This window comes from Lactuca sativa, chromosome 9, assembly GCF_002870075.4.
Source record: "Lactuca sativa cultivar Salinas chromosome 9, Lsat_Salinas_v11, whole genome shotgun sequence".
Lineage (NCBI taxonomy): Eukaryota > Viridiplantae > Streptophyta > Magnoliopsida > Asterales > Asteraceae > Lactuca > Lactuca sativa.
The window spans coordinates 106,115,282-106,187,370 of NC_056631.2; the positions used below are offsets into that span (position 1 = coordinate 106,115,282).

Below are 72,089 nucleotides of genomic sequence, written 5' to 3' on the forward strand. Positions count from 1 at the left end.
TTCTCCATGGCCGAAACTTATTTTCTACATCCTCTATCCATGACTTTTGAAGTAAAGTGAAGAATTAAAGCTTCCTTGAGTTGTCTTCTTTAGCAATTATTTGAGTTAAGTGCTTAAAGGATTAAGACACTCAAGAATAAAAGAAGGAACTAGCATTCCAAGTGCATTACTCTTGATGGTGGATACACATAGAGAAATTCTATTCTTGAACTTTTGCTATCTTCATCAACACCCCAAAACCAAATGGGTGCTAAGGCTTCAAAGGTTGTCATTCAGAAACTCTCTTTGGTTGTTTTATTTCATTCTAACCTCTATAAATGGATCCTTGATGGTTTGATTTTGTTATAATCTAAAAATAAACTTGTTTATTTTATAAGACTTATGTTGTAGTTTTTATGTACAAACCTATATTTTGTATCAAGACCCGTCAAAAAGAAGACGAAAACCAAGTGCTCATTTTTTAACCTATAAGTAGCTAGTGGACATGTAACCAATTGGTTACTCTAAGTAACCAAAAAGTTGTGCATAACATTAATAATCATAAAATGTGATATTAAGCTAGTTTTTGTTCTCTTTTTTTGTTATTTCCTAGAAACAACAATCCCAAATATATTGGTAATTATTATTTTCATAAAATAAAGTTTTTCCAATTAAATACAAGTGTTGATATTTATTTATAATCAAAATTACTCTAATAACTAATCCATTAATAGTAACTTGCTATAAGATGTGGCGCTATATGATCATATGTTATTAGCAATATCATTGTAAAATAACTCTTGTGCATACAAGATAGTTCATCAAGAACACCCCGTTTACATTCACCCTTCGATTACTGATACTATATATAGAGAGAAATTAGAAGACGAAATACAATCGCTTTTATGGATTTGCATCCCAAAGTGTGTTTTCGGAAAGGTTTTTAAAATATCTTTATTCTTGACATGTGAAGATGATGTTTTGGTGAATTTGTGGTTGAGAGTAAAAATGATAGCGATAAAATACTTTGGAGGAGATTGAGGTTTAAAAGAATACCTTATTTGATTCAATCATATGTCCCTCTTATCCCTATTCTTGATGATGCCCATAGTAATAAAAGTTAGATTTGAAAATTTTGAGGAAAATGAAAAACACAATGTTTGAAGTCAATACAATAGCTTTTATTCACCCATACATGACTCTTATGGTTTCTAGTCTTTTCTTGATTGCTTCACATAATAATGAGTGAATTCAACAAGGGTTTAATCCAATACCTTTGTGTTTAGGGGTTGGTGGTAGTGCTTTTCTATGATTATTGAACACTCAAATGGTGTTTGAAGTTGATGGAGTGAAGGTTGATGAGGCTGTTTTGAGTGTTGCGAATTAGTATTTTGGGTTAAACAATGACAAATCTATTTAACCAGTTGTTGGAGATTCAGTAGAAGTGATTCAAAACTTTGCTACAATAGGTGACACAAATGATTCACATATTAGTTTTGATGATAAATTTTATGTTGTTATGGTTGATGTGGATTCAAGTGAGGCTTGAAATGGCATTTGTGCTCCACCACCAGAATTTGTTAAAAAAATATGTTTTTTCAAGCTGTGAGACTACTTGTTCATGATCATGGTGTCCTTATCATAAATGTGGTCCCTCATAATTAGTTGATTTATATGAAATTTGTTCAAGAACTTAAGGATGCTTTCATAAGGTCTATAGAATAGACGTTGGGAACCAAGATAATTTTGTTCTTGTGGCCACCTTATCACCATCTTATGCTAATGACCATGATAATGCGTTCTTCAAGAGGTTAAAATTTGTGATTCATGGGGCTTATTTGGACTCCATAGTGGACTTGTGAAGCATGATATTGGCATATCAAAGAGCATCTTCTTCTATTATTCCAACAATATGTTTATGATTAACAAAATAGGTGGTTGGCTTAAATGAAAGAGATGGGAGCATGAGGTTAACGACAATAGGTCACCATCCCTAAGAGATGGTGACCTTAAACGAAGGCGGATTCGAGGGGAAGTGTCGTGTTGGACATGAATGGAGTCGGATTGAGGGTTATCGACGATGGAGATGCCTGGAGGGAATTTTATTTCAATATGCACTGGACAATGTCATACCAGGGCTTTTTCTTTCAAAATGTACAAAACTTCATGAATGGTTCTTATAGTTGTAAAATAGGATTTTACCCTCACATGGTTTGCACACGTTGTGATTTAACGGACCAAAAAGGACGCCATAAGGACAATCCATTAAAAGTTTTCAAACCACAAGGAGCATCCTTGAAGATAAAAAAAAAATAATAATAAAGGACCAAACTTGACTTCTTGAAAACGACATACTCCATTTTTGAAGATTTTTCATTAGTTATATTAGATGTTTTGACATTTGATTGATTTTGTTCAATGTGAGCGATGAATATTGATTAATTCAAGTCATTTAATTAGTCATGCAAATAGAATGTGCGGTAAAACAAAGATTTGTAATAGAAATGAACATACTATCATCTAAAGACTTGTAATAAAAGTACCAAATTAGCAAAATTACTTCTAGTTTGACTAATTCTAGTTATTTAAGATGTTTTTACATTTGATTGATTTTTTTTTAACGTGGGAGAAGAATAGTCTAATTAATTCTAGTCATTTAATTAGTTATGCAAATGGAATGTGTAGTAAAACAAAGATTTGTAATATAAATGAACATAATATAATCCAACGACTTGTAATAAAAGTACCAAAGTAGAAAAGTTGCCTCTAGATTTACAAAAACTGGTTATTGGTAGCTTATCTTTGAAAAAATTACTCAAATGAGATCTAGACGAGATTCGGACACAAAAAATAGAGAAATCATTAAGAGGAGTCGAATCAACGAAGCAACCATGTGCTATGATACCATGAAAAAAATTATAACATGATTTCCCAACATGAGCAACTTTATTTCAAATCAAACCAAGATGTTTACATATACTTTTACAACCAAAAATCTCACTACAAGATTCCTACACTATTCTTTACGTTTACACTCATATATGAAATTTTAATGAACAAATGAATATAAAAACGTAAAACATATAATCCTAATGTGTAACAACATCAGGAAAATATCAAGAGACAATGAGACAGTAAAATACCAACGAATGAACCTCACTTGCCCTAATCTTCTACATTGTTGGCTTATATATCGGGTTGTTAATGACCTGACATCTTGCATGATAACCCAAAAATATTACATTGAGTACCGTTTACCTATTACAAAAATACCCTACAACACAAATATAATAGGAATATAAACAATAGGTAATATACTAAATTCTTAGTTTGGAACATAATTTTTATTATTTCAACTTCCCCGGACAAACTAAACATTTAAAAATTATTTCACAGAAAAAGATTGTCCAAAGAGATTTTTTTATAAAGATTCTCATGCCGAGAAGAAACAAGAGATTTAGTCAATCCATTACCAATTTGATTAACATATCCAATTTTAAAAAGTTTAATAATACCATATGTAAACTTTTCCCTAATAATATGAACATTTATTTCAAAATGGTTAGTTTTATCATAAAAAACAAGATTTAATGCTAGTTTTATAACAGATTCATCAATCATATCTACTGGAACAACTTGACTAAATTTTAAATCATAAAAAAATTTTAATACCCAAATTATTTCACAAGTTAATGAACCAAGGGCTCTATATTCAGATTCAATTTTTTTAGAACAACTTTATTCATCAGTTTTTTTCTAGATTCAGTTGATGATCTGGAAATAGGGTATGTTTTTTCTTACTTCTACATGAAACAAGATAATCACCAAAATACACCAAATAACCACTTACGGATTTCCTAGAAAATAGACATTTAGCCCAATCAGCACCAGAAAATCCATTTAAAACAAGAGAATTAGCTTTTAAATAACACACTCCTTTTTTAGGACTAATTTTAATGTATATTAACAACCTTAAATCATTTCTCGAATATAACCGTCTAGGATTGTGCATAAACTAACTCAAGACTTGAACAAAATATGAAATATTAGGCCTTTGTTATAGTGAGATTAATCAGTTTTACCAACCAGTTTCTAAAATTCATTAATATTTTCTAGAAGGCTATCACTACTTTGATCACGATCGACAACAAGATTAACCTCAAGAAGATTATTAACTATTTCGCATCCCATCATTCCAAATTCATTTAATAATTCCAAACAATAGTTCCTTTGTGAGAGATAAACACCATTTGGAACATCAATAATTTCTATACCTAAAAAAATAAGTTAACTTACCCAAATCTTTAATAAAAAACTGAGGTTTAAGAAAATATTTAACTTTAGTTATTTCAGTTTCATTTTCTCCTGTTAGGATTATATCATATACATAAACCAGCAAAACAACAGAGAGTTACCTATAGATTTTACAAACATGGAATAATCATTTTAGACTTTGAGTGAAACCAAAACTAAACAAAGAGACACATAACTTTTCATTCCCCTTGTGTGGAGCTTTCTATGAACCATATAAGGATTTTAAAAGTTTACAAACTCGGGTATCACCCTTACTATGATAACCTTGAGCTAATACCATGTATACATCCTCCTCAAGATCACCATATAAAAAGCATTATTAATGTCAAACTGATGTAAATTCCAATTCTGATTAACATCATTAGTAATTATAATCCCAATGATGACAATTTTAGCTATAGGGTAAAATGTTTTCTCATAGTCAACACCTTCGCTTTGATTGTAACCTTTCACAACTAAATGAACTTTATACCATCTACTTCACCGTTTGCTTTATGTTTTATTTTGTAAGTCCAACGACATCCAATGGGTTTTCTATCTTTAGGTATCTCAACTATTTCCCAAGTTCTATTTCTATACAGGGCTTCCATTTCAAGATTCATGGCTTTAACCCATTTGGGATTTAGAGAAACCTCAAAGTAACATTATGATTTAATAGTCGTATTATGATTAGGTACAAAACACTTAGTTTCATTAGGTAAGTGAGAATAGTTAACAGTTTTTTCAATTCTATATTTGTATTTACCTTCAACAGCATAATCATCAAATCCCCTAGGAACACAAGACTCCATGTTAGAATGAGTATGACTTATTGAAGAAGAATCTAGATGTATAAAATTCTCTTGACTACTTTCCTCAGTCGTGTCAGGACAACCATGACCAGACCCATTAGTTTGAGGCACATGTGACTATCCAGGACAAAAAGTAGTATATGTTTGAATATATATATGTTATATTATGAACTTGGACATAACTAGTACCATGCAACTGATGGCCGATTCTCTAGTTATCTAGATTTAGGTCATCATTAGATAACTCACACACTACTGGCATCATAGGAAAAAGGTTTCACATATGATGACTTATCAGGGGTGTTGTCAAAGTAGAGATTGTCTATTTTAAGGCAAAAGCAGATTCATAGAACTTTAGATCCTAGGAAACAAAGAAAGGATGACAATCAAGACTCAAAAGTTTATAACCTTTTTATCTAAAGAATACCATAGAAAAATACACTTTTTAGTTCTAGATGAAAGCTTATCAGAATTTTTATGTTTACTTGAAAAACATAAACAACCAAAAACATGAAGATTATCAAAACTTTGAGTCTTTTATAGATTAATTGGTATGGAGTAACCCCTTTTAAAACATATGAAGGGTTCTATTTATCAAGAAAACAAAAGTTAAAATAACATCACACCAATATTTTAAAGGCAAACAAGATTCAAAATATAAGAGACCTTGCAACATTGGGAATATCCATGTGTTTTCTCACAACGACACCATTTTTTATGGAGTGTTAACACGAGAAGTTTGATGTAAAATTCCCTTATTCTCATTTGAAGTTTTCATAAAAATATTTAAAAATTTAGTCCCATTATCTGACCTAATGTACATAATATTGGTTTCAACATGATTCTTTAACATACTACCTGAATATATGTTCTCAAGATAATAGAGCCCACTAGATAAATTACCAGTTTCCATCGTCCCCTTTGACTGTAAATCCTGAATATAGCAGTTGTGTTCATTAAAAACTACATTACATTCACTATCTTTACGAAGTTTATGAAAAGATAGAAGATTTATATTAAAATTTGGGAAGACAAAAACATCAAACAACGTAAGAGAGTTTGATAACTGCAATTTTCTAATTTTGTTTTATTAATTAGATGAACTATATGGGTGACTGGACCTTAGATTCAATATAAAAACATCAAAAAAAATCACGAAGTAGTGATTCAGAGGCTATCATATGTTGATTGGCTCCCAAATCAACCACCTGTTTTTTACATTTAGAACTAAAAAAAGAATTACATGAATTACTAACCATGTTAGCACTGAAAGGTTCTTCATCTAACCCTTTCTTATCACTAAAGAGTTTAAGAAACTTGGAGTATTGTTCATTAGTGAGATAATGACATTCATAGTTATTAGTATGATCATTAGAATTAAATGACTCAGAGTTATTAGCAGAAGAAGAATTTGTATAGAAATTTTTATTTTGAATATTAGAGTCAGAACTTGGTTTATAATATTTTAGATAACCAATGATTTTAAAATAATTTTCTATTTAGTGACCTTTAAGACCATAATCTTTACATTTAGGAATCTTACTCTTTCCTTTTAATTTATTTTGATAAAAGTATTTAGACACAAATGTGGAAGAGTGAGATTTGTTATTACCGGAAGAGTTGGAGTGAGAACCATGTGTTTTATTACATTCTTCATGAGAAACTAAATAAAATGTTATTTAAACAGAAAGTAGAGGACCCATTGAAAAATATCACTTTTAACTTGATTGTATGAATAATCCAAACCACTTAATAATTACATTAGTTTCACTAGTTTTGCATGATTATTAAAACTGGTAGTTGCCTCACATGTACAATCTCTGAGGTTAGTCAAACCATCAAACTCTTTCCAATAAGAATCAAGCTTGTTAAAGTAATCAGATAAAGACAAGTGGCCCTAAGTAAGAGAACTAATTTTCTAATGTATATTAAAATCACGGATCCATCTCCTTATGATATGTTTTGAAATGTTCTTCCTAGATTTCCTAAGTACTCTCAAAACATGCATGATTTGCATATATGTATTCTGAAATTTACCCAAGAATCCAGGAAAAGGTAACAACATTAGCATATTCCCTTTTAGACTCTTTAATGTGATCATTAGTGGGTTTTAGAATAGTTATGTTAGTAAAGCCAACTATATTATGAGCTTTTAAGGCTCAAAGCATAGAACTGCACCAAAACCTATAAATAAAATTAAAGAAGCAGACCAAGATGGCTCTACAGTATGTTGGGAGCACAAGGTTAGTCGACAATCTTCAAAAGATAAGTAACATATCAAATATAATAGATTAGGAATCAAAAGATCAAGAACTAAACAGATCAAATACCACAATAGATGCACATGAAACATATGTACAAAAAAATAGATGCACACAGAACAGATGAACATAAAATAGACCATAAAGAAAATGAATAGAGAATAGAAAGATCTCACAGTGATGCATGAAAATGATTTAAACAACATCTTAGTCTAGGCGTTTAGCCACAAAGACCAAGCACAAAGTCAAATTTTCTAGGTTCTTTTCCATATAAGATTTGATCGATGTTAATCTATTTCCTTACAAAGTTAATCCAGTGACCTAGTGGTTTTTCCACGTACAATATTCTAGAGATGATTACAAGTTGGATGAAAGGCTCTTAGCACTAAAAAAATCTATACAAATTAGCAAGAACATGTAGTAACTTGGAACATGAAAAAAAATTGGATTCACTTTAAGAAGATCGATAGAGACGGAGAAACCCTAGAACATACAACATGTCTATGATCTACAAATTTCCCACAAAAATCATGAATCAACATAAACTAACAAAGAAAAGTACATGATAAAAAAAGAATAGACAGAGAACATCAACTTATGTTCAGATGAGATCCAAGTATGATTCAAACATAAATGAACACATAAATCAATCATAGGAATCGAATCGATGTAGCAACCATATTTTTTGATTCCATGACAAATTTATAGCACGATTTCCCAACATTATCAGCTCAATTTCAAATCAAACCAGAACGTTTACATATACTTTTAAAACCAAAAATCTCGCCACAAGATTCCTACACTAGTCTCTTACGTTTACACTAAGATATGAAACTATAATAAACAAATGAATATGAAACCCTAAAACATCTAACCCTAACATGCAAGAATAGAGGAAAAAATATTAAGAGAGAATGAAAGAGTTAAATATCAATGACTGAACCTTACTTACCTTAATATGTTGTATAGTTGAATTATATATATATATATATATATATATATATATATATATATATATATATATATATATATATATATATATATATATTGGACACGGAAATGCTCTACAAATAATGAGTGATAGTTAGGTTATTTAATTATTCCCTTTATTGTATTGTTGGTATTTTTCTCTCTCCTATATAAAAAGAGAGTCGGTCATGTAATTGTAAGAGTGCACAATGTAGCTTTTCTAGACAGAGAGAAAGTGGTGGGATCTCTCCCACTAAGGGAGAGTTTTTCTCTCCCAACAATGTTCTTCATGTTTTATTATATACCTCTTTTCTAGTGATTATGGAATTTCTCATCATATGTTCTTCATTCATATTTTTATGTTCGTTAAATCTCGAGATATTATTTATTCCGCATCCACCGATCGTTCAAAATGGGTCTTACAATTGGTATCAGAGCCGTACCTTGAAGGTTAAAGCGACTATTTCAAGGGAACGACTCCCGTTCAGTGATTATCTTGAAGATTTTTCAGATTTTGCAAGAATTTTCGAGCTCAAACCTGAAATTTTTATGATGAGTTTTCTATTTTTATGTGTTGATTCATGCTTAGAAGAATAAAAATTAGTTGCTGATGTTCGTTCAATTTTTCTGCTGGAAAATTATGTTCTTAAATGTTCTTATGTTGTTGTTGAAGAAAAGAAGAAGAAAAAGGCAGAAGAAGATTTTTTTGTTCTTAAAATTGGTTGAAGAATTTTCTCTAGGAAGCTCTTTTTATTGGAAAGGAGACTCCAAATATCATGGGTCTTTTATTGAAGAAAGTAGAGAAAAGCACTTTGGTTTGAAGATTCTTTTTCCCAGCGATACCTAAGCTCATTTCAAAAGGTATGAACTCCTTGAAGGGTTTTAGTATACTACAACATCCTATGGTGCACATACAACCCTAAATTCCTTGGATCTATGTTTTCAATAATTATACATGCAAAGATGCTTCCAAGGCATAAACCTATAACTAGCATGCATTTGACATAAAACATATAAAATACTAGTTAGGGTGACATACCTTTTATGTAGCTTGAAGTCTTGATGTATATGGCCTTAAGAGCTTAGACTCAACAGTGTGGAAGCCTCAAATGAAGTCACAACACATCATGGACAAGGATGAAACTTGAGAGAGAATCTCCATGCACCAAAAACACCTCCAAGGACTCCAAGAACTTCAATTTGCGTTTTTAGGTAATGGACTATATATTTATATGTAGGATTTGAAGGGTCATGGATATAACCTAAATCCAAATCCATGGGTTTTAGGATCCATGGTTCATGTGGCCCAACTCTTTATGTATCCATACATAAACTTGGTCCAACATGGATCATAAGCCCAACACATATAAATATAACTAATTACCATAATTAGTCCCCATAGATTTAATTAGTCTCTTTTTGATCACTACATTAATTCCAAATTAATTTTTGATCAATACTAATTAAAACATATGATTTCATATTAATATATTAGAACTTATAATATATTAATAAATCCTATATAACCTTCTCTCAAAAGTCCATCCTAACAAATTGTCCTGGTGATATGCAACCCAAATGGACCATGCTACTCTCGGGTCGAGTACATACCAATAATAGTTCTGGGCTTAGACATCTAATCCAACAGTCTCCCACTTGGATAAGTCTAAAACTATTATTGCGTATGAATCCAAGATCCTGACTAGCAATCATAGCTCTTAAAAGCTGTTGTCGATCTCTAAGCATAGGTTTAATCCAATACTCGAATCTCATTCCAGGAGCACTCATGAATATTGCAGCCATGTCTAGGCCACTTAGACAAACTACAGACCCATTCATGACAGTCCAGCCTCAATACCTACTTCCAAAGTATGATCGACTATGGACGGTTTAAATAACCAAGTTATTCGGGAAGTCAAAACATGCAAAGTGAAACACAAGGATAATACTAATCCTATATGGCTCTAAGCACCTTTGAGAGTAAATAAAACACCTTTTATTTAAACACCATATTGATTACACAATATTCATTGTATAATGTTTCGATTTATCAACCTAATACTTGAATTAAAACAATAGTCATCCCATGCTCCAAGCATGCACACTATGTTTGTCCAAACAATAGTTATGCCATACTCCAAGTATGCACACTATGTTTGTCTATGATCATTTCTTTGTGAAATAGACCAATTGAACATGATTCCAATGATGCTTATTTCACAATCTCAAATCCTTATCATAAATGCAAGAATACCAAATTCTTGCCATTTACTAAAATCTGTTAGATTCTAAACTTGTATGCATTGATCCTCTTGTAATGACTATGCACAAAAGTCACAAAGACTTGGCAACAGACATTACAAAGTATTCCAATAGAGAGCAATTCCATGGAAATGAAGTCTCACATTCAAAGTACATTCCTTTGAACATCCTTCTTGCATTAAGTTTTCTAATCTCACACAGATTTAAAGAATAATTTCCACTTATGGAAACATTTCCATATTCCTATTTTGACTATCACTTCTAAAAAAAAGTTGTTTCTTTTCAGAATATGTCAATATGGTCCTTCCAAAATTTACACTATACTTCCAAATGTCCATGAGCAACCAATCTTTCGTAAACATCAGATTGTCCTCGACAATTGCTTAATGATTTTAGTCATATCCAATTCTAGACCTTTTTCCCTCTTAATCATTTTAGTCCTATCCAATTCTATACCCGAAGCATATGGACACGATTAATTATGTCTCATAGAAAGACATGAACCTAGATCAATCTTTTGCTACAATATTTTTTATTTGCCATGTTTTCATAATTCGACTATGAAGAGGGATGCCGTAATCATAATCGAATTTTGAGAACGCAATATATGTAGAATTTCCTTATGTTGAACCATTCCCACATAAAATTCATATATATATATATATATATATATATATATATATATATATATATATATATATATATCCTTGACTAAAGATGATTAAACTCTCAATTTAGGCTTTTAGAATTGAAATGAAGTATAATTTTCTCTCCCTTAATTATAGTAAAAAACCTTTTCCCAATTGAAACTTTTTTTTTCTATAATTAACATTGCTAACTTGCAACACTTATCATAGTTGATTATGCTCCCACTAGCATAATAATTACTAGCATAACAATTATGCTCCCACTAGTTTTGACGTGTATCCAGAAATCAACTGGACTTCTATAAATCAATACTTTATTGACTTTCTTATCAAAGTTCATGTTTCTGATACGAGATGCTTTGATAAAACTTTATCAAAATCATACAGCTTTTCATTGATAGCTCACATGTGTGTTTAAACAATTTTTAGAACTATGAAAAGGGATGTCGTAATCATAGTCTCAATTGTTTAGACCTTTGTTATTTCTCACAAGTCTATGTTAGTGTGTCGGTTAACCACACACGCTCCACTAACGCCTTTGAGAATGAAAATATTACAATTGCTATCTACTTAAAATCTATCTAGTGAAAACGTTTCCTCACCATCATTTTCATAAATCGGAGGGAAACCTTATGACACTTAGATTTTATGGTGTATGTGTTCCTATCCATGTGAATTTGTCAAAACCATAATCACAAGACAAGGTTGTTGGATAAGGTGTCTAAGTCCATAACTATTTCTGGTATGTACTTGAACCAGTTTGGCATAATCACAAGACAAGGTTGCATGGCATCATGCGTTTGGATAGACTAAATTGAGAGAAATAACACTTATGGTTTATTAATATATTATAAGTTCTAATATATTAATAATATTATTTTAGTATTGATAAATAATTAATTTAGAATTAATTAAGTGATCAAAAAAGGTGACTAATTAAATATATGGGTTGATTGTGTAAATCATCCATACTTGTATAGTGGCTAAATGCTCCATGGATTATCAAGTTGGGCTAAGACCCATAGGATGCTCCATGGAAGTGTAAACCCATGGATCATGGAAATGAAGAGTCATGTCATGCTAGGGTTTATGTGGTGTAACCCTAATTGTAACACACTATATAAGCAACATAAAGCTTACCAAAATCGGCCACTATAAAGAATAGAGAGGGCAAGCCAATTTTAGAAGTGTTCTACATTACTCTTAAGTCATTCCAATAGAATTTGGTGTTGTGTGAGACATTTGAGGCATCACACTTGGGGTACTAGGCTCACAAGGTTTTTAAGGAATCCAAACTACTACAAGGTATGTTTTCTAGCTTACTTTTATGTTTAAAAGTTCCCTATGTATGCTAGATAGGATTATGAACCTTGGAAAATCAATTTTGCATGTATCTTAGTCAAACATAGATCCAAGGTTTCTAGGGTTGCATGAACACCTTAGGAGTGTTAGAATGTTCAAAACCCTATAGTGGTATTAGAGCCTAGGCTTGTTTGTTTGATACTTGATGTAAAATAGCTGAAGAAGCCGAAATTCTTGTTGTCTGCACAGGGGACTCACCGAGTCAATGGGGGGACTCGACGAGTACAAGCGTATCTTCAACCAACTTGGCGAGTCAGTTCTTGCACTCGACGATTTGCCTAGGCAGAGTGCAGATTTTCGATTTTTGCTGCTAGAAATGGACTAGAAACATTACCCTAAACTGTTTTGGTGTTTTAAAACTTGTTTTAGATGGCGTAATGGTTGTTCTAATTCATTTACAATGGCTAATATCAAAATTCCATGTTTATATGTGTTCATATGTTCTTGAAATTTTGTTATGAATATTCATGTTCTTATGAGTTCTTGCAAGATCATAGGAATTATGTGCTATTGATTGGTAGTTAATTCATGATCATGATGTGTTTTAATGGAGTCCATAACTTGTCCTCAAGTTATGGATAATCAAAAGTCACTTTGTAATAAATCCATTAAAAGAACACATAAGTTACAAAAATGAAGATTCTTCATTTTTAATAAACAATAAGTCATAAGTTATGAATTGAAAAGTTTTGTAAATTTACAAAACTTGCCCTCAAGTTTTGGAACATGTAAGGTCATCTAGTAAAGTTTAGTTCGAACCCCTAGAATTTTAAAAGTTAAAATTCAACCCTTATACTCTGTAATATTATAAGTTAATAATATATATATATATATATATATATATATATATATATATATCAATTAGTTTTATCATTAGTATGCCTCATTCACGAAGTCGGTCTATAAGGGGGGGTATAAGGTTGTTGCCTATAAAATGGCAGCTTAATGGGTGTCCACTCTCACCCACTGCTTCCTTGAATGGTGGAGGGTCGTCAGCCAAACGGGGAGGACAATGACTTAAAAATTCTCATTAAAAGTATAGTGATTATTATAAAATAACTAAATGTTTTTATAAATTCTCAATCTTAGTTACTTTAGGAAAATGTGAATAAGGTGCTAACCCATGAAATTACACTTTGCACTTTGATTGAGTCGTTAGTGGAGCGTGTGTGGTTAACCGACACACTAACTTGGACTTAACAAGGGAGGCAAAGGGTGACTTAAGGTTTTTCATAGGTCGGTGGAGCGCGTATGGCTAACCGGCACATCGATTGAGTGAAAAACGTTAAGGGTACCAAGTAATTTGCATGGTTACTTCACACCTTGTTTTGTGATCCTCGACATCCCAGTCACAAAACATGAAGGGTACACTCGAGATTGAAACATGTTATTGAAAAGTTCAATAAGTCTCAAAAGAATCTAGGATTTTCTAAAGCCCAATTAAAAACCTAATAATTTATATTTCGTTTTTCATGGTGGAAATTGGTGAATCGTCATTCACCTACCTTTCAAATATGTTATAGATTAGATTACGACATCCCTCTTCTAAGTTATAATATATTGTGATTGGATCCTAGCCTTAATATTACATTTGGGTATTAAGGACTATCTTTATATCTAATCTAAACTTGTTTTCTACTTCAGATGTCATCCAACCATGCTGCTTTTGGCTCAAAGCCTACCGGCTCTTTCTCTCTCATGAATCTTTATATGGGAGTCATCTTTGATGGATTCAACTTTATGGATTGGATCAAGAACATCAGGATGGTCACTCGGTATGAGGACAAGGAATATGTCCTCGGCAAGGAGCTTAAGGTACCCGAGCCATCTGCTTTGCCTGAGGAGGTCACTGAATATGAGGCACATGAAAGAGATGCTACCAAAGTGGCATGCATCATGTTGGCCACTATGAAAACCGAGCTCCAAAAGTCCTATGAGGACTACTATCCTTTTGAGATGCACCAATATTTGATGGACCGCTACCATCAGAGTGCTCGTCAAGAGCGATATAAAATCATCTCCTCCTTGATAACAACCCGGATGAAGGATGGTGAACCTATCACGGGCCTTATGCAGAAAATGCAAAGATATGTGGACCGTTTGCTGAAGCTAAATGTGAACTTCCCTGAGGAGTTAGCAACATATATCATTTTGCACTCCTTACCATCGTGTTATGATCAATTCTTCATGACATACCACATGAACAAGGAGGAAGTTGCCCTCAACAAGCTTCAAGGACTCCTAAAGACTGCTGAAACAAGTCTTAAAGGTAATTCGGTTGTTACCACTCCTACTCCTACTCCAAGCTCCGCCCCTGTCCAGGCAATCGGGAAATGTAGAGGGAAAAAGCGGAAGAACCCTTCGAAGGGTACCAAAGTAAGACCCTTGATGGCTCCTCTTCAAGTGGAACCAAGAAAGGTTTTGTCACTCCTTCTGACCCAAAAGAGGCTGAATGCTTCTATTGCCATTAAAAATCGCATTGGAAGCGGTATTGCCCAAAGTACCAGCAAGACATAAAGGATGGGAAAGTAAAGCCCACCCATGTACGTATTTACACAATATTGTCTAAATAAGTCACCCTATTCTAACTCTTGGGTCCTTGATACAGGATGTTGAATTCACATACGTTCTGATTTGTAGGCACTAAGAAGAAGTGAGAATGTGGAGCATGGAAAGATAAACTTGATCATGGGGAATAGGAAAGCTTCACCTGTCACCAAGATTGGAGTTTATTCTTTGTTACTAAGTAGTGGGTTTACATTAGATTTGAATAAATATTGTTACTCGCCTGAAGTGGCAAGAAATATTATTTTCTTTCATGCTTTGTACAAACAAGGGTTTACCTTTTCTTTTGATAATGAAGTTTGTGGAATAAATGCTTTCTTTAATAATGTTCTTTATTTTAAAGAATTACCTTGTGATGGTGTGTATGAAGTTGTGTCTATTGTAGATAACTTAGGAAATAATGTGTTGTGTGTTGATTCTTCTAATAATAATAACTTAGATAAAGCATCATTATGGCATTATCTTCTTGGACATGTAAGCAAGAAACGCGTAGGCCAACTCCAAAACTATGGAGTCTTGAAGTAATTTGACCTAGAGTCAGATGATAGTTGTGAATCATGCTTACTTGGAAAAATGACAAAGTCACCCTTTAATGGTTCTTGTGCAAGGGGTGAAGGTTTGTTGGATCTAGTGCACATAGATGTGTGTGGACCCTTCAAAACTGCCACAAGCGATTTTAATCATTATTATGTGAATTTTTACAGATGATTATAGTAGATATGGTTATGTCTACTTAATCAAGCATAAGTCAGAGACTTTTGAAAGATTTAAAGAGTTTAAACAAGAAGTCAAGAATCAATTGGGTAGGAACATTAAGATGCTTCGAACCGATCGTGGTGGTGAGTATCTTAGTACATAGTTCCTCGACTATCTTAAGGAATGTGGGATTGTCTCACAATTGACACCTCCCAGGACACCACAGTTGAATGGTGTGGCTGAGAGGCGTAATCGAAACTTATTGGATATGGTTCGTTCCATGATGAGTCGAGCTTCTCTACCAATCTCATTCTGAGGGTATGCCTTAGAGACTGCCACATATATCCTTAATTTAGTCGCTACAAAGAATGTTGCCAAAACTCCTCATGAGATGTGGACTGGAAAAGTTCCTAATATAGACCACATCAAGATTTGGTGTTGCGAGGATTTCGTGAGGAGTGAGACCCACGATAAGCTCGAACCGCGAAGTTAGAGGTGTATTTTCATCGGCTACCCACAGAAATCCTTTGGTTACCTCTTCTACAGACCTAGTGAGAATGTGGTCTTTGTAGTAAGGAGGGGTGTCTTGAGAGAGAGAGAGAGAGAGAGAGAGAGAGAGTTGATAAGCCAAGGAAACAGTGGGAGGCAAATTGAACTCGAACAAATTCAAGAGTCAAGTGGTGAAGGAACTTCAAACCCTAGCAGTCAACCGAAGGAGGAAACTCCTGTTGATCCAATTGACAAGTCTATACCTCTGAGGCGTTCGACGAGAGTTAGGAATGCACCTGAGCACTACTATGGTTTCCATATTGCTGCGGAAGGTGAGACACTTATCAGTGATGAGACACTGGTAAGTCTGGATGAACCTAACAACTATGCAGAAGCCATGGTAGGCCCCAAGTCTGCTAAATGGAAAGAGGAAATGGACAAGGAGATACAGTCCATGTATGACAATCAAGTTTGGAACTTGGTTGACAATGTACCAGGTCGTAAGGCAATTGGGTGCAAATGGATGTTCAAGAAGAAGACCGACATGGATGGTAATGTACACATATATAAGGCACGACTGATTGCAAAGGGCTTTTCTCAAACTCCGGGAGTTGATTATGATCATACCTTTTCACCAGTAGCAAAGATTAAGTCCATTAATGTCCTGTTAGCCATTGCTGCATTTCATGATTTTGAAATATTGCAAATGGATGTCAAAACCGCCTTCCTTAATGGAAGTTTGGCTGAAGATGTTTACATGTGTCAGCCAGAGGGTTTTGTCAGTACAGAATACCCAAACAGAGTGTGTAAGCTTGAGAAATCCATCTCTGGATTGAAACAAGCACCTCGCATATGGAATCTTTGTTTCGATGAGAAAGTCAAAAGAGTTTTTCTTGTCGAGGAGTGAAGATGAATCTTGTGTATATGTCAAGGCTAGTGGGAGTATAGTTAGCTTTTTGGTTCTGTATGTGGATGACATACTACTCATAGGAAATGACATCCCAACCTTGCAGGAAGTGAAGTCCTGGCTTGGGAAATATTTCGCTATTAAAGACCTAGGAGAAGCTACCTATATTTTAGGGATAAGGATTCTGAGAGACCAGAGTAAAAGACTAATTGGACTTAGTCAGAGTGCCTACTTGGATAAGGTGCTGAAGAGGTTCAGCATGCAATATTCCAAGAAAGGAGAGTTACCCATCCAGGGTAACGCTAGATTGAGTTAGACTCAAAGCCCGAGTACCGTGGCTGAGATAGCATAAATGAGTCGAGTACCTTATGCTTCCGCGGTAGGCTCGATCATGTATGCTATGACTTGTACTCGTCCTGATGTAGCCTTTGCTTTGGGCATGGTAAACAGATATCAGGGGAATCCTGGCAAGGCTCACTGGACCGCGGTAAAGAATATCCTCAAGTACATGCGGAGGAATAAGGACTGGGTCCTTACTCTCGGTAGGAGTGATGACTTGAGAGTTGTAGGGTATAGTGATGCTAGCTTCCAGAATGATAGGGATAATTTCCGCTATCAGTCAGGCTGGGTCTTTACCTTAAACGGAGGAGCAATTACTTGGAAAAGCTCCAAACAGGAGATAGTGGATGACTCAACTTGCGAATCAGAGTATATAGGAGAAAGCGAGGCAGTAAAGGAGGCAATATGGCTGAAGAACTTCATTGGAGACCTTGGAGTTGTACCAGCTATAAAGGAGCCTATGGAAATTTTCTGTGATAGTGAAAGTGCAGTTGCCTTAGCGAAAGAACCAAGGGATCATGGGAGATCCAGACACATCGACAAAAAAATACCATTTCATCATACATTGAATAGAAGAAGGACTCATTGTGGCAAAGAGGGTATCATCAGATGAGAACCCCGAAGATCCCCTTACGGGGTGACTGGGTAGGGTTAAGCATCTCCAACATGTGAGGCGCATAGGACTGAAGGATGATATTAGTTTTAGTAGTTAGATAGCTCTGAAATTTTTGAAGTGTAATTGACATTTGATGATGAATAAAAGTTGTGTTTATTTATGAGTAAAGTGTTGCTATCTTTTGTCAATCGTTTACTATTATTTCTTTTGCATGTTTTGAATTCCAGAATATTTATGTTATCTATTACATATTATTCAAATTCTCCACAGTCGGTCATATGTTGGAAGTAGGTATGAATTAAGACTGTCATGGGTTGGCTTGTAGAGGTCTAAGATGTTGGACATAGCTACAACACTCATGAGTGCTCATAAGTTCTAAGTATTGGATTCAACCCACGCTCATTGATATCACTTCGTGGAATTTATCTCGAGTGATCGTGAGACGGTAATATCATATAAGTCTTCAAACCTAGAGATATGACTTGTTGCCTATGAGTTGGTTATACATTGATTGTATGAAAAGACATTGGTAACTCAATGTTATAAAACGTGCTTTTGTGTGTGATTCAACAAGTAATAGAACAATCATATGAGTCAAAGTTTATATGTTCCTTCTTAGATTAGAAGCGATATGCGCCTCCCGATGATTTTGTTTTGACCTATGTACCGGGCCCGGTCAGAACTAAATTGATGTGTTAGATTAAGTTCTTTGTCAAACAAATTAGAAATTGAGAAACAAATTGCTGGATAATAAGTAAGACATTGTTCCATGTATTTGTCCGGCTGATATCTAGAACAGAGGATTATAAACACTTATCTTAAATGGCGTATCATCATCATCTCATTTCCGAGAGACCTTGAAGGAGCTATGATTGCTGATCGGATCCTGAAGTCATACTTGCAGTTATTGTTATTAGACTTATCCAAGTGGGAGATTGTTGGATAAGGTCTCTATGTACATAACTATTTCTGGTATGTACTTGACCCGGTTTGGCATGGTCCATTGGGGTTTCATGGCATCATGCATTTGGATAGACTAAATTAAGAGAAATAACACTTATGGTTTATTAATATATTATAAGTTCTAATATATTAATAATATTATTTTAGTATTGATCAAGAATTAATTTAGAATTAATTAAGTGATCAAAAAGGTGACTAATTAAATATATGGGTTGATTGTGTAAATCATCCATACTTGTATAGTGCCCTAAATGCTCCATGGATTATCAAGTTGGGCTAAGACCCATAGGATGCTCCATGGAAGTGTAAACCCATGGATCATGGAAATGAAGACTCATGTCACATTAGGGTATACATGGTGTAACCCTAATTGTAACACACTATATAAGCAACATAAAGCTCACCAAAATCGGCCACTAGAAAGAATAGAGAGGGCAAGCCGATTTTAGAAGTGTTCTACATTTCTCTCAAGTCATTCCAATAGCATTTGGTGTTGTGTGAGACATTTGAGGCATCACACTTAGGGTGCTAGGCTCACAAGGTTTTCAAGTATCTTAGTCAAACATATATCCAAGGTTTCTATGGTTTCATGAACATCTTAGGAGTGTTAGAATGCTCAAAACCCTACAAAGGTTAGTGACAAATCCAAACTCATATGGCCTGAACTTGTTCAATCTTAACTTCTTGCCACCTGGCTACACAAGGGCCTACCATTGCTTCCAAGTAGTTATGAAAACAACTAAGAACTCATAGAACTCACATGCATAGTCATCTTTTAACTGGAATTAGCACAAAAACAAGAATATGTCAACACGATAGGTTACAAACCTCAAGTCGTGTGTTAGTGATAAACAACAGGTTTTATTCTAGATTAGTTCTTGAAACTTTTGAAGACCTTTAAGACTCCCAATGACCACTTGACATATAAGATTATCTTGTCAAGTCCTTGACAAAACAAATACTCAAGAGTTAGTGCGGATACTTATCATGATAAACACTTCACACAATTGGTCTTAGTTGGTCTTTGTTTTATCCAAAACATCACAACTTACCAATTTCAAATGTACAAGAGTAGGAAAACATTTTAATCTACATTTGACAAGTGTTATAAACCTTCTTAAGATTATATCACTCAATTTACAATCTTGGAGTATCACTCTAAGACTCAATTTTGGAACGAAGTATGATTCATCTTTTGATTTAACCATTTCAACAATTCGCGATTCCTCTTCTTAATCAAACAAATGCACTAAGATGTCCTTAGAGAATCAATTTTTATATGGTTCCATAATCACTAAGATAACCATAAACAAGATACTCAAGTACACTCCCAACTTTTCAGATTTGCGAAACTTTTATCTTTTGACCTAATTTGATTCTACTCATTCGTCCTGTCATATATTGAAACTTTTCCAATGTTTCAGAATTACACTTAAACATGTAAGCATAACCATATTTACTAAACTTTAGTAAATCATGACGAATAGCCTTATCATTCTTTATGGAGGACCTAATCAGTGCACAACCAAGTACACCCAATCTCCTAGTCCTTCACTTGACTCACATATACATATGAACAAGGAATTAGTCTTAATTTCCTAAAGATGAAAATTCTCATTCATCATACAATACAAGTTGTATGATTCCATGTTTCTATCCAACTGAAACTTGGGTGATGAGAATCTTTCCTTATTTGGTAAATTATGACACTACCACAAACTAAAGAATCAAATCCGTTTTCCAATATTTCTATCAATGGAATCATATAAACAACAATTTTTCACTAATGCCATTGTAAGGAAAATTAAAATAAATTAGAAAATTTTCTTTTATTTTAAAACTTGCGGAAAAAAAAATTATCCTTACAATGCAAATGCATATGAAACCAATGTTTTTATTTATTCCTAGGCAATATATCACAACTCTTAAGCAACAACTCAAAATTTTGATCACCGAACCATATGATCAAAATCAATCTTCGCGATTAGAATCAGCATATTCTACCTTTAAGCTTCTTTTTTCTTTGATTCTTAAAACATCAACATTTGACCTAGTCACATCATGTAATAAGAATCTCCAAATAGGAACTTAATACAGTTAGATAGTGGACTTACCTGAAGCAGAGTCAAAGTTTTTAACGTGACCATCCTTATGATCTTTCAGATAAATGGGGAAGCTTCGCAACCAATTCCCCTTCTTTTGGCAAAGAAACGTACAGACTCTTTAGGAATGGTACACGGGACTATCTCAGACTTAGCCTTTCTCATTACCATCTGGTCAACCGAGTTGACTATGGACGATCCCTTTCCATTGGGAAGAGAAAGATTTTCTGGATTTCCAATGTTATCATTGTCAATTTCCATGGAAGTTTGGGAAGTCGATCTTCCAATAAAATTTGGTTTACCAGTGCGCCAAATCATTGCTGATTCAACAACATCAAGCAAATAGGTAAGATCATTAAGGGTCATGTCATGGTCTGTCATATACTAGTCCAAAAGGAACTCTCTATGTGACTTAGAAAGTGATTGAAGAACCTAGTCAACAACCAACTTCCTCAAGACTTTGACACCCAACTCTTCCGACTTGTCAATATGTGACTTCATCTCCCAGATGTGAGAACACACAGACTTTGCTTGCCAATACGGCTTAAGTGACCCTGAACTATTCAAGAACTTGTGGGTCATGGAGAATAATTGGAGGAGGTGGAGGAATTGAAGTATGATTTCCATGACCCAACCATGGGACATCATCTTCATTAGGAAAGCTTGTTCCAAAGGATTTGGGATGATCATAATTGTCTGAACCATACATCTAAAATGGGAGAAATTCAAGTTAGTTGATTTAAGTCCTTAATATAACACCCAATATGAAATATTAAGGCTAGGACCCAACACAATATTTTATAACTTGGACGAGGGATTCTGTAATCCAAGCTATAAAATATTTGAAGGTAGGCGAATGACGATTCACCAATTTCCACCATGAAAAACAAAATAGGTATTAGGTTTTAATTGGTTTGAAACTCCTAGATCTTTTGAGAATCATTGAACTTTTCAATGGCATGTTTAAATCTCGATTGTTCCCTCTCAAGTTTGTTACTGGGATGCCGGTGATCACAAACAAGGTGTCAATGACCATGAAAATTGACTTGGTACCCTTAATTTTTATCACCTAATCGATGTGCCGGTTACCCACACGCGCTCTACCAATCTATGATAAACATTAAGTTACCCTTTGCCACTCTTACTAGTCCATGTTAGTGTGTCGGTTACCCACACACACTCCACCAACGACTTGGTAAAGTACAAAGTGTAATTTCATGGGTTAGCACCAAATTCACATTTTCCTAAAGTAACTAAGATTGGGAATTTAATAAGGTTTAGTTAATTTATATTTATCATTATACTTTTAATAAAAGGATAATTAAAGTCTTGTCCTACCCGTTCGGCTAATGACCCTCCACTAGTCAAGGAATCAGTGGGTGAGAGTGGACACCCATTAAACTACCATTTTATAGACACTAAACTTATACCCCATTATAGACCGACTTCATGAATGAGACCTACTAACGGTAAGACTGACTTTTTTCTGATACATATATATATATATATATATATATATATATATATATATATATATATATATATATAACTATTAACTATCAATATTATAATACTATAAGGGTTGAATTTTAACTTTTAAAATTCTAAGGGTTAAACTTGGAATCAAAGTATTCTTGGGGGGAAACTTTACAAATTCCAAAACTTGAGGGCAAGTTTTGAACAATTCAAAAACTTTTAGTTTCCATAACTTATGTGTTTAAAGTAGTGTTAATGAAAAAACTCTTCAAGTTCCATAACTTGAGGACAAGTTACGGAAGACTTTAAAGCATTTAAAAAATGTGACTCTTCATTTTCATAAGTTATGGAAATTTTATGAGTTTTAAAAAACATAAATGTGACTTTTCAGATAACTTGACGACAAATTACAAAAACACATATTCTGAACAACTTTTAGATCAATTTGGATCGAAAACAAATTATCACATAATTTTTTTATTAATCTAAACTAACTCATAAGAACAAGATAATTCAAATCATCAATCTTTAAGAAATTAGCATGAACATATAAACTAATACAAATCTTGAAATTATGACAATTATCTTTGAAATTGGATCAGCATGAAAATTACCACATCAAAAACAGGTTTATAAGTTCAAAAACTGCTTAGGGTAATGTTCCTAGTCCAATTCCAGCCAAAAAATTCGAAAATATGTTGTCAGGGGGTCCAACTCGCCGAGTGCAAGAACAAACTCGCCGAGTTTAATGAGTTTGTGCATGGGCTCATTGAGTCCCTCAATGGACTCATTGAGTCCCTTGTCTAGACAACAAAAAGTTCGATTTTTTAGCTTTTTTCACCAATTTGCATCAAGTATAATTGAAAACAAGCCTCGACTCTGATACCACTAAAGGGTTTTAGTATACTACAACATCCTATGGTGCACATACAACCCTAAATACCTTGGATCTATGTTTTCACTAATTATACATGAAAAGATGTTTCCAAGGCATAAACCTATAACTAGCATGCATTTGACATAAAACATATAAAATACTACTTAGGGTGACATACCTTTTATGTATCTTGAAGTCTTGACATATTTGGCTTTAAGAGCTTAGCCCCAATAGTGTAGAAGCCTCAAATGAAATCACAACACATCATGGATAAGGATGAAACTTGAGAGAGAATATCCATGCACCAAAAACACCTCCAAGGACTCCAAGAACTTCAAGTGGCGTTTTTAGGCAATTGACTATATATTTATATGTAGGATTTCAAGGGTCATGGATATAACCCAAATCCATATCCATGGGTTTTATGATCCATGGTTCATGTGGCCTAACTCTTTATGTACCCATATATAAACTTGGTCCAACATAGATCATAAGCCCAACACATATAAATATAACTAATTACCATAATTAGTCCCCATAGATTTAATTAGTCTCTTTTTGATCACTACATTAATTCCAAATTAATTCTTGATCAATACTAATTAAAACATGTGATTTCATATTAATATATTAGAACTTATAATATATTAATAAATCATATATAACCTTCTCTCAAAAGTCCATCCTAACAAATTGTCCTGATAATATGCAACCCAAATGGACCATGCTACTCTCGGGTCGAGTACATACCAATAATAGTTATGGGCTTAGACATTAATCCAACACTCCTTTATGTTCTTTAAAGTTGTTGATTGATCTTCATTTCAAGTGTATTTGGAGGTCTAATTTGTTTGCAAAAGCACCATGTCCTTGTTACTCTTTTGGGTAAAGAGTACTCCATTAATTATTCCCTCAAAAGACAAAAAACCATATGACTTGACCAATCTCATCACCTTTTGTCCCCTTAAAATCACCTGCACACCACACATTTTGCTTGCCCAAAACCTCTTTTTGACCCAAAATGCTCTAAAGAAGATTCCCCTCATTAAAATATGAATAAAAGGCTTTTTCGGTATTATTTTTTAATGAAAAATAGCATTTTTCGTCATCAGCCCATCGTTTCTCGGCCTCTAGAACTGTAGCCAAAATTGCCTACCGGAGGCCTTCTCATCTATCAGAACCCCTCTCAGTTGTTGTACCCCTCTCAGTCCGAAGTTTGTTGACCACAACCATTCTTCTTCTGACCGAAGTTATTCCTTCTTTTTGCCTTTGGACCGAAGTACTTTCATATACTGCAGCTTCAGACCGCAGCCCCTTCTATTCTCTTCTTGGACCGTAGTTCGGACCGCAGTCTATGCCTACCCCAGTCTCGGATCGCAGTTGCTTCTGCCTCTTCTCCATCCGCAACTTATTCTCTATACTACTGCAACCATCCTTGACTTCGCATCATCCACAACCAGTCTTCCATCACAACTTGTACTCTCAACTTCGGTTCCTACACTTCTCATTCGCAACTGCTTATTGACCTGCAACCCCTTCTCCCACTTCAGTCCTTCTCATCTCCGATTCCCATTCCTTCTTAACTCCGATCCTCCCTCTTTCAGTCTTCTTTCATCCCTCCTCCTTCCTTCCTCCTTCCTTTCTTCCTCTTCCTCTCATTAGCCCCTCTCCCCCCCCACCACTTTTTTTTAAACCTTATTTTCTTTTACTTCCATTAATTTTTGTTTACCACCTTTTTTTTACAACGATTTTTTTCAACCATTTTTTAACCAATTATTTTTTTTAACACCAATTTTTTTTATTTAGCCTATTATCTTTTTAACGCCAATTTTTTTATTTAACCATTTTTTTGTTAAAACCAATTATTTTTTTAAAGTCAGTTATTTTTTTTAACACCAAATTTTGCCATAACCCAACCTTGGGTAGTCACATTGGTTTATTTCGTGCCGATTAAATTGGAAGAATTTTTTTCTTTCCATGAGGATTACTCCATACCACATTCGGACTTCATATTATTCTTTGTGACATTTGCACCGCAACGACGCCTGATCAACAAAGTTGTTTCACATTCTTCACTTTATGGGATTTTTATGACTTGTCGCTTTTGATCTACGTTAACGAACCATGTATCTTGAGCATGTTGACTTTATTTTCTATTGAAGACCACTTCAAAAGTTCTGGCACCGCAGTTTGAGTATATCAGTATTCTTTCAACACAGCAAAGATTTCTTTTCACGCAGACTTATTATTGTTTTTACGGTATTTGTTCGAGCAGTTTTCAACGACTGAATCAGCCAGCTACATATGAGCACATAGTACTTATCGAGACCCTTCATACATCTAGGGAGAGCTTTCTTAGCTCTTGGTATCCGATACTCTCCATCCTGATGATATATTTATTTTTGATATTCGGTCTTTGGTTATCAAAAATATGGAGAGAATATTATGATATCATCCATATATGGTTTTATGATTGTTTGAGTTTGGAGTTTTGAAGACTTCTAAAGACGATGATTTATTTAGTGATGTGATTTGGCACAGATTTTTGGTCTTCAAGGATCAAATTTTTGGCATTACTAGATGTTTCGCGGTTCCAGATTATTTATTATTCGAACTCCACCACAAGAGGATTCTTTGTGTCTGCATCCGGTTCAGATCTTATGATTTTTCGAGTTTGGATTTGCGATATTTTGAAGACAAAGATTATTTTGGCGATGTGACGTGAAACTTATTTTTAATCTTTTGATCAAATTTTTGGCATTGCTAGACCATGTCTTTGGATTCACATTATTTAATATTCGGACTTCACTCTTGGATGCTTCATATTTTTAGCAGGTTATTCTTTGAAGAATTTTGGGTGTATTATGATTCTAGAATAAGAAGATGTTTTTCAGAGACACTTTACAGCTTCAGAGACATTTCAGCACTTGATTCTCATTATGTTTCATTTTATTACCACACTTGCTTGTAGGATTACTTTATTTTAGCCTTTTATCACTTATTGTATCCCTCATCATTTGCGAGCATTTAGGGAGAGATTGTTGGAGCATGGAAATGCTCTACAAATAATGAATGATAGTTAGGTTATTTATTTATTCCCTTTATTGTATTGTTGGCATTTTTCTCTCTCCTATATAAAGAGAGAGTTGGTGTTAACATGCTGTCGCGCACGTATTAAGCAAATAAATTATCACTGCTGGTTGCACTAAAAATATAGCACAGGTAAGCAGGGTCGAATCCTCAGGGACACAACCTAAAAGTCAATGCCTTTTTGCATCAGGCACATCTAGTCAAAACAGAAATATAAAAGAGGGATTTAATTGTAAACTAAAAACTAAAAGTGTAGTGATATTAGATTAAATGAAACTCAATATAAAAAACAATATCAGTTCTGCTGTAACTTTCTTAATCATGTAACTGATCTAGATCTGATTATTTGAGATGCATTCTATCTAAGCTGGTACTGAGAAAAACTAATAAGCTCTAATAATTTCTCTTTTACCTAAATTAGTTAATCAAAACAAGCTCTTCAATTAACCCTAACTTTTTACTGTTCAATTAAATAAGCTCTTAATTAAGATCAGAAAAAGTTGCATTAAGTTCTTTGTGAAATTCCCAGCAATACCCAATACTTCTCACAAGCTCGGAATCGTAAAGATATGATTTTTACAGTTTATAATAAAGTCAAATCCCAAACACGGAACCAGTTTGTTACTTGTTACTTCTTACCAGTTGACAAGAACAATTACGTATTCTATAACTGATTAACTGTAATGATAAAACCCTGGCTAGGTGATTAGACTAACAAGAATCAAAATCAAACATTCATTAAGAACAAAACTGAAGAATCTAGATAAAAACAAAAATAAAAAACCAGATCTAATGATCAATCACATGAAAAGTACTTGTCTTTGCAGAATTGAAAACTAAGGTTTTAGCCAGACATGGCTAAAATCTGATAAAAACAAATGAAAATAGAGATGAAACAACTAATCTTACTAATCTACTTGAAGGAGATGATCCATACTGTTCAGATCTTCAGAAATCGTTGAAATTGGAGAAGAAACGCCTCCAAAATCATATTTCCGTCGTCTGGTACCTCTGGAATCGCCAACTTAGGTTACTGGAATGCTATCAGGGTCTATTTATACGTCCAACACCAAAAGTGGTGTGCATGCGATCTCATGGGCACAGTCTGCAATCGTAGGTTTTGAAGAAAACGCGTCTCGTGCCTTTTTAATGAAGTAGGATGCTACTTTGACACTTTTTGGCCAACCAGCGATCGCATGTACACAACTTGCGATCACGGGTTTTCATTTTTCACTTCCGGATGAATTTTTGGAACTAAAAATTCTCGAATCCATGCTGCGACCTAACCTACAATCACATAAAGGCTCCATGCAATTGCATTAAGGCAACATGCGATTGCATGTTGTGCCTAAGATGTCCGAAATTTCTTCTACTTTTCATATCATTTTGAATCGTGTCAATCGGAGTTACGGTTCATGAGATATGGTGAAAATACTGACAGGGGGTCAAAGCTGCCAGCAACATCCTTTAACTTTAGATTGCAGATTCTATCTTCGTGTTATCAATTTGATCTAATGTTTCTTGACCAAAGCATCTTGAAAACATTCCTCATAATCCTTCATAAGTCCTAAGCTCAATTTTAAGCTCCAAACATGCATCCAACTTCTCCCAAAGCACTACTCCACCCGAACTATCTAAATTTGACATAAAAACATGAGCAGTACGATAATTCTAACGAAAGACATGAGCTAGACATTATTTAAATAAATTACATGAAAATGTACAAAATATGTTGCTAAATGATAATGAAAACTAGCCTATAAGATGCATAAAATGGCATCTAACAGTTGGTCATGTAATTTTAAGAGTGCACAATGTAGCTTTTCTAGAGAGAGAGAAAGTGGTGGGATCTCTCCCACCAAGGGAAACTTTTCTCTCCCAACAATGTTCTTCATGTTTTATTATATACCTCTTTTCTAGTGATTATGAAATTTCTCATCATATGTTCTTCATTCATATTTTTATGTTCGTTAAATCTCGATATATTATTTATTCTGCATCCACCGATCGTTCAAAACAGGTCTTATATATATATATATATATATATATATATATATATATATATATATATATATATATATATATATATATATATATATATACCGAGTTGTCAATGACCCGACAACCCACGTATAACCTAAAAACATTACATTGAGCACCCCTCATCTATCAGACAAATACCCTGCAACACAAATATAATAGAAATATACAAACAATAGGTAAATATGATAATGCCATATTTATGGTGACATCCACCAAAACTCAGGTCAGTACTCATCTAGAAGCTCGTCATTTCCTTGTGTGCACTTAACTTGGCTCTAGAGTTACAAGTTGAACTAGGTTCGTGACTTAATTGATCCCTCGGAACAATTATTGTACCTTAGCTTGTACTGAACAATCACAATGATATGTGAATGAACCAACTGAGTGGTAAAGTGCCAAAGTTGAACCTTAAGTCGAAACACAAAACTATGTTCGGTAGACCACAACCCAAGGGTAATTAGTAACCCTAAAATTTCCATATTGGAACAATTTAATGCTTAACGAGGTTAAGTATTCTAAGTTGGTATGATCAAAATTAAATCATAATATGAACCAACTATAAAGATGATGACAAATTCATATAATTCATGATTCGAAATGTGAACCAAAAGTAAAACCCAAGCATTTCAAAATCCTACAACCACATATTATGAACACTTGTTACAATTGTTGAAATATGAGAAATTAATTTTTATAAAAATTAAATTATAGGTTATCATTTTCTAAATTAATTCAATAAATATAAGTTAACAGCTTATTTCCAAATGTAAATATTTCAACAAAACCCAATAATTAAAACCTTAGCAACTTATGATAATGTTTGAGTTTTTATAAAATTTAAAGCCTAGATTTATAAAAATTCAAGGGAGGCTTTTATTATTTGATCAAATATCAAGAAAAATACCCTCTCTCTCTCTCTCTCTCTCTCTTAAGATCTCGGCCTTTAGGCCTTTCCCTCTTCCCCATGCCTTAAAACTTATCATTACACATCATTTAAACCACCTACACACTCCATCTCACTCTCCTTCTCCAAGAAAACTCTCCCACTTCCAAATTCGCTGCTACACCTTATAAAAATCCACCATTCTCTGCCCTAATTTCGGATTTTTGAAGGTCTTGAAGTGTTCTTTTTCAATCAAGATTGAAACCAAGGTAAACAACACAACCCTTTCTCATAGTTTTACGATTTTATTTCCTCTTCTTCATAGTTCTTGTTTACTTTTCGGATTCTATGCCCTTCTATGGCTAGAAATCCTTGTTTTTCCTCTTGGTGTTTATAGGTTCTCACCATAACACATTACATGTGTTTGATATGGTGAAAATCCGAGATCAAACTCATGCTAAGAGTGAAAAGATGCACATATGTTTTATATGATTTCAAAAATCAAGTTTTACACCTTCTTCTTCATTTCTTTTGTGTTCTTACATAACAAAAGGCATTTAAACCTTTTTATAGTACATCTTGGATGCTAATTCACTCCATGTAGGTGCTAGAAATCGGATTTTTGGTGCAATACTAGTCTAAGATTCGGTGGTTCCAAGGAGTTCTCTATCACATGAATGAAACACTCACTTTGGGGCCTTGGCTTAACCCTAACTCTAAGACTTGGATGCATGAACTTAAAAGTTTCTTGTTCTTATATAAACTCTAGTTTATTGTTATTTATCTTCGACCATAAAAGAAGTATGCATGTTGTCTTTGTGAAAGTGCCCTTAAGAGGGCACTTAAAGCAACCAAGGATGACATGCATTCTGTCAGAATATTTTGTTTAGATTTGAACGGAAACAACTCACTCGTTACTAAACCAAATCACAATATTATTTTCCTGAGGGCTAGTTACTTGAGTTAGATTTTTAACCCAATTGGTCTTACTATAAAACATTAAAAATCTGATTTTTGATAATTTTTACAAAACAGTTGCGCAAACAGAACGTTTTCTGTGATCATTAGTTTTTCTTTGTATGATCAAGGGTCTTAAACCCCACCTTAAATCTGGGGAAAAATATTTTAGAAAATTAACATATCCAGTGAATAATTCCTAAAATTTCGTGGATTAAAACCCCACAGAATTCCCTACACAAATTCGTGAACTTTCAGCTACATCTAGAACTGATGCACTATATTGTGCAACATTGCTTAACTTGTTGGGGTTCAATACCCCTATTTTGATTTTAAATATATTTTGAACAAATTGTTTTACGAAATTTCATATATACAAGTGATGATCTGTAAAACCCCAAGCGCTAAAACCAATTGCTTATTTTTCTATAAGAATAGTGATTTAATGTCTATAAATTCAAAATAATCGTTTCAGAAGAGATAAAAATCTGAAAATTTTTAGTATTAATATATTTGCAGAATAAGAACGCCAGGTACATTTTCAAACGATTTGGACACTGTTTGGTATTTTATCCATATTTTTCACTAAATTGGAGCATGAATTTATAAATTCGGATTATTAGACTCAAAAACCCTAACCAATATTTTTCTCAACATTGGGAATATTATTGGAACCTGTAGAAATTAAATTGAGAATTTTAGAAACTGTTTACCATTTATTTTGAATTTTCAATATTAATTGCGCTTTAATTTACAAATAAATATCAAATGACCTAAAAAATGTCTACAAATTTTTTGGACACCAATGCCCTTTGTTAGAACCAGAAAACCAATTTTTGTAATTTTTGGAATTTATTTCCATGCCTTTGTGAAATTTTAAACACAATGCATTATAAATTAATGTTACCGATAATGATTCGTACACACTTTTGGCACTTTTACGACACCACTAGTTGGATAGGTAGTTCCTAGAAAACAGTTTAGTAAATTATATCTCACTAGAAACTATTTCTTCCATAGGACATTATTAGGAATAACACTCGTCAATATCAACCCGTGAAGCCCGAGCAACAAACTTTCCATTTTGAGTATTCACGCATCCCCCTATTTTCGGTTTTTAAATATTTTAGGGTGGAAAGCATGCTACAATTTCTTTGAACATTATTTGATGAACTTGTGTTATGAAATATATGATATGAGCTTTGTTGTATGAAATTTGTATTATGAACTTGTACTATGATTTTGGTGTTATGAACTTGTATGGTAAGTCCTCGGAGAACCGATACAACCTATTAACTTGTAACCGAGCCGATGGTCTTATGGATAGCGTTATTTGGGGTCGACAGCCCCCACTCGCGTAGAACCGCGAGTGCATATTTCCATGAACGGACATCATGGGAACCATTGACATGATGGAATGGGGCAAGAATGATCGTTAGGCTTGGTTGTGAACGGAATGCAATGGAATTCATCATATTTTGAACTAGAACTTTTATTAAACAACCTATATTTTCTTGTTGAAATAATGTTTTATTATAAACCTGTGAACTCACCAAATATTTTATAGTTGACCCTAATCTTTGCATGCTTTCCAGGGAACAGTCAGTGAATCAATAAGACACCGGCATGATTTAAGTTGTTTCTTTTGTTATGTATTAAACTATGCATTGTGAAAACTAAATGTATTTGTTTTGTACGCGATGTAAACTTAAAATGCTTAATGTTTATGGTTGGTGCTCCTATTTACCTTTTGTGATGAGACCTTAGACTGTCACTCTTCGTGTTTCCACTTTAACGGGGTCTGACATTTATATATATTTCTAGGCATTATTTTAACACATTTTAAGCTATAATGGTTGAATACAAAGATATTTGGCACTTATTAAGTTGAATTATATTTTGTAGCCAAAAAGAACATTCTTGAAGAAATGGACCAAAACTGAACAAAATATGAAATGTAAAGGATCGAAGATGTAAATATGTAGTATTGGTTCTGATAGGATGCGATCCTACGAGCATCGATGCGATCGTATTCGTAAGTCATTGCGATCCTATGTGAAATGTAACACCCCAATTTCCATATATGAGATTTATTCCCTTTTTGCTTGTTTTCCTCTGAAACACGGTGTGGCGAGGCCTCACCACAGCGTGATGAGGAAATTTTGGGCCGCATGTTTTTATGGACCAACACGGCATGTTGGTGAGTAAACACGGCATGTTGGTGGCTGGTTGAGAAAACCTTAATTTTCAGGGTTTTGCACCCTATATAATCTCCTTTAGTTTAGGTCTAGATATGAGCCTTGGAGTCCCTGGAATCAAAGAAAACATCTAAATGTATTAAGTTGCTAGAACTCGGGCAAACACGCCGTGTTTTCAAGCCATAATGGCGTGTTGGCTGGAGTTTTCCCGATCGTTTGGATGCTATCGAAACATGACTTGTTTGCTAGTAAAGACAGCGTGTTGGGTCAATATGGACTGTTGACCTTGACCATTGACTTCGACTTTGACCAAGTTTGAACTTGAGGGTATTTTGGGTATTTTAGAATTCTTATGGAAATTGGCCATTTGTTGGAATTAGGTATCGTGTAGAGAGCTGAGATTCGGTGTCGGGCCTCATCAGATCTACTCAATTTGCAAGGTGAGTTGTCCTCACTATACTCACTACTAGAAAAGACCCTTTAATGACACGCATTGTGTGTCATAAAAGGGTACACATGACATGCAAATGCGTGTCGAGGAAGGCCATGTCATAAAGGAAGACGACACGTATTTGCATTTCGTAACCTTATGACGCACATTTACGACACATATTTACGTCATGCAATGCGTATCATTAAATCCCCTATCAAGAAAGACTATGTCATAAATGATGAGGACACACATTTTTGCGTATCGTAAATTTAAATTTTAAAAAATATATTTATAGATTTACTAATTTTCAAATTAAATTTGCATTTAATGTCTCATAATAGAAAATAAAATACCATATACAAAAGATACAATCCATTGCCCAAAATTTAATGTCATACAAATCTATTTCTACAATAAATATACTAACATCATTCATCTAATCTACATTGTGTTTCATACAAATTAAGACAGGGATATGAAACGTGCTTCCATGTCCACTCGTTTCTCAATGAATTCCAGATAGATATCAGTGGTTGATAAGATAGGGATATGAAATGGTTTTATTACATCTTTCAATGGAAACCTAAAGTTAAAAAAGGTAAAATACAAATCATCACTAAATGTTTGATCCACACATAATTAAAGCAGTAAAAAGAACAGTTGAATGAAACCATTGCCAAATGTAATCAACTTTGATTCAGTTTTGTTTCCCTAGTTTAAATAAAAAAAACTAAATACACACACATATACACAAATATAAACATATACATATAAGTCAAACCATTTAACAGCAACAAAATAAAATCACAACGAAAGAAATTATACCAATTTGAGTCTATACCATTTGAATTAAAACAGGAACAACAACAAAAACCTAACAATAAAATCATAGCAATAGCAAAAACAACTAAATAAAATGGGAAAACACAGAATTTAAATAGCCAATCCAACTTACTATGAGGATAAACTTAAATGAAAATACTCATACAATTTGTCAATTTCCATATGTTTCTAACAACTATATGTCTAGCAAATCTTATAATTTTAAAGGGATTTAAGTCTTCCATTATATGATCTCCATATATAGTTTTTATTTTAAATGAAACAAGAAATAGAACAATGAAACCGAATGTCTAACAATTCCCAATTGAGAACATTTCCAACAAAAAAGACAAGTGTTTTGTGAACCTCAATGACCTAATGAATGTAAAAAGTGAAAATATTAACCACTTAATTCTCTTCACTTTTTGCGGATTTTGATAGTAAGAGTCCAGTTAACCTTACCCTATGGTAAAAGAAGAGACTTAGGCAATAGAAGTGGCACCTCAAACTCCCCTAAACTTGACAAAGGTGACTCTAATTGCAAGTTTTCAGGCTCAATACACACTCCAATCTGTCTTGCCACCTGTTACATCACTAAAATTGAATCAAAATCATCAATCATCTGTTACTTTTTGACTTAAATCCTAACTTTTTATAAATCGTTACCTTAGACATGATTTCATCTTTGTCTACAGGTGAATGAAGTTATGTATATATCTTTATATGTCTTCTTAGAAGCTATAAGTGTTGAACCTGATCAAAAAAATGTAAACATGGAAGATGGAGAATTGGATTACAATTTACAAACCAGTTTAGCATTTTTCAGTTGTCTAGCTCTTGTTATGTATTCTTTCATGGTGTCTTCTTCAGTCTTTAGAACTACCTTCACCTCTTCAACTTCTTATGGTTGATATATCTAGTTGAAAATAGATAAAAAGATTAGGAAAACTTTCAATATTTGGAACTGCAAGCAATTTGGGCATCAGATGGTTGCAGAAATGTCCAGGAGCAACTTTCACTATTTCACCTCCTTTCCCCAGCTTTCAATATAACCAGTTGCAGCAATACCAAAGACCCCTACAAGTACTCCTGCTATTTTAGAAAGCCCCAACAAGACCCCTTAGGAAGTCAAAAAGGGATTAGTAAAAGTCAACCAAAATTATGAGATGCATTATCTGTGATGAAATAATAAATAATGATAATTAGAAATATTACTAACCGCATATCGGGGTCCAATGTCTTGGTGATTGGAGTAAAGGCCCGATTGAGAGAATGCATCAGATCCCTGTCAAAAGTTTTTAGCATAATTGTTTGACTTTTAAATGATACAATGTTTGTGTTAATTTAAGGGATAAAAAAATTCAGACCTGACTGCAAGCCATACAAAGCACTGCCATTGTAGGTGTCTGGACATGGCTCAACTGTGTACGAAACAAAGAAAGGCCTAAGAATCCTATTAACTACATTATCTACATACATATTGAAAATATTTCAAATAATTGAATTTAATATATGGTAATCATATATATATATATATATATATATATATATATATATATATATAAAGATCTACTTTAGTGCCAATGATCTACTTCTTTTCGGGACTGGAATCCATTTTGCTGTGTAAGTTATTCATAGCAGGCATTGCAACAACCTGTAAAATATGACTCTTTCATTTAAGACTCTATTTCTCAGTTTCTGTTTAGTTCAATATGATGAAACAGGAAACGCAATCAGATACTAACCTCGTTAATTCCCATGAAGGAACGCATGACAAGTAAGAAATGAAGTTCGATTTTGGCAACAATTGGAGTTAAAAACATTGCAACCAACCTCCAAAAGACTCCAAAATCAAGTACTTGTTTACCACCAATTTTGGCTGCCCATAAAAGCCCTAGCTGGTTGATGGAGGCATTGATTGTTGATGATGAAGGGTCAGTAGGGTTTCATCGATTCCGAGTGTGGTAGTACCAGGTGGGGGAAGAGAAGATAGCTTCGAAGAAGGTTACAAATCTGGAGCAAGGAAGATGGAAAGGGTAAGAAGACATCGTCGTGAATGGACGATGGTTGTGTCTAGGGTTAGAGAGAAGGAGGAGGGAGAGAATGGCTCTTTATACAATTCTATCAGATATAAGGGAGATCTAGAGGAGAAAGTGCTAAAGCGGGGTTACTTCAAAATTTTAGAATTTTAGAGTTTTAGAGGATCCCTCTTTAAAAATGCGTGTTTAAGTGAAAAATATAAAGCGACATTTGTAGATGACACACATTTAAGATAAGCGCCCTATGTGTTTGTATTTTTTTTATTGGACAATAATTTTACGGCACGCATAAATGCCTGTCCTCTATCCTTCAAATTTTGTAAACCTAACATTATTTTTACTGTTGGAATAGTGTCTAAGGCTGCAACTATATTAGACAAGTATCTGACCCGGTTGTGCATGGCCCTTTTGTGTTGCCTTCACCATAGCAACTTGATAGGATGATTTATTAAAAGAGAGTAAATATTATTAATATATTATGAGAATAATATAATGAATAATATATTTGTTATTTGATTAATATAAGTCATAGAATTAATTAGAATTAATTTGGTGACTTAAAGAGATTAATTAAATAAAGGGGTATAAACTGTCAATTGTTTGATAGTTAAACTTTAGACTGTAAATCCATTGGGATATGCTTTGGACGAATTCTATGAGATATAGGATAGCTAAAATCGTCCAAAGGCTTATCTATGGAATGGATTTGGATAGCCTTAAGAGAAGATTATCCAATTAGGGTTTAGGTTGTAACCCTTAAGGAGTCTACAAGTATAAATAGACCCCATGGCATAGTGAATTCGATACCTCTCAAAAAGTAAGAGAACCCTGGCCGAATTCCTCCCCTCTCCTCTCTCCTAAATCATTCTTCTTGCTATTGGTGTTTGTAAGCCATTAGAGGAGTGACATTTGTGACTCTAAAAGCTCCAAGACCTCAAGATCAAAAAGGAACTCAAAGGTATGATTCTAGATCTGTTTCAATGTTGTTGTTTAACCTAATTAGTCATTAGAAGACTTGGATTCAAAGCATGTTTATTAGAAAGCCTAGATCCAAGCATTAGGGTTTTGCATGCGCACATAGGAAAGTTCTTATGGCTAAAACCCATCAGTGGTATCAGAGCCTAGCTTGGTTTTCTTTAAATTGTTGCTTGATTAACTGAAACAAACCTGCAAAATTCGATTTTTAGGTTTCTGGGTCACTGACTCGGCGAGTCCCAAGGTGGACTCGGCGAGTAGGCCTGACTCGGCGAGTCCCCTTGTGCACTCGGCGAGTCCAGGCGTCAGGAATGGCCAGATTCGGGATTTTTTCATGATTATCTTATGGAAACTTACCTTAATCATAATAGATCAATCTAAATCCGATTTTTTGATATATATGACTATTATCTTGATCTAATTAAAGGTATTTATCAACTAATAAAATATTTAATTTCCTTATATGATAATTAATTAATTATTTTAATTATTTTGGTAATTATCTTGAATAAAATCAAATATAGATAATTAGGATATTAATTGTTAATTGGAATTATTTGTTATTTGATCCTCCATGTTTTAAATGTTTAAAACCTACCCTAAAGTTTTGAAATTTATATTTGTGATTAAAAGTTTTTTTTTTTAATTTAGACAACTTAAATTTCAAACCCTAGATTTTAAAAGTTTTAAAATACAACCCTATACTAATATGATATTACTAGAATAATATATATATATATATATGTATAACTAAATGCTAGTCTTACCGTTAGTAGGCCTCATTCACGAAGCCGATCTATAAGGTGGGTATAAGGTTGCGGCCTATAAAATGGCGCTTAATGGGTGTACACTCACACCCACCGCTTGCTTGATTGGTGGAGGGTCGTTAGCCGAACGGGTAGGATAGGGCAACCTCATCCTCTCATTAAAAGTATAATAAGAAATATAAAGTAACTACACATATTTTTAAAAATTTCCCAATCCTAGTTACTTTAGGAAAAGTGAATTGATGCAATCCCATGAAATTACACTTTGCACCTTGCTAAGAAGTTAGTGGAGCGTGTGTGGTTTACCGGCACACTAATTGGTTCTAAGCGAAGGTGGCAAAGGGTGATTCATTGTTTATCATAGTTCGATGGAGCGTGTGTGGTTTACCGGCACATCGAATAGGTGATCGTTACAATGAAGGCACCGTGTGAATTTGCATGGTAATTCACACCCGCTTTGTGATCCTCGGCATCCCAGTCACAAACGAGAGGGGCATATCGAGATTTAAACATGCCATTGAATAGTTTCAATGAATCTCATCCGAACCTAGGAATTCTCAAAAACACTTAGGACTAATAGTTTAAGTTTTGTAATGGAGAATTAGTGAATCGTCATTCACTTACCTTCAATTTATTTGCATGTTAGATTACGGCATCCCTTTTCTAGTATGTAAATGTTATTGTTGGATCCTAGCCCTAATTTTTCTTATTGGGTGATAATTAGGGATTCTTATTCTAATCTATCTTTGTCCTTTTTCTAATTAAAGATGTCGAACGCAAACAACGCTGCTGCTAGTTCTTTCACGTTGATGAGCCTTTGCCAAAAGGTCACCTTCCATGGAACGAACTTTAGCAAATGGATAAGATACATTCGCACCATTGCTCGCTATGAGGATAAGGAGTATGTCCTCGATGAGAAGCTCGAGAAAATCAACCCCGAAGTTGCAACTCCCGCCGAAATCACCGCCTTTGAAACTCATGAGCGAGATGCAACGAAGGTACATTGCATCATGATCGCCACCATGAACTCCGAATTCCAAAAGTCCTACGAGGACATGTACCCGTACGAGATGCACCAAGACTTATTGGAGAGATACCATCAAAACGCGAGACAAGAGCGTTATGAGATTTTCACCAACATGATTTCCGCGAAGATGGGTCATGGAGAATCTCTTACCGTGCACCTGCAAAAGATGCAAAGGTATGTCGACCGCCTTCGCAAGTTAAATATTGACTTCGGTGAGGACTTGGCAATCGACATGGTGCTTCACTCTTTGCCTCCGATGTACAACCAATTTAGGATGACCTACCACATGAACAAAGAAGAGGTCACCCTAAGCAAACTCCAAGGTCTCTTGAGGGTCGCTGAGAGCAACTTCAAGGACAAGTCTGTTGCACCTACTCCCAATCCGTACGCTGCTCCTGTCTTGGCTATTGGTCAAGGGAAGGGAAAGAAGAGGAAAGCTTCATCGAAGAACTATCGCAAGGTGAAAGCCCGAGATGGTGCCTCTTCTAGTGGGACCAAAGTTGATCCCGCTAAGCCCTGCTCTAACCCAAAGGAGGCAGAGTGCCACCACTGCCACAAGATAGGACATTGGAAGAGAAGCTGCCCGGATTACCTGCAAGCGATCAAAGAAGGAAAGATCAAGCCATCTTTCGCAGGTATATACACAATCAAATCTAACGATTCTAATCATGCTATTTCTTGGGTTCTTGATACCGGTTGTGGTTATCACATTTGTTCTAATGTGCAGGGACTAAGAAGAAGTAGGGATGTGGAGCAAGGAAGGATCAATCTAATCATGGGGAACAGAAGATCGTCGCCTGTGACCAAGATTGGAGTGTATTCTTTAGTGCTTAGGAATAGTTTGGTTTTAGATTTGAACAATTGTTGCTATTCGCCAGAAATGGCTAGAAACATCATTTCATTTCATGGTTTATATAGACAAGGATTTAGATTTTCTTTTAATAATGAGAATGGTTCTATTTTGGCTTATCTAAATGGTGTCTTTTACTTTGAAGCTATACCATGTAATGGAATATATGAAACTGTTATGATTGTTGATAACTTAGGAAATGATGTTTTGAATATTGATTCTTCCACTAGCATGGATAAAGCATCCTTGTGGCATTGTCGTCTTGGACATGTCAACAAGAAACGCATAGCGCAACTCCAAAAGGATGGAGTGTTGGAGTCATTCGACCTTAGGGAAGATGACACATGCGAGTCTTGTTTGCTTGGAAAGATGACTAAGTCACCCTTCACGAGTACATGTGAAAGGGGCGAGGGTCTATTGGACCTAATACATACCGATGTATGTGGACCGTTTAGATCAACCACGAAGGATGGGAACCGCTTCTATGTGACTTTTACCGATGACTATAGTAGATATGGGTATATCTACTTAATCAAGCAAAAGTCAGACACCTTTGAAAAGTTCAAAGAGTTCAAGAATGAAGTGGAGAATCAATTGGGCAGGAAAATCAAGATGCTTCGATCCGATCAAGGAGGAGAGTACCTAAGTCTTGAATTCCACGATTATCTCAAGGAGTGTGGAATAGTTTCACAATTGACGCCTCCTAGGACACCGCAGTTGAATGGTGTGGCAGAAAGGCGTAATCGAACCTTATTGGATATGGTTCGCTCTATGATGATTCGTGCTTCACTACCTATCTCTTTTTGGGGGTATGCCTTAGAGACTGCCGCCCATGTCCTTAACCGAGTCCCTACTAAGAAGGTTGCCAAAACACCTCACGAGATGTGGACAGGGAAAGCTCCCTCGTTGGCACATATTAGGGTTTGGGGTTGCGAGGCTTTCGTAAGACGAGATACTCACGACAAGCTTGAACCTCGAAGTGAGCGATGTATTTTCATCGGCTACCCACAGACATCCTTTGGATATCTCTTCTATAGACCGAAGGACAATGTTGTCTTCGTTGCGAGGAGAGGAGTTTTCTGAGAGCGAGAACTCATGAGCCAAGGAGACAGTGGGAGGCAAATCGAACTTGAAGAGATTCAAGAGTCGATAGATGAAGGAACCTCTACCGCTGACATTCAACCCGAGGAGGAAACTCCGGTTGAACCGATTGACGAATCCTTACCTCTTAGACGTTCCGATAGAGTTAGAGTTCATCCCCAGTTTTATGGCTTTCATATTACTACCGAAGGGGACACGTATATTAGTGATGGTACACTAGTAAACCTTGATGAACCTAATAGCTATAAGGAAGCCATGGCAGGCCCGGAGTCTGCAAGGTGGAAAGAGGCAATGGATAGCGAGATTCAATCCATGTATGATAACCAAGTTTGGAATTTGGTTGATTACGTGCCCGAACGTATGATCGTTGGGTGCAAATGGATCTTCAAAAAGAAGACCTACGTGGATGGGAACGTACACACATATAAAGCGCGATTGGTCGCGAAGGGATTTACTCAAACTCCCGGAGTTGACTATGATAAGACCTTCTCACCAGTTGCGAAGATTAAATCTATTAGAGTGATGCTAGCAATTGCCGCATTTCATGATTATGAGATTTGGCAAATGGATGTCAAGACCGCTTTCCTTAACGGAAAGTTGGCTGAGGATGTTTACATGGCTCAGCCAGAGGGGTTTGTGGATCCGAAGCATCCGAATAGAGTGTGTAAGCTTGAGAAGTCCATTTATGGACTTAAGCAAGCGTCTCGCAGATGGAATCTTTGCTTCGATGAGAAAGTCAAAGAGTTTGGATTTGTACGAAGCGAAGACGAATCTTGTGTATATGTCAAAGCCAGTGGGAGTATAGTAAGCTTCCTCGTTCTATATGTCGATGACATATTACTCATAGGAAACGACATCCCGACTCTGTAGGAGGTTAAGTCCTGGCTCGGGAAGTGCTTCGCTATGAAGGACCTCGGAGAGGCTTCTTACATTTTGGGAATAAGGATAGTAAGAGAAAGAAGTAAGAGACTAATTGGACTTAGTCAGAATACTTACTTAGAGAAGGTACTAAAACGTTTTAGTATGGAAAACTCAAAGAAGGGAGAACTACCGATACAAAGTAATGCCAAATTGAGTAAGACTCAAAGTCCGAGTACCGAAGCTGAGATAGCAGAAATGAGCCGAGTACCATACGCTTCCGCAGTTGGCTCAATCATGTACGCTATGACTTGTACTCGCCCTGATATAGCCTTCGCTTTGAGCATGGTTAGCAGATATCAAGGGAATCCTGGCAAAGCACATTGGATTGCGGTGAAAAACATCCTTAAGTACCTTCGGAGGATGAAGGAATGGTTCTTAGTCCTCGGAGGGAGTGATGACTTGAAGGTGCGAGGGTATAGTGACGGCAACTTTCAGACCGATAGGGACAACTACCGTTCGCAGTCGGGCTGGGTCTTTACCCTAAATGGAGGAGCAGTGACATGGAAGAGTTCCAAGCAGGAAACCGTAGCTGATTCAACGTGTGAATCAGAGTACATTGCAGCGAGCGAAGCGTCGAAGGAGGCAATATGGCTAAAGAACTTCATCGGTGATCTTGGAGTTGTACCTGCCATAAAGGAGCCAATGGAGATTTTCTGTGATAACGAAGGTGCGGTTGCCTTGACCAAGGAACCGAGGGATCATGGTAGATCAAGACATATTGACAGAAAGTATCACTTCATTAGACATCGTGTAGAAGAAGGACAACTCGTAGTGAAGAGGATATCATCAGAAGATAACCCAGCAGATCCGCTTACGAAGGGACTGAGTAGGGTTAAGCACTTGCAGCATGCTAGGAGTATTGGGCTGAAGGATGATATTAGCATAGATTAGATAGTATTAGAAACGTGTAATAGATAAATGTAATTGACATTTGATGATTAAATAAAGGAGTTTTATTTATGAGTAATGTTACTATCTTATGTTAATTGTTTAACTATTGTTTCACTTTGCATGTTTTGACTTCCAGAATAATTAAGGTTATTAAGAATAATAGAAATTATTCAAATGGTCCACAATCGTTCATATGTTGGGAGTAGATATGAATGAAGATTGTCATGAATTGGTGTGTAGAATGTCTAAATGGTGTTAGACATAGCAAAGGATTGCTGCAACGTTCATGAGTGCTTATGAACTAGTTTTGAGCATTGGAATAAACCCGCGCTTGCTAGAATCACCTTATGGAATACGATATAAAAGGTGGTCGCAAGACGATAATATCATATAGTCTTAAAACCTAGATATATGATTTATTATTTGTTAATTCATTGTACATTGATAATACGAAAACGCATCAGTAACTTGGTGTTATAAAACGTATTGTTGTGTATAGTTGGTTAATGAATAAGTAAATGCATAGAAGTCGAAGTTTATCTGTAACTTTTATCTAAGAAGGTAAAAGCGATATCTCGGCCGCTCGATGATTTGATTTGACTTATGTGCCAGGCCCGGTCAGAACTAAATTGATGTGTTCGATTAAGTTCTATGTCAAATAAATCAGAGATCGAGAAACCTAAATGCTTGACTAACCATTCCATAGGATTGTCAGCATGATATCTAACAGAGGACTGTACGTTCCCTTATCTAAAGGACAAGATTGATTATATCAGAGTTGACAGCGTCTCTGAGAGCTACGATTGCAAACCGAATTGTACTTGTGCATATAGTTACTAGACTTATCCAAGTGGGAGATTGTTGGAATAGTGTCTAAGGCTGCAACTATATTAGGCAAGTATTTGACCCGATTGTGCATGGCATAGTGAATTCGATACCTCTCAAAAAGTAAGAGAACCCTGGCCGAATTCCTCCCCTCTCCTCTCTCCTAAATCATTCTTCTTGCTATTGGTGTTTGTAAGCCATTAGAGGAGTGACATTTGTGACTCCAAAAGCTCCAAGACCTCAAGATCAACAAGGAACTCAAAGGTATGATTCTAGATCTGTTTCAATGTTGTTGTTTAACCTAATTAGTCATTAGAAGACTTGGATTCAAAGCATGTTTATTAGAAAGCCTAGATCCAAGCATTAGGGTTTTGCATGCGCACATAGGAAAGTTCTTATGGCTAAAACCCATCAGTGGTATCAGAGCCTAGCTTGGTTTTCTTTAAATTGTTGCTTGATTAACTGAAACAAACCTGCAAAATTCGATTTTTAGGTTTCTGGGTCACTGACTCGGCGAGTCCCAAGGTGGACTCGGCGAGTAGGCCTGACTCGGCGAGTCCCCTTGTGCACTCGGCGAGTCCAGGCGTCAGGAATGGCCAGATTCGGGATTTTTTCATGATTATCTTATGGAAACTTACCTTAATCATAATAGATCAATCTAAATCCGATTTTTTGATATATATGACTATTATCTTGATCTAATTAAAGGTATTTATCAACTAATAAAATATTTAATTTCCTTATATGATAATTAATTAATTATTTTAATTATTTTGGTAATTATCTTGAATAAAATCAAATATAGATAATTAGGATATTAATTGTTAATTGGAATTATTTGTTATTTGATCCTCCATGTTTTAAATGTTTAAAACCTACCCTAAAGTTTTGAAATTTATATTTGTGATTAAAAGTTTTTTTTTTAATTTAGACAACTTAAATTTCAAACCCTAGATTTTAAAAGTTTTAAAATACAACCCTATACTAATATGATATTACTAGAATAATATATATATATATATATATATATATATATATATGTATAACTAAATGCTAGTCTTACCGTTAGTAGGCCTCATTCACGAAGCCGATCTATAAGGTGGGTATAAGGTTGCGGCCTATAAAATGGCGCTTAATGGGTGTACACTCACACCCACCGCTTGCTTGATTGGTGGAGGGTCGTTAGCCGAACGGGTAGGATAGGGCAACCTCATCCTCTCATTAAAAGTATAATAAGAAATATAAAGTAACTACACATATTTTTAAAAATTTCCCAATCCTAGTTACTTTAGGAAAAGTGAATTGATGCAATCCCATGAAATTACACTTTGCACCTTGCTAAGAAGTTAGTGGAGCGTGTGTGGTTTACCGGCACACTAATTGGTTCTAAGCGAAGGTGGCAAAGGGTGATTCATTGTTTATCATAGTTCGATGGAGCGTGTGTGGTTTACCGGCACATCGAATAGGTGATCGTTACAATGAAGGCACCGTGTGAATTTGCATGGTAATTCACACCCGCTTTGTGATCCTCGGCATCCCAGTCACAAACGAGAGGGGCATATCGAGATTTAAACATGCCATTGAATAGTTTCAATGAATCTCATCCGAACCTAGGAATTCTCAAAAACACTTAGGACTAATAGTTTAAGTTTTGTAATGGAGAATTAGTGAATCGTCATTCACTTACCTTCAATTTATTTGCATGTTAGATTACGGCATCCCTTTTCTAGTATGTAAATGTTATTGTTGGATCCTAGCCCTAATTTTTCTTATTGGGTGATAATTAGGGATTCTTATTCTAATCTATCTTTGTCCTTTTTCTAATTAAAGATGTCGAACGCAAACAACGCTGCTGCTAGTTCTTTCACGTTGATGAGCCTTTGCCAAAAGGTCACCTTCCATGGAACGAACTTTAGCAAATGGATAAGATACATTCGCACCATTGCTCGCTATGAGGATAAGGAGTATGTCCTCGATGAGAAGCTCGAGAAAATCAACCCCGAAGTTGCAACTCCCGCCGAAATCACCGCCTTTGAAACTCATGAGCGAGATGCAACGAAGGTACATTGCATCATGATCGCCACCATGAACTCCGAATTCCAAAAGTCCTACGAGGACATGTACCCGTACGAGATGCACCAAGACTTATTGGAGAGATACCATCAAAACGCGAGACAAGAGCGTTATGAGATTTTCACCAACATGATTTCCGCGAAGATGGGTCATGGAGAATCTCTTACCGTGCACCTGCAAAAGATGCAAAGGTATGTCGACCGCCTTCGCAAGTTAAATATTGACTTCGGTGAGGACTTGGCAATCGACATGGTGCTTCACTCTTTGCCTCCGATGTACAACCAATTTAGGATGACCTACCACATGAACAAAGAAGAGGTCACCCTAAGCAAACTCCAAGGTCTCTTGAGGGTCGCTGAGAGCAACTTCAAGGACAAGTCTGTTGCACCTACTCCCAATCCGTACGCTGCTCCTGTCTTGGCTATTGGTCAAGGGAAGGGAAAGAAGAGGAAAGCTTCATCGAAGAACTATCGCAAGGTGAAAGCCCGAGATGGTGCCTCTTCTAGTGGGACCAAAGTTGATCCCGCTAAGCCCTGCTCTAACCCAAAGGAGGCAGAGTGCCACCACTGCCACAAGATAGGACATTGGAAGAGAAGCTGCCCGGATTACCTGCAAGCGATCAAAGAAGGAAAGATCAAGCCATCTTTCGCAGGTATATACACAATCAAATCTAACGATTCTAATCATGCTATTTCTTGGGTTCTTGATACCGGTTGTGGTTATCACATTTGTTCTAATGTGCAGGGACTAAGAAGAAGTAGGGATGTGGAGCAAGGAAGGATCAATCTAATCATGGGGAACAGAAGATCGTCGCCTGTGACCAAGATTGGAGTGTATTCTTTAGTGCTTAGGAATAGTTTGGTTTTAGATTTGAACAATTGTTGCTATTCGCCAGAAATGGCTAGAAACATCATTTCATTTCATGGTTTATATAGACAAGGATTTAGATTTTCTTTTAATAATGAGAATGGTTCTATTTTGGCTTATCTAAATGGTGTCTTTTACTTTGAAGCTATACCATGTAATGGAATATATGAAACTGTTATGATTGTTGATAACTTAGGAAATGATGTTTTGAATATTGATTCTTCCACTAGCATGGATAAAGCATCCTTGTGGCATTGTCGTCTTGGACATGTCAACAAGAAACGCATAGCGCAACTCCAAAAGGATGGAGTGTTGGAGTCATTCGACCTTAGGGAAGATGACACATGCGAGTCTTGTTTGCTTGGAAAGATGACTAAGTCACCCTTCACGAGTACATGTGAAAGGGGCGAGGGTCTATTGGACCTAATACATACCGATGTATGTGGACCGTTTAGATCAACCACGAAGGATGGGAACCGCTTCTATGTGACTTTTACCGATGACTATAGTAGATATGGGTATATCTACTTAATCAAGCAAAAGTCAGACACCTTTGAAAAGTTCAAAGAGTTCAAGAATGAAGTGGAGAATCAATTGGGCAGGAAAATCAAGATGCTTCGATCCGATCAAGGAGGAGAGTACCTAAGTCTTGAATTCCACGATTATCTCAAGGAGTGTGGAATAGTTTCACAATTGACGCCTCCTAGGACACCGCAGTTGAATGGTGTGGCAGAAAGGCGTAATCGAACCTTATTGGATATGGTTCGCTCTATGATGATTCGTGCTTCACTACCTATCTCTTTTTGGGGGTATGCCTTAGAGACTGCCGCCCATGTCCTTAACCGAGTCCCTACTAAGAAGGTTGCCAAAACACCTCACGAGATGTAGACAGGGAAAGCTCCCTCGTTGGCACATATTAGGGTTTGGGGTTGCGAGGCTTTCGTAAGACAAGATACTCACGACAAGCTTGAACCTCGAAGTGAGTGATGTATTTTCATCGGCTACCCACAGACATCCTTTGGATATCTCTTCTATAGACCGAAGGACAATGTTGTCTTCGTTGCGAGGAGAGGAGTTTTCCGAGAGCGAGAACTCATGAGCCAAGGAGACAGTGGGAGGCAAATCGAACTTGAAGAGATTCAAGAGTCGATAGATGAAGGAACCTCTACCGCTGACATTCAACCCGAGGAGGAAACTCCGGTTCAACCGATTGACGAATCCTTACCTCTTAGACGTTCCGATAGAGTTAGAGTTCATCCCCAGTTTTATGGCTTTCATATTACTACCGAAGGGGACACGTATATTAGTGATGGTACACTAGTAAACCTTGATGAACCTAATAGCTATAAGGAAGCCATGGCAGGCCCGGAGTCTGCAAGGTGGAAAGAGGCAATGGATAGCGAGATTCAATCCATGTATGATAACCAAGTTTGGAATTTGGTTGATTACGTGCCCGAACGTAAGACTGTTGGGTGCAAATGGATCTTCAAAAAGAAGACCGACATGGATGGGAACGTACACACATATAAAGCGCGATTGGTCGCGAAGGGCTTTACTCAAACTCCCGGAGTTGACTATGATGAGACCTTCTCACCAGTTGCGAAGATTAAATCTATTAGAGTGATGCTAGCAATTGCCGCATTTCATGATTATGAGATTTGGCAAATGGATGTCAAGACCGCTTTCCTTAACGGAAAGTTGGCTGAGGATGTTTACATGGCTCAGCCAGAGGGGTTTGTGGATCCGAAGCATCCGAATAGAGTGTGTAATCTTGAGAAGTCCATTTATGTACTTAAGCAAGCGTCTCGCAGATGGAATCTTTGCTTCGATGAGAAAGTCAAAGAGTTTGGATTTGTACGAAGAGAAGACGAATCTTGTGTATATGTCAAAGCCAGTGGGAGTATAGTAAGCTTCCTCGTTCTATATGTCGATGACATATTACTCATAGGAAACGACATCCCGACTCTGAAGGAGGTTAAGTCCTGGCTCGGGAAGTGCTTCGCTATGAAGGACCTCGGAGAGGCTTCTTAAATTTTGGGAATAAGGATAGTAAGAGAAAGAAGTAAGAGACTAATTGGACTTAGTCAGAATACTTACTTAGAGAAGGTACTAAAACGTTTTAGTATGGAAAACTCAAAGAAGGGAGAACTACCGATACAAAGTAATGCCAAATTGAGTAAGACTCAAAGTCCGAGTACCGAAGCTGAGATAGCAGAAATGAGCCGAGTACCATACGCTTCCGCAGTTGGCTCAATCATGTACGCTATGACTTGTACTCGCCCTGATGTAGCCTTCGCTTTGAGCATGGTTAGCAGATATCAAGTGAATCCTGGCAAAGCACATTGGATTACGGTGAAAAACATCCTTAAGTACCTTCGGAGGACGAAGGAATGGTTCTTAGTCCTCGGAGGGAGTGATGACTTGAAGGTGCGAGGGTATAGTGACGCCAGCTTTCAGACCGACAGGGACAACTACCGTTCGCAGTCGGGCTGGGTCTTTACCCTAAATGGAGGAGCAGTGACATGGAAGAGTTCCGAGCAGGAAACCGTAGCTGATTCAACGTGCGAATCAGAGTACATTGCAGCGAGCGAAGCGTCGAGGGAGGCAATATGGCTAAAGAACTTCATCGGTGATCTTGGAGTTGTACCTGCCATAAAGGAGCCAATGGAGATTTTCTGTGATAACGAAGGTGCGGTTGCCTTGACCAAGGAACCGAGGGATCATGGTATATCAAGACATATCGACAGAAAGTATCACTTCATTAGACATTGTGTAGAAGAAGGACAACTCGTAGTGAAGAGGATATCATCAGAAGATAACCCAGCAGATCCGCTTACGAAGGGACTGAGTAGGGTTAAGCACTTGCAGCATGCTAGGAGTATTGGGCTGAAGGATGATATTAGCATAGATTAGATAGTATTAGAAACGTGTAATAGATAAATGTAATTGACATTTGATGATTAAATAAAGGAGTTTTATTTATGAGTAATGTTACTATCTTATGTTAATTGTTTAACTATTGTTTCACTTTGCATGTTTTGACTTCCAGAATAATTAAGGTTATTAAGAATAATAGAAATTGTTCAAATGGTCCACAATCGTTCATATGTTGGGAGTAGATATGAATGAAGATTGTCATGAATTGGTGTGTAGAATGTCTAAATGGTGTTAGACATAGCAAAGGATTGCTGCAACGTTCATGAGTGCTTATGAACTAGTTTTGAGCATTGGAATAAACCCGCGCTTGCTGGAATCACCTTATGGAATACGATATAAAAGGTGGTCGCAAGACGATAATATCATATAGTCTTAAAACCTAGATATATGATTTATTATTTGTTAATTGATTGTACATTGATAATATGAAAATGCATCAGTAACTTGGTGTTATAAAACGTATTGTTGTGTATAGTTGGTTAATGAATAAGTAAATGCATATAAGTCGAAGTTTATATGTAACTTTTATCTAAGAAGGTAAAAGCGATATCTCGGCCGCTCGATGATTTGATTTGACTTATGTGCCGGGCCCGGTCAGAACTAAATTGATGTGTTTGATTAAGTTCTATGTCAAATAAATCAGAGATCGAGAAACCTAAATGCTTGACTAACCATTCCATAGGATTGTCAGCATGATATCTAACAGAGGACTGTACGTTCCCTTATCTAAAGGACAAGATTGATTAGATCAGAGTTGACAGCGTCTTTGAGAGCTACGATTGCAAACCGAATTGTACTTGTGCATATAGTTACTAGACTTAGGTCAGGTGCACTCTAAACCTTCTGAGGACCGGAGCAAAGGATTGATTAAGGCTTGCTACTAGTTTTGAGTCTGCTGAGAAGAGAGTTGTTGTTTCTTGGGAGCGGTTCTCTGAGATGTTCTGCTCCCGATATATACCGCTAGTGGAGCGTGAGAGGTTGGCCCAGGAGTACCTGGATTTGAGATAGGGTTTCAAGATGGTGATGGAGATCATCAAGATGTTTATGAAGAGGGCTATGTTTTTCCCTGAATTTGCTACATCTAAGCAGGATTAGATGACCCGTTACCTAAGCATGCTTATGGTTCATTATTGGAGATGCAGGGGACGCCAAACAACATGAAATTGAGATTGATTTGTAGATCAGGGAGTTAAGACTGGCCCCGACGCAGTTTTAACCTGCGTCGAAGCGGTTTAGGGCCACTGATTCTATGTCGGGGAGTTAGAGGGGCCACACTTATGGGAAGTGCGGTAAGGTGCATGATGGAGCTTGTCGATCTTCTTCGGGATGCCACAAATTTGGCAAGCAGGATCACATTACGAGGGATTGTCAGCAGCAGACTCCAACTTCTGGCGTCAGACTTTGTTACCATTGTGATCAGGTGGGCCATATGAAGGCCTAATGTCCCTTGCTTGCTGCTAGACTGGCGTAGGCTCCAGTTCTACCTACTTTGAGGATCCCAGATGAGAGTCAGGGTAGGGCGAAGCCCTCGAGCACTTAAGGTCATGCTTTCCAACTTACTGCCGAGGAGACCAGAGCAGCTCCAGATGTTGTGATTGGTATGTTTTTATTCCTTATTCTATTGTTTATGTTTTGTGTTATGCTTATGTTGTACCTCTATTAGGTACATTCCTAGTGAAATCTTTTCCTGCTCTAGTGTTGTTTGACTGGGTTGCGAGTCGGTCTTTTGTGTCTTGATCGTTCAGTATGGAGTTTGATATGCCCATTGAGAAGCTAGAGTGTCCGTTGTCAATCTCTATCGCTAACGAACATGGGGTTTCTACATCATCAATATATCAAGGTTGTATTCTGGAGATTTTAGGGGTGCCTTATCCGATCGATTTGATCCCTATCCCCATGGGGGATGTATGCGTGATTGTGGGTATGGATTGGATGAGCCCGTTTCGGTGCTATGATTGATTGTGAGGGCCAGCACGTGGTAGTTCAAAGTCCAAGTGGGGGAGAACTGGTTATATATGGGGAGGGCGCCAAGATGGGTTCAGGGTTTTGTTTTGCAGCTAGAGCTCGACAGCATATTCATCATAGGTGTGCGGGTTGCTTGGCTTATTTGGTGGATACGCGTATGGGGAATCAGGTTTCAGTTTCAGAGGTCTCGGTTGTCAGGGAGTTTTCCAATGTATTTCCAAAGGAGTTACCCAGTATGCCTCATGTGAGGCAGGTCGAGTTCAGGATTGACCTTGTACCAGGTGCGGCCCCGATTGCCAAGGTGTTGTAGTGCTTGGCACTACCTGAGATGTAGGAGTTGTCATCTCAATTGCAGGAGCTGCTAGGTAAGCAGTTCATTAGATCGAGTAGTTCCCCGTGGGGAGCGTCGATTCTATTCTTCAAGAAAAAGGATGATTCACACTGGTTGTGTATTGAATATCGGGAGTTAAATAAGCTGACGATGAAGAACCGTTATCCCCTTCTGCAATTTGATGATATCTTTGATCAATTGCAGGGAGCATCTTGGTTCTCCAAGATAGATCTAAGGTCCGGGTACTATCAGGTCAGGGTGAGAGAGGAGGACATGGAGAAGACCGGGTTTCTGACTCGTTATGGGTGTTACGAGTTCGTGGTGATGCTAATCGGGCTCACCAATGCGCCTGCAGTATGGATTTGATGAATCGGGTATGCAGGCCGATGCTCGATTGTTTGGGTATTATGTTTAATGATGATATCTTGGTGTACTCCAAGACCAGAGAGCAGCATAAGGAGCAACTTCGCGAGCTTCTGGGGGTTCTGAGGCGAGAATGGCTTTATGCTAAGTTCTCCAAGTGTGAGTTTTGGTTACAAGAGGTTTAGTTCCTTGGACACCTTGTTAACCAGTACGGGATAATGGTCGATCCAGCCAAGATTGAGGCGGTGATGCAGTGGGAGGTTCTGAAATCTCCCTCAGATTCACAACACTATCCATGTTTCGCAGCTATGAAAGTGCATATTCGATGAGGACGTGGTGGTTTCATTGGATGATATTCAGGTTGATGAGCATCTGAATTATGTTAAGAGGCCGGTAGCTATTCTGGAAAGGAAGGTAAAGGTTTTGCGTAGCAAGGAAGTACCTTTGGCAAAGGTACGATGGCAGCACCGTAGGGGCTCCGAGTGAACCTAAGAGCCGGAGGCTGAGATGCAGGAGCATTACCTGGATTTTTTCACTGTAGCCAACTTCGAGGACGAAGTCTAGCTCAAGTGTGGTAGAGTTGTAACACCCCGATTTCTAGGTATGAGATTTATTCCCATTTTTTGCAAGTTTTCCTCTGAAACACGACGTGGTAAGGCCTCACCATGGCGTGTTGAGGAACTTTTGGGCCGCATGTTTTTATGGACCAACATGGCATGTTGGTGAGCAAACACGGTGTGTTGGCGGCTGGTTGAGAAAAACATAATTTTCAGGGTTTTGCACCCTATATAATTTCCTATAATCTTGTGGGGTGGTCCTTTATCAGCCTCCAACTCCCCATATCGACCCTTGAGAACCCTAATCATCTTTCCCTCTCATTTGTGAGCTAGTGTGGTGTTTTTGGAGCCAAAGAAGAAAGAAGTTGGAAGAAGGAAGTAAGGATCCAGCAAGCAAGCACTCACCTTTCAGTTTGACACTCTTATGGACCTTTTTAAGTGTCCAAGATCCGATTTTGATTCCTCTATGTTGCTAGATCTTAAGTTTTCTCCCTTTTTCTTATTGTTATTGAGTGAGGGAATGGTTGGATTTCATAAAGTTAGCAACTTTATAAATCTGCAGGTCTAAGTGACCTTGTAGAGTCTTGGATCTGCCATATAGTCGAGTTTTGATGCCATGCATGGAGAGTAGGTCATAAATCCCCATTTTTGACCTATTCTGGGTTCAAGACATGCATTGGACATGCATGTCTATAAAGCAGCGACCTTTGAGATGGTTTTGGTGCTAGAATATTTTTTGGAAAGGATGGGTTTCAGAATTCAAGGATTTAGTGCTTCTTGGTTAACCATTTGAACCTTCAAGCCTCGTGGTTAGGTTTTGGGGCCCTTGGAGTAGTTCCAAAGGATAAAGTTGGAAACTTTATCCTTCTTGATAACATTTGGGTCTAGATCTAAGCCTTGGAGTCCTTGGAATCAAAGGAAACATCTGAATGTATTAAGGTGCTGGAACTCGAGCAAACATCGCGTGTTTTCAAGCCAACACAGCGTGCTGGCTGGAGTTTTCTTAATCGTCTGGATGCTGTCGAAACACGACGTGTTTTCTAGTAAACATGGACTGTTGACCTTGACCAGGTTTGACCTTGAGGGTATTTTGGGTATTTTGGAATTCTGATGGAAATTGGCCATTTGTTGGAATTAGGTATCGTGTAGAGAGCAGAGATTCAGAATCGAGACTCATCAGTTCTACTCAGTTTGCGAGGTGAGTTTCCCTCACTGTCCTTGCAAGTCGAAGGCACCAATGCCGACCCATTGAGTTGATATCCTGCTATGCATCTATTGTATTGTTATGATCTGTTAGATCGATATCCTGCTAGATAGGATGTTGCTATGCTTAGTGGTTTGTTGATATGTGTGACTAGTTGTAGACTTTTATATGATTATCTGTTATCTGTTCACATGTTTGGTCGGTGGTTGAGGCTTTACTGCTTTGTGCGTAAGCCAACAGGCCGGTGCATCCCAACTCGATGGTTGAGGGCCTAGGGTATTCCATCACGAGGATGATTGGACCCATAGTATGTTGGCATTCCAACCCGATGGTTGAGGGCCTAGGGTATTCCATCCCAAGGATAATTAGACCCATAGCATGTTGGCATTCCAACCTGATGGTTGAGGGGCCTAGGGTATTCCAAGCCCATGGTTGATTGGACCCATAGTATGTTGGCATTCTAGCCCGATGGTTGATGGGTTTGGGGTATTCCAACTTGATGATTGATTAGACCCATAGTATGCTGTTATTATATTTGTGTATTGGTATTTTGGGGGAACTCACTAATATGTGGGCTTATAATTTTGGGATTATGTTTCAGGTACCTTAGGGGATCATGGGAAGGAGAAGGCGTGATCGTATACCTCCTCATATTTTGTTTCATGATTTTGGGATTACTCTGCTATTGAACCTGTTTTGAAAACTATTTGTAAACAATAATGATTTTTGGGTTGTTCTAAAATTAATTTTTTTATGAATTTTATGGATGTTACATGAAAACTAAGTATCGTAGCAAAAGAGACAAGACTTCTGAAGCCCACGTCATGGTAAGTGGAAGATTCACGATCATATGAATGCCTTGGAGAATACACATGGAACCAGATTGCCATGCCGTGGAGCCTATTCGCCACGGCATGGGAGTCATAATTATGGAAAGTATAAATATTCGAACATTAGGTCAAATTGAGAAACTTCTGGCCGATTTTCTGGAGAAGGATTATGACAAAAACCCTCTCAGAACTTGGGAAAGACTAGAAATCGATTGGAGCTCAAGAGTTGAAGAGATCTAGTAGAAATCATCATTGATCTACTCGATTTGCTAGATTTTACGATGTCTTTTCTAGTTAACTTTGATTTCATGTTTTTTTCTATTTTAGTTATGGGCTGAAGATAAACCCCAATCTTATGTGTTGATTTCGATTAATGGATCTTTTATGTTGATTTTGCTTGTGTTTGATAATCAAAATCCTAGCATGTTAATGTTTTAGTTTTTATTGCTTATTAATCAAGTTTTGTGTGATACACGATGATTCTAGTTGCATGAATTTGTTACCTAATTGTTTATGGTCATTAAAAAATTAGACCTAGTGATTAATCATACCCTAGGATTAAGTGATTAAAAGCTAATAACTTTAACTATGTTAGAGAGCATAACTGATCGTTAATTTGTGTTTGGTTGTTTTACTTGAGGATATAAAAGTAACTATTAGATTTATCATTCATACTCCAATTTGTGATTATATCGATTTTGTGTTAAACCTATGGTTAATCATTGCATGGTAATTCATAAAATCGGTACATCTAGGTATTTGATCATAATAACTAGTAAATTAATGAATTGGTAATCAACAAAATCCATCCATTAGAAATCAATCATAGGAGAGTAGGAAATCAGAACCAAACAGATGTACTCTTTAATCATGAAGTAAAATCGTTTTCTTTCTTGCTTAATTTTAATAGTTGTCTGAATTGCATTAAGTTCTTCTGGCCTTGCAAAATCTGTAAAAACCCTTTTTAAAGTATTGTTTCTTAGTTTAATTAGTAGTAGTTATTTCATACATTAAAATTCTGTTCCCTGTGTTCGATACCCGACTTACCTAAGCTATTCTATAAACCGAATAGGTACACTGCCTATAGGTGCATAAATTAGTTAAGTAATTAGGTTAATAAATTTAAAAGTCGATAGATATTTCTGCACACATCAATATACTAAATGGTTAGTTTGGAACAAAATGTTTATTTTTTCAATGCTATTTTGGTTAATTTAATGTTAACTACTTAATAGTTAAAAAAACTTGTGGATAAAAAATTAATTGCTAGATGATAAAAATTATGTTTGATAAAATTAGTTGATAAGTTAGCTCAAATATGTAAGATGATATAAGAAAGAAATGTAAAAAATTGAGTTATTTTTTAAATTAATAAATTGAGAAAACAAAAGAAAAAATCAATAACGTTGTTGGAGACGTTAGTTTTAATTTTATTTCAAATATACAAAATAACATAAAAAGTCATGTAAAGGATTTAATTATAAATAATTGTAGCATACCAAATCTAAACTTGATATTTTATGTTTTACCCCTATAAACTCGTCAAGTCTAACAGAGTTAGTAAAGGTCAATGCTGCTAAACTCGTCGGTCTAACAAAGTTAATAATGCCCGTGAACGCGAGTTATAATCCTTTAAATGTAAACCAACCAATTACGTTTTAAATTTTCTTCTATCAATTTAATCATCATTTATGTGAATTAGATTTGGAAAAAATTGTGAGCTTCGATCATGGGTTGCTTAAAATCATCCCGTTCATCTATTCTTGTAAATGGGTATGCAACTCCGGAATTTGAAATTTAAAGGGAGTGAAACTCGGGGACCCCTTTCTCTTTTTTCTATTCATTCTTGCCATGGATGTATTACACATTGCAATCCAAGAAGTTATACAATCTCATATCTTTGAAGGTATTAAACTCCCCTTAATGGACCAATTATTTCCCATTTACTATACGTTGATGATGTTATGTTCATTGGTGATTGATCGATTTCTAATGCTCTAAATCTATCTCATATTCTTCGCCAATAAGTTAGCTCAAATATGTAAAATGATATAAAAAAGGCTTGTAAAACATTGAGTTATTTTTAAAATTAATAAATTGAGAAAGCAAAAGAAAAAATCAATAAGATCATTGGAAACATTAGTTTTAATATTATCTCAAATATATATAAAGCATAAAAAGACATGTAAAGGATTGAATTATAAATAATTGTAGCATACCAAAGGTAAATTTAATGTTTGATGTTTTACCCCATTAAACTCGTCAAGTCTAATAGAGTTAATAACATAGGTAAATGTTGCTAAACTCGTCGGTCTAACAAAGTTAATAATGCTCATGAACGTGGCTTAAGATGCTTTAAATGGCAACCGATCAATTATGTTTCCAATTTTATTTTATCAGTTTAATCATAATTTATGTGAATGAGGTTCGGAAATATATGGTGAGCTTGGATCATGGGTTGCTTAAAATCAACCTGATCATCTATTATTGTAAATGCATCTACAACTCTAGAATTTGAAATTTAAAGGGGAGTGAGACAAGGGGACCAATTATCTCCTTTTCCTTTTCTATTCATTCTTCCCATAGAAGGCTTACACATTGCAATCCAAGAAGCTATACAATCTCATATCTTTGAAGTTATTAAACTCCCCCTCAATGGACCAATTATCTCCCATATACTATATTCTGATGATGTTATGTTCATTGATGATTGGTCGAATTCTAATGCTCTGAATCTATCTCATATTCTTCATTGCTTTTACTTGACATCGAGATTGAAATTCAACTATAAAAAGCAAAGTTTTTGGTCCCAGAGTTCTGAATAAGGACATTCTCACCCTTTCCTATCTCTTAAAATGTAAGGTTGCTTCACCTCCCTTCTCTTATATCGGACTTCCAGTTTGGGCTAACATGAATATGATAAAATCTTGGAAACTGGCAGTTGAAAAAATCAAATGCAAGATTCGTGCTTTGAAGGGTAGAAACCTCTATTTTAGTGGGAGGCTTACCTTGCTCACTTCTGTCCTAAGCAACCTACCACTTTATTATTTTTCCCTATACAAATCCGTTTTCACGGTCATTGAAAATCTTGAAAAAATAAGAAGTCAATATTTTTAGACAGGGAATGGAGACTGTAAGAAAATATGTTGGGTCTCATGTAATTAAGTCTTAGCTCCAAATAATAAAGGTGGCCTTGGTGTATCTTGCCTAAGAATTATCAATCTATCATTACTTGCTAAATGGTGGTGGCGTCTCAAAAGTCAAAACGGATCCGGATGCCTTATGGTGCAATGTTGTTAGCTCCATTCACAAATAGGAGAGGCACGATTCCTCAAAAATGGCAAGATCAAGATACTATGGCAATTGGAAGGAAATCACAAAATTAAGGTCGATTTTAAATCATTTAATGTCAACTTTCATGCCTTATTTAGTAGAAGAATCGGGAATGGAAGCAAGTGTCACTTTTGGCTCGATAAGTGGAGATGCAACCAGTCGTTTAAGGAGTTATTTCCTAACCTTTTTGCACTTGAAAACACAAAGTTTTATGTTGTTAGTGATAGGTACTTATTGGTGAACAACAAAGTGACTTGGAGATGGGATTGGATTCATGAACCAAGGATGTCGTTAGAAATGCAACAACTTTCTGTGATACTTTGCTTATTGTCGAACATTGTTTTAAGTGATGTTGGTGACTCGTGGGAGTGGATAGGTGAAAAATCAAACAAATTTATAGTGGAGTCCCTTCACTATCTAGCATCTAATATGTTCTCAAATCCGGAAGCCATGCATTTCCCTTGGTTGAAAGTGCTCTCACTCAAAATCAACACTTTTTTTGGAACCTTTGGCAAGATAGAATACCCACAACAAGAAACCTTATCAAAAGGGGTTTGAGATTGACACAAGTCATATCTGCTTTTTTTCATACAAGAGAAGATTCCACTTTGCACTTGTTCTTGGAATGCAACTTTGAAACTGTGGTTTGGAACATAATTCACACCTTGTGTGGGTTCACATGTTTAAACCCATAGGATATTAGATCTCTATTTAGTGCTGACAATCTAATTGTCAAAACCAAAAAGGCGAAAAATCTCATTCACATGATTCTAATGGCGACTTTAGGGAATCTTTAGAGATCAAGGAATGAAGCAATTTAAAAGAAGGCAAAACTTTGCCATGTGAAAGTGTTAGATCAAACTATGGTGATGGCTTTTATGTGGATGAAACATAATGGAAAATGAACTCTGTATGCTAGGAGAAATGATGTATCGTGCCTATTGGCTACTTATGATGTTATCTCTTTATTTCATGTTTTTTCTGTTGTATTCTTTTCTCTTGGCTAGCTTCTTGCTCAGGAGATGAGCTAGGATTTCTTAATCAGAGGGATAATATATATATATATATATATATATATATATATATATATATATATATATATATATATATGTATATATATATATATATATATATATATATCAAAGTATATTTTATCTTCAAATAATGTAATAAAGTCTTTAAATTTAAAAATGAAATTGCTAGAGAAAAGTATATAACGATTTTTTTCTCGGATTTTACATATAATCATACATTCTTTGAAATAAAGAATGAATCTAAAAAAATTATAATATAAATATACGTATCAAATTATATCTATAATATTTTAGTAACACAAAAATAAAATATTAAAAATATATAAGAATATGTATTTATATGGTAGCAATGGCACTATATGAGTTATAAAAAGAAACCTAAAAGGTTAAATTGACTTATGTAAAAGGACTAGTTCTGATAAGTAGACTATATGAAAGGATTAGTTGTGTAAATTTTACATTTTAACTGATGAAAATTTTAGGGATAATGACTTGAGAGGGTAACCAATTATACCATTTGTACATATTTGGTCACTTAACTTATTATAGTTCACCGTCAACCCTTAAACTTTTTTTTTGTTTAAAACATATTATGACCGATAATAATCGGTAAAAGTTGTTGTGGGGGCTGAGTTCCACCTCCGGCAACATTTCCGGTGTTCCTTACCTCCAACAACTTCTCTGATCATCTTCTCCAGCCAAGCATGAGATTTCCAGCCATGATAGATTTCAACTTCATTCATGGTAGATTTTTGGAACATACACATATGAAACACATGTAAACTCAAGTTCATACATAGTTTTGGAACAAATCAAAAACAAATGTGAAATCAAGTTCATCCATGGCAGATTATGAGTTCAAACCCTTCAATACTTGGAGTCGATTTTGTTTAAACCTTCAAACATTTGGAATCGATTTTGTTTATGATGAAGAATGTAACACCCATAAAAATTCAAGCCAATTTAAACTTTTAAAACATTTTAATCCATTAAACATTACAACTTGTTTTCAAATGTATCATATTAGAGTATCCTAGAAACAAATTTATAAAAAAGTGAGGAGCGGTACGATCACGCCATGGCATTGCCCCAATCCCTGAAGTACTTGGAACAATAAACTGAAATTGTAAGCCCGAAAGCTTAGTGAGTTCCCCCAAAATACCGATACACATACAGTCCACATAGCCATGTCAACAACATCATAACATAACAAACTGAACATAATGCAACGGGTCCACAACTTTACAGACTGGATTACCCCCTCGGCCCACAGTGTGAGTCTAGATTGCCTTGCGGGCCCACAACTCACATCTAGCTTGCCGTCGAGCCCACAGTACGAGTCTCCCTTAGCCTGTAACTGGAATGCTCCCAGGTTTGTTGGATTACGGTACGAAGCAATCTCACCTCAACCCATCCCACATAACATATCAACATATAACATAATCACTGAGCATGCAGATAATCATAAAACACAGGTAGTCCTACAGATCTACCTTACTGTCATAACCACTGAGCATGCAAATAATCATACATCAACACAGGTAGTCCTACCGATCTACCTAACTGGCATAACCACTACGCATGCGAATAACCATATATCAACACAGGTAGTCCTACCGATCTACCTAACTGGCACAATCATTGAGCCTGCAACATTAGCTTCATACTTAACATACTAACACTGCTAGGATAACATATTCAATGGGCCGGCTGCAATGCCCGCGTTTCCAGGCAAGGCATTTTCGTTGATGTAATAGTCTAGGTTAACCCTTATAACTTTTTTTGAAGTATTAATGATGAAATATTTAAGTATTATGTGAATTATGTGTCTTTTTGTGGTTATTACTTAATTATAAAGATATAATTAATAAAGAATAAAAATAAGCGTCAAAATTAAAGTGTGAGATAAGCCCTACATCTTTACATAAAGTTGTAGTGGTTGAAACAAGGATTCCGGAGATATAAAGAATACCGAAATCCGAGTTATAACGAAGAAGTTATGACATGTTGAAGTTTCACGACAGAACCGGCACGACGCTGAATGACGTAAAATATGAATTTAAGATAGAGTGATATCTAGCGTTAGTGATCTAAACGAAAGTCCTAGGGTTCGTTAAACCGAGAGCGTGCATAAAAAGAACGCCCAAATCTGACTTCGTATGAGGATGTTATGATTTTCCGAAGTTTCGACTTAGCAGTATGTAGCCCGAATCCTCGATTTGAGATCGAGTGATTTTTAGCCGAAACAATCTAAATGAGAATCGAAGATCTCATCGATAGTAGTGAAACGATAAAAAGATAGGCGAAAATGGACGTCGGATGAAGAAGTTATGATTTTCTAACGGAGTTTTCCTGTCCCGACCTACTAAAAATAATATAGTAAAAATAAATTCAAAATTAGCCAACTGAGTCTAAACGAGAGTTGTAGAGCATAATCTCACCTACGTGTGGATATAAAGATTGTCAAAAACGGAGCTCGTATGCGAAAGTTATGAATTTTTGAAGTTCAGAGTGTGAACTCCAAGGTTGTGTCAGAGCTCACGAGGTGAGCATTAAGTGGCTCACGAGGTGAGCAGATGATGGACGTCTTCCAGGGCAAATGGCCATGATGACTGCAATGATGAATCGAGCTCACGAGGTGAATATTAGAAACTCATGAGGTTAGAATTAAAAACTCACGAGGTGAGTTTAGCATTTTTACCCTACAAATAAAAATCAAGGGTCAGCCGATTTAGGTTGCTCATCTCTTACTCTCCCACTCTCGATACTCTCTCTAAGCCCTATTTTAACCCCCCGAAGCCCCGGTGTTCATCTCGAGACCCGAAGCAAGTCCTGAAGCTCGAATATCCCACGAAGAAAAGAGTTTCCGAGCTGAAGCTCTGCCTGCGAGAAGCCCGGTGTGTGAAGTGATCCCGGTTTCACTGAAGAATACTACCATTACAAGTCGTAGTGCTGTCTGATCATCTTCTGATCAAGTGAGTGTGTGGTTACTTTCTCCTAATACATAAATATGAAGTATTTACTATGAAATACGTGTTATATGTTTATATATTGGTGTTGATTTGAAGGGGGGTACATAATCTCTTTCAAATGCACGATTTTATACAAGTATCGATTTAACGTACTAAGTATATGTGTTATGTGAGTGTATCTATGTTATCTTCTAATCTCATAGATATGATTTATTCTCTATGAAATACATGTTATGTTTATGTGCCTCATCTTTTATCTGGAATGTGTTTTGAATGAACATACTATACAAGTTTTCAACTATGTATAAAAATGTATATTTTATCTACTAAAATGTTGGGTAGAACATGGATAGATAGTTGTCTTGTGATAAAAAGATGAGAGGCCTCGATGTTTTTGATTTAGTCATCTAGCGGAGTTTAGATGACGACCACAGACTTTTCTAGACAGTCTTGTGGAACGCTAGCAGGCTCGCCACCTGTAGGTGTTAATGAACTTGGGTGTTCATTCGACGTACTCCATCCCCCTCATGGTTTCCTTAATTAACTTATATTGTTGAGGAACCCCCGAAGCATGTGTTGTCGCCCCGATGAAATATTCTTAGATTAGGTCCCTTATGTTAGTTGTCTTAGGGACGCAAAGTGAGAATAACGAGAATGGGTAATTGGGTTATTGTTGGTTGGAGGAATTAAATATAATTATTTATTGTGGCTTGAACACCCTATATGCTCACTAGGCTCCCAAGTCTAACCCACTCAGTTTCTTTGTATTACAGGTAGTGGCACCAGAGCATAAGTGGAATGACTTGTCAAGTTATTTTTGGATTATAGACCAGTTGTTGTAAATAACTGTTGTAAGGTCTGTATTAAAATGTTTTATGCTTTTGGTGTGTTTATCGGAACATGACATCCCGAGTATTGTAATATAATGAAACATACATTTCTTTAAGAAATGCTTTGGTAAATCTTATTTTATCATATTTTGTTTTGGGAACAAATTTCGCAACTCTTTTAATCAAAGAATTACTCTAAAATCATTTTAAAAGCATAAATTAAACCGGTCTTTTCTAGTTGTGATTTTGGGGATGTCACACCGCCCTTGGTGCCTTAGACCCCTTGGTATAGTGAGGATGACTCACCTTGAAAATGCCAACTCGGTAAGTAAACTCCAACTCTCGGACCACTGCCACAAACTCCACCACCTATCATAGTATAACCATACTCGTAAGTTCCCACTCTTCAAGGTACCCCATAAGTCAACTAGTCAATCCCTGGTCCAAGTCAAAGTCAACAGTCCATGTTGACCTTTACTCGTCGAGTACCCTCGGCTACTCGCCGAGTTCCTCGAGATACTCACTCACTCGCCAAGTCTCCGGAGTGACTCGTCGAGTTCCTAAGGTTCGCAATCAAACCCTAAGGCTACTCGTCGACTTTCCTTCCTGCAACTCAACAGGTTCACACGCATTCATCAATTTGGGGAAACATTAACCGACTCGCCGAGTTGTTCATCCAACTCGTCGAGTTCAATGCCTATCTTCATATGACTCGCCGAGTCGACTATGCGACTCGCCGAGTCTCTTCAGCCCCTTAAGCATGCAGACACTTTTTAACCCATGCCAAGGCCCCAAATTGCGGATCCAACTTCCTTAGGCATGCTTATCACGTAAAGTTACAAACTTTACATGCATGCAAGGCTGTTAGACCCTAAAATGGCACAACTAAGCTTGCAATGAAGTCACATCCTTGGGGGAGGGCTCATACTAGACAAGCCGGGTGGCTTTATGAATCTAGAAGCCAAGGGTATTCCAGATCTGAAGCTACAACCTCAGATCTTGACATAAACACAAGAACCCTTTCCTAAACTCATGCACAAAAAGGTTTAGGAGAAAATGAGCCAATGGAAAACGATCTAATACCTTCAAGGGATCCCTTTCTGATGTAGAACTTGAAGCCCTCAAACTCTTGCTTCAACTAGCTTGTTTCCCCCCAAGTGATTCCTTCACCCAAAACTTCCTTCAAGCTTAAACCTCCAAAGGATACACACACACTCGAGTTAGGGCCTTCCCGGACTCTTAATGGACTGTAAAGAGGCCAAAGGAGGCTTATGCTTCTTTAAATAGGGTGCAAAACCCCATGATTTAGGGTTTTATTTGCCAGCTCCTAGTCGTCGATTCCCTTCTTGGACTCGGCGAGTAGGTCACTAAAACGCGCGGACCAACCCGCTGCTACTCGATGAGTAGGGCAACCAACTCGTCGAGTAGACCCAAAAAGATTCAACATGAATCAATACCTGAAAATCGGGGCGTTACGAATCTCCCCCACTTGATTTAGACATCGCCCTTGAAGTCCGGTGCGATGAACAATATCGGGTAATGCTCCCGGATCTCTGCCTATGGCTCCCACGTCCACTCAGATCCCTTTCGATGCTCCCACTATACCTTCACTAAAGGTACCTCCTTATTCCGCAAGACATTCATTTTCCTCTCAAGTATGGCCACAAGCCTCTCCACGTAATTCAGGCGCTCATCCTCCTGAATATCATCCAATGGCACCACTGCCTCCTGATCCACAATGCACTTATGCAGCTGCGAAACATGGAAAGTGTTGTGGATCCGACTTAGCTCCTCCGGAAGCTCTAACCTGTAGGCTACCTTGCCAATCCTGGCAATGACCCTGAACGACCCAATGTATCGGGGACCCAATTTCCCCTGCTTCCTAAAGTGAATAACACCCTTCCAGGGTGAGACCTTCAGGAGCACCATATCATCTACCTGAAACTCTAACTCGGATCACCGTCTATTGGCGTAACTCTTTTGCCGACTTCGAGCGGTCTGCAGCCGCTGCCTAATCTGCTGGATCTTCTCAGTAGTCTGCAGGACTACCTTTGTCCATCCCATCACTCGGTGTCCAACCACACCCCAACAAACCAGGGTGCGACATCTGCACCCATACAGTAACTCAAACGGTGGGGTGCCAATACTGGAATGGTAGCTGTTGTTGTAAGCAAATTCTGCAAGAGGTAGGTGGGAATCCCAACTCCCACCGAAATCAATGACACATGCCCTCAACATATCCTCGAGGGTCTAAATGGTCCGCTCGCTCTGTCCTTCTATCTGAGTATGAAGCGTTGTGCTAAAGTGCAAGCATGTGCCCAGTTCCTCGTGGAACTTCTGCCAGAAACGGGAGGTAAATCTGACATCTCGGTCTAAGACAATGGAGACCGGAATCCCGTGGAGAGCAACGATCTAGTGAACATAAATGTTGGCCAACCTTTCGGCCGAAGAACTCTTCCGTATTGCCAAGAAATGAGCACTCTTGGTCAATCGATCCATGATGACCCATATAGCGTCGAACCCTTTCGCCGTCCTTGGCAGCTTCATGATGAAGTCCATCGTGATCTACTCCCACTTCCACATGGGGATCTCTAGAGGCTACAGCTTATCATGTGGCCTCTGATGCTCGGCCTTGACCATCCTACAGGCCAAGCACCTCTCGACATACCAAGCGATTTCTCGCTTCATTCATGGCCACCAGTAACTCAAACTCAAGTCTTGATACATCTTGGTGGCCCCCAGGTGTATGGAAAAATGAGACTTGTGAGCCTCTTCCATCACTGTCTGTCTGACTCCACTAGTCACCAAAACCCAAAATCGACCAGATCGAGTCAATAACCCCCGACTATCCTGAAAAAACTAAGCGTTCTCGCCCTTGATCCTTTCCACCTTCCAGTTCTCTGGTCATATGCCCTCGACCAGGGTATCTCTGATCAAACTCATCAGCGGAGAATCCATCGCTAACCTCATACACCTTGTTGGGGTGGAGGGCCCAACCGACTTTCAGCTCAATGCGTCCGCAACCACATTCGCTTTACCAGGGTGATAAGGGATCTCACAATCGTAGTCCTTGACTACATCTAGCCACCTGCGCTGCCTCATGTTCAGATTCGGCTGGTCCAAGATATGCCTCAAGCTCTTGTGATCTGTATAAGTGGTACAGCGGACCCCATATAGGTAATGCCTCAAAATCTTGAGAGCGAAAACCAACGCTCCCAGCTCCAGATCATGTGTAGGATATCTCGTCTCATGCGGCTTCAACTACTGCGATGCATAAGCTATCACATGTCCCCTCTACATGAGGACTGCTCCTAAACCTGTTATGCAGGCATCACAAAACACCACCAAATCCTCAACTCCCTCCGGGAGTGTCAAAACTGGAGCCTTACACAACCGCTGACGGAGGGTCTCAAATTCCCTCTTCTGCTCGGAACCCCATCGGAAATCCACGCCTTCCTCGTCAGACAAGTGAGGGGTACTACTATCTTAGAGAAGTCCCGAATGAACCTCCGGTAGTACCCTACCAATCCCAGAAAACTCGTGATATCTAAGGGAGATTTCGGAACCTCGCACTTCATAACTGCCTCGATTTTGGCTGTGTCAACCAAAATCCCATCCTGGTTAACGAGGTGCCCAAGGAACTGGACCTCTCATAACCAAAAAATGCACTTTGAGAACTTGGCATATAGCCGTTCTCGTCTCAGAACCTCCAACAGCTCCTTGAGGTGCTCCTCGTGCTGCTCTCGAGTCTTGGAATACACCAAGATATCATCTATAAATACAATGACCGAGCGATCCAGCATCGGTCTGCAGACCTAATTCATCAGGTCCATAAACACTTCCGGTGCGTTGGTGAGCCTAAACGGCATCACCACGAACTTGTAATGACCATAACGAGTCCGAAACACGGTATTCTCCACGTCCTCCTCTCTGACCCGGACTCGATGATACCCCGACCTCAAATCTATCTTGGAGAACCAAGATGCCTCTGCAACTGATCAAAGAGATTATCTATCCTCGGGAGTGGGTAACGGTTCTTCAGCGTCAACTTGTTCAACTCACTATAATCAATGCACATCCGGTGCGAGCTGTCCTTCTTCCTGACAAAGAGGATCAGTGCTCCCCATGGAGAACTGCTAGGTCAAATGAACTATTTGCCAAACAATTCCTGTAGCTGTGAAGACAGATCCTGCATCTCGGGTGTCACCAAACGGTACGACGCCTTGGCAATAGGAGCCGCACTCGGCACCAGGTCGATCCGGAACTCAACCTGCCTCTCCGGAGGTATCCCTGGCAACTCCTCCGGAAACATGTCGGCATACTCCCTCACCACTGGAACCTCTGAAACTGAAGTCTGGTCCCCAACCCGCGTATCCACCACGTACGCTAAGTAACCCGCACATCCATGTTGAATATACTGCCAAGCTCTGGCAGCTGAGCAGAACCCTGACCCCACTCTGGTGCCATCGCCATATACAATTAGTTCTCCGCCACTTGGGGTTCGAACTACCACCCTCTGGCCCTCAAAATCTATCATGGCACCAAGACGACTAAGCCAATCCATACCCACAATCACACATACTTCCCCCATGGGAATCAGAATCAGATCTACCGGAAAGGCCACTCCGAAGATCTCCAACTGACATCCTCGGTAGACCGAAGAAGCAAAAATCCGTGTTTATTGGCAATGGAATCTCGCAACGGACACTCTATCTCATCAACTGGTACACCAAACCCCCTACTAAACGTCTGAGAAACGAAAGACCAACTTGTCCCCGAGTCAAATAATACCAAAGTTGGCAAGGAGTTCACTAAAAACGTACCTAAGAACAGGTACCACATATAAGCACAACACAGATATAATAAAAGAGGTAGAGGAGAGGAACATACCAGCAACCACATCCGGTGCTGCTCTGGCCTCCTCTGTCATAAGCTGGAAGGCACGCCCATGAGCCTTTAGAGGCTCGGCCTTAACAGGCCTCCCATCAACGATCCTCAAGGTAGCTGGAGCTGGAATGTGCGCCGAATTGGCGACTAGAAATAGGCATTTGGCCTTCACATGGACAACCTGATCGCAGTGGTAGCATAACCTCATACCTGAAACCGGGGCACCCTGGCGACAATCCTTCGCATAATGCCCCTCCTTGCCACACCTGTGGCATCCGCTACCTGCCCGACACCCTCCAAAATGACTCCTGATGCACTTCCCACATGTGCGGCTCTTCTGACCCCCAGTCTTAGATTCAACGGCCTTAGACTGCTTCGGCGCCGGCTGAGACTGTGTCAGGGCCGGACGCTACTCCCTCAACTGCAGCACGATCTCCAACTCATGCCGCCTAGCGGTCTCCTACAACTCAAACAGAGTATCACATCGCTGGGTAGACACAGACTGACGGATGTCAGCCTTGAGTATGCTCTGGTAACGAGTCATCTGAGCCTACTCGTAAGCAAACTCTGGGCAGAACATCGCCCTCTTTGTGAACATACGGGTGATCTCCATCACCGACTATCCATCCATATCTCAAACTAAAAAACTCATGAGCTAACCGCTCCCGCTCCACCCGTGGAACATAGCGGCCTCGGAAGATCTCCCTGAACTTCTCCCAAGTAACATTAGCTCTCTGATCATCAGTGTATAATTCGGTCGTCAGTCTCCACCAATCCTTGGCCCCTAGCCTCAGCAGGTTCAGGGCACATCTGACCTTCTAGTCAGCAGGACATGAACACGTGAAGAAACAACCCTCCACGTCCGATAAACACCTTATAGCTCTAAACACATCCTAAGTACCATCAAATTTCGGGGGCTTCGTCTTATCGAAGCCCCGGTACAAGAAACCTCGTCCAGCTCCACCTCCTTCTGCCATTGTTACAGCTGATTCAACTGTGGCGACAGCCGTCTCTGCAATGGTTGTGTAACGCTTGTCAAAGTACTCAATCATAGCGGTCTTAATAGACCCACACATCTCCGGTAGCTGCGCCCGGAACAAAGCGGCAACCTCATCATGCAGGACCTCTCGAATCCTGGCGTCTAGTTCATCCGTCCCCATCTGTACCACAGGCTCAGGTGCTACCGGAATCTCCTGGCCTCCGTCCCCTAATCCTGATCCCGACCCGGATGCAGTCACAAAACGTCTCGTCATCACCATGTTGAAAACACGCCAACAGATATCAGAGGGTCGCATAACAATAGGAGACTAACTCTTGAATAAACCCTAGGGGTTTTGACTTCCTTGCTACGCGTATGGGTCCTATGCTTTCAGTAGTACGGGCCCATACTACCTTCCAGAACTACCCATATTTGTCTCAAGTATCATCACAACACCCTAACAGCATAGATATCATAGCTAGTGCTCAACCCTCATTCCTAAAGGAATGATAAACTATCGCACGACTGGCCTCATGGCCTCTCACTACCCATCCATTCATGAAACTTCCATCAACCCTATAGTGCTAGTGTATGCTAGCGATACATAACGCTGGACCCTATAGACTTTCAAATATCCGATCCTACCCTAAGATCGAATTAAATATTTTCAGGCTATAAGATCTTGATTATATACAGTCGTGATGCATACACAAGTAACTACAGTAATGATGTTAATCTCATATAAGGAGAACCCTAGGCTAGCAGGCATCATGTAATCAGACAATTCTATCATGCAACTCCTGAAGATCCTTAGCCTAGTACTAGCATGCTATTCTAACATATCACATAATCAAATAGTTGTATGGTATTTTGGGATCGACTTACTGGCTCCGACTGATCGTACACCTTGCATCCTCCTTCACTTATTTTGAAAACCGTTTTAGAAATCATTGGAAAACCTTTCCCTGATTTGAGACTGGATTCACACGAATGTTCCTCCAATTCACTCAAACCAAGACTCTGATACCAACTTGTAACACCCATAAAATTTCAAGCCAATTTAAACTTTTAAAACATTTCAATCCATTAAACATTACAACTTGTTTTCAAATGTGTCATATCAGAGTATCCCAAAAACAAATTTATAAAAAAGTGAGGAGCGGTACGATCATGCATTGGCCTTGTCCCGATCCCCTGAAGTACCTGAAACAATAAACTGAAACTGTAAGCCCAAAAGCTTAGTGAGTTCCCCCAAAATACTGATACACATAAAGTCAACATAACCATGTCAGCAACATTGTAACATAACAAACTGAACATAATGCAACAAGTCCACAGCTTTACAGACTGGATTACCCCTTGGGCCCACAGTGTGAGTCTGGATTGCCTTGCGGGCCCATAGCTCACGGCTGGCTTGCCGTCGAGCCAAGAGTACGAGTCTCCCTTAGCCCGTAACTGGAATGCTCCCGGGTTTGTTGGATTACCGCACGAAGGAGTCTCATCTCAACCCATCCCACATAACATATCAACATATATCATCATCACTGAGCATGCAGATAATCATAAAACAAGGTAGTCCTACAGATCTACCTAACTGGCATAACCACTGAGCATGCAAATAATCATATATCAACACAGCTAGTCCTACCGATCTACCTAACTGGCATAACCACTAAGCATGCGAATAATCATATATCAACACAGGTAGTCCTACCGATCTACCTAACTGGCACAACCACTGAGCATGCAACATTAACTTCATACTCAACATACTAACACTGCTAGGATGACATATTCAATGGGACGGCCTTGGTGCCTTAGACCCCTTGGTATAGTGAGGATGACTCACCTTGAAAATGCCGAATCGGTAAGTAAACTCAAACTCTCGGACCACTGCCACAAACTCCAGCACCTGTCATAGTATAACCATACTCGTAAGTTCCCACTCTTCAAGGTACCCCATATGTCAACTAGTCAACCCCTCGTCCAAGTCAAAGTCAACAGTCTATGTTGACCTTTACTCGTCGAGTACCCTCGGCTACTCGTCGAGTTCCTCGAGATACTCACTCACTCACCAAGTCTCCGGAGTGACTCTTCGAGTTCCTAAGGTTCGCGATCGAACCCTAAGGCCACTCGTAGAGTTTCCTTCTTGCAACTCAACAGGTTCATGCGCATTCATCAATTTGGGGAAACATTAACCGACTCGCCGAGTTGTTCATCCAAATCATCAGGTATACGATAATCTTTATCGGACTCGCCGAGTTGTTCATCCAACTCGTCGAGTTCAATGCCTATCTTCATATGACTCACCGAGTCTCTTCAGCTCCTTAAGCATGCAGACACTTTTTAACCCATTCCAAGGCCCCAAATTGCAGATCCAACTTCCTTAGGCATGCTTATCACGTAAAGTTACAAACTTTACGTGCATGAAAGGCTTTAAAACCTTAAAATGGCACAACTAAGCTTGGAATGAAGTCACATCCTTGGGGTAGGGCTCATACTAGACAAGGTTGGTGGCTTTATGAATCTAGAAGCTAAGGGGAGTCCAGATCTAAAGTTACAACCTCATATCTTGACTTAAACACCAAAACCCTTTCCTAAACTCATGCACAAAAGGGTTTAGGAGAAAATGAGCCAAGAGAAAACAATTTAATACCTTCAAGGGAGCCCTTTCTGATGTAGAACTTGAAGCTCTCAAACTCTTGCTTCAACTAGTTTGTTTCCCCCAAGTGATTCCTTCACCCAAAACTTCCTTCAAGCTTAAACCTCCAAAGGATACACACACTTGAGTTAGGGCCTTCCTGGACTCTCAATGGACTGTAAAGATGCCAAAGGAGGCTTATGGTTCTTTAAATAGTGTGCAAAACCATGAGATTTAGGGTTTCATTTGCCAGCTCCTACTCATCGAGTCCCTTCTTGGACTCGACGAGTAGGTCACTAAAACGCGTGGACCAACCCGCTGCTACTCGACGAGTAGGACAACCAACTCGTCGAGTAGACCCAAAGACCAAAAAGGATTCAACATAACTCAATACCTGAAAATCGGGGCGGTACAAAGAAAGCCTAACAAGAATAGAACTCATCTCCAGTTCACATATGGCAGATTTCAGGTCTTGTTTCTAGACCCATTCATATTCATCTTCATGGTATTTGGAATTGATTTCAATTTTGAAGTATAACTTCGATACTGATGATTGATTGCAAACACACACCTGAAAATGAAATCAATTTTAAACACACATTTGATTAACATTTTTGTTTTTGAAGAAACCTTAACCCACAAATCTGGAAGCGAATCAATGTTTGAAGGAACGCGAATCTAGAACCAAATCAAAGTTTGAAGGAACTCGAATTTGGATGAAGAATATACCAAAAGATGAAGATGTACAAAAACTCTTCAAGATGAAGGGTTTTCAGATGAAGATGAAGATGTTCTTTATCTTTCGGTATATGCTGATGAAGACGAAGATGAACATCAACGCATGAAAGC

At 37.4% G+C, this 72,089-nt stretch overlaps 1 pseudogene; it reads right to left on the reverse strand.

The window, feature by feature from the left end:
• Positions 1-34,459: 34,459 nt before the first annotated feature.
• Positions 34,460-35,438, reverse strand: LOC111905591 (uncharacterized; annotated as a pseudogene).
• Between the last annotated feature and the right edge of the window lie 36,651 nt (positions 35,439-72,089).